Genomic DNA, 72,089 nt, shown 5'->3' with positions numbered 1-72,089 from the left:
GAACCGCTACAATGATGCCCATGTAGCGACAAGGGGAGTGATCGAGAGGTGCATTGGCGTGCTGAAGATGCGTTTCAGGTGCCTGGACCTCTCTGGGGGCGCCCTCCAGTATCGGTCAGATAGGGTCGGCCGCATCATTGTGGTGTGCTGCGTCCTGCACAACATAGCCCAGCAGAGGGGCGATGTGCCACAGGCAGAGGAGGGTGGAGTGGAGGAGCAGCAGGAAGAGGCCCAGTCCTCCCCAGATGAGGGGGATGGGGGCAATGGTCAGGGAAGACGGGGTAGAAGGCTGTCCACCGTTACCGGCTGGCCCAGCGGGCACGGGACAGACTGATAGACGCCCGCTTCACTGACTAGATGGGCGTGGGAATCGGGTAGTATGGCCACAGACCGCACACCATGACAACAGCCGACCACCCACATCCCCCACCCATCCACCCACCCAGCACCCTCACCCCCCTCCCCAACCCCACACACCCCACCCGCATGCACACCACCCCCCCACCCCCAATTGCCGATGCACCGGCGGCACAACGGGCCGGGCTCACCCAGTTGCGGGTGGACGCGTGTCTATCGCAGGCCATGGAGGATGATGCCAACCCGCCTCCGATGAGCTCCTGGCTCTACATCGTTGGACTATGTCTGACCCATGGCCACAGTACCACCATCCACCCGGACCATCCCTGCATGCGGCTGTGACACTGCAGCGCACGGTCCCGTCCTCTGCCCGGGGGATGTTGATGGCGGCCCAGGGGGAAGGGGGCAGACTCACCTGGGGCTGAGGTAAGACCACCCGTCACACACACACTTGCGCTCAACGTACATGACACGCCCGCACACTTTGGACAGAGCACAAAGGCAGCTTCGGTAGGTGTAACATTGACTTTAATAACCAAAGGAGTTCATGCACGTGCCCTAGCCCCTAAAACTCATCTGTGCCCTGCACCCGTGCCAACTTACTCAGTGTCTAATTGTTTGGCCTTACGGGCCCTTTGACTACGTCTACGTGGTTCCCCAGACGGTACAGCAGAACTGGAGGTGGACTCCTGTGATTCCTGCCCTCTGACACCGGATCCCTTTGGCGGCCGTTTCCTGAGGCGTCCTGGCCTAGATGGGCCAGGCTGCGGCCCGGGCGACTGGGATGGCGAGCTGCCAGCCTGTCCTGCCCGTTGCCCACCCGATGCACCTGGGACGGAAGGGGGGGAGTCCGAGGTGTCGCGGTGTACCGGGACCTCCCCTACAGAGGGAGCCGGGACGGACCACACCACCTCCTCCTCCCTCGGGGTGCCCGATGGCCCCCAGGCCTCTACATGGGTGGGGGATGCGAACGGACTGGCCATCCGACGCGGCCCCGACATCTGGCGCTGCCAGTCCTGGAGGCCCGTGCTGGTATCGACAGGGGTCTGCAGGTTTGCAGCCATGGAGCCCAGGGGGTTGTCGAACCCTGTCTGCGACAGTGCGACGCCAGCTCGCACATGGCCACTGGCGCCGATGCCCTCAGCGATGGCCTGCTGAGACTGGGCCATGGCCTGCTGAGACTGGGCTATGGCGTTGAGCGCCTCTGCCATCTGGCGCTGGCACTGGCTCATGGCCTCCTGTGAGAGGGCAGCCATTTCCTGGGCCACAGACGCCGCCTGCACGGAAGGTCCCAGGCCTCGCAAACCGTTCCCCATGTCTGACACCGTCGCACCCATTGCCTCCACCGCGGACGCCACCCGTGCGGTGTCAGCCTGGGTGGCACGCATGACCGGGACCACTCCCAGCTCCTGGACGCGGGTGGACTCCTCCACCTGCGACCGCAGCCGCCGCAAGCCACCCGTCACCCTATTCGCTCGTCTCCGTGTCGGTGGTTGCATCGGATCTATGTGTGGGTGTGGTAACTGCAGGAACCCGGGATCCATCTGGGCGGCAGATGTTCGCTTGGCCTGGGCTGCCCTCCGACCGCCCGGTCCCTCTGCTGCTCCTACCTCCACCTGCTGTACTGGGACGGCTGTGTTGTGCGCACCAGTGAGTGTACCAGACGCCTCATCACTAAAGTGCCCAACCGTGGTGAGTGTTTCTGCGATGGTGGAGGGTGTTGGTGACAGCAGTGGCGTTGTGTCGTGCTCTTCGTCCCACTCTGAGTCCATGGCACTTTGGGGTGGGGGTTCGTCTCCACCCATCCACTCTGAGTCACTGTCCGGTATTTCGTCTTCCCGGGTAGGGGTGTCCTGGGTAGTGCTGTCCCGGGTAGTGCTGTCCCGGGTAGTGCTGTCCCGGGTAGGGGTGTCCTGGGTAGTGGTGTCCCGGGTAGGGGTGTCCTGGATAGTGGTGTCCTGGGTAGTGGTGTCCTGGCTCGGATGTGACGGGGGCCTGTGGCTGCCCCCCTCATCGCTGGGTGGTCGCTCCCGCACGTGACGGGGGTGTCGTCTCCCTGTTGCTCCAGGTCTCTCCGTCTCCCGTGGTGTGCGAGGGGCATCCTGCGGGCGTCGCATGCTGGAGGGTGCGGGTCTCTCCGTCTCCCGTGGTCTCCGAGGGGCATCCTGCGGGCGTCACATGCTGGAGGGTGCGGGTCTCTCCGTCTCCTGTGGTCTCCGAGGGGCATCCTGCGGGCGTCGCATGCTGGAGGGTGCGGGTCTCTCCGTCTCCCGTTGTCTCCGAGGGGCATCCTGCGGGCGTCGCATGCTGGAGGGTGCGGGTCTCTCCGTCTCCCGTGGTCTCCAAGGGGCATCCTGCGGGCGTCGCATGCTGGAGGGTGTGGGTCTCTCCGTCTCCTGTGGTCTCCGAGGGGCATCCTGCGGGCGGTGTGCATCTGCGGGGATGGGTGCCTGGACGTTTGGTCCTGCGATACACAATGAAGCATGCATGGTTAGACATCAGGCAGTGATCAGGTGATACGGGGGAGGGGTATATAGGGGAGGGGGGATATGGGGACGGGCTGTTGGTGGCTCACTTGCTTGTGGGGCCCCGACCTCTGCATCAGCAACCTCCCGGTCCTCAGGTCCGCCAGCCAGTTCCAGGGCCCTTTCCTCGTGTACGGTCAGTGGCCTCTCATCAGCGGGCCCTCCTCCAGTCCTCACATGCTCCCTATTGTTGTGTGCGCGCTTCTCCTGTGGGGGGGGGGGTGGCAGGGGCAAAAGGCAACAGTGTTAGGCAGGTATATGAATGCACGCCATCGGTTGTGCGTGCATTGCAGAGGTTAAGGTTAGGGCTGGATTCACTTGGGGATATGGGGGATATGGGGGAGGGGGGGATATGGGGGAGGGGGGGATATGGGGGAGGGGGGATATGGGGCGGGGGGATATGGGGGAGGGGGGATATGGGGGATATGGGGGAGGGGGGATATGGGGGAGGGGGGAATATGGGGAATATGGGGGAGGGGGGATATGGGGGAGGGGGATATGGGGGAGGGGGGATATGGGGGAGGGGGATATGGGGGATATGGGGAGGGGGGATATGGGGAGGGGGAATATGGGGGATATGGGGGAGGGGGGATATGGGGGAGGGGGGATATGGGGGATATGGGGGAGGGGGGATATGGGGGAGGGGGGAATATGGGGATATGGGGGAGGGGGATATGGGGGAGGGGGGATATGGGGGATATGGGGGAGGGGGGATATGGGGGATATGGGGGAGGGGGGATATGGGGGATATGGGGGAGGGGGGATATGGGGGATATGGGGGAGGGGGGATATGGGCGATATGGGGGAGGGGGGATATGGGTGAGGGGGGATATGGGGGATATGGGGGAGGGGGATATGGGGGATATGGGGGAGGGGGGATATGGGGGAGGGGGATATGGGGGATATGGGGAGGGGGGATATGGGGGGGATATGGGGGATATGGGGGAGGGGGATATGGGGGAGGGGGGATATGGGGGAGGGGGGATATGGGGGAGGGGGGATATGGGGGAGGGGGATATGGGGGATATGGGGAGGGGGGATATGGGGAGGGGGGATATGGGGGAGTGGGAATATGGGGGATATGGGGGAGGGGGATATGGGGGAGTGGGGATATGGGGAGGGGGGATATGGGGGAGGGGGGATATGGGGGATATGGGGAGGGGGGATATGAGGGATATGGGGTAGGGGGAATATGGGGGAGGGGGATATGGGGGATATGGGGGAGGGGGGATATGGGGAGGGGGATATGGGGGATATGGGGAGGGGGGATATGGGGGAGGGGGGATATGGGGGATATGGGGAGGGGGATATGGGGGATATGGGGGAGGGGGGATATGGGGGAGGGGGGATATGGGGGATATGGGGGAGGGGGGATATGGGGGAGGGGGGATATGGGGGAGGGGGGATATGGGGGATATGGGGGAGGGGGGATATGGGGAGGGGGGATATGGGGGAGGGGGGATATGGGGGAGGGGGGATATGGGGGATATGGGGAGGGGGGGATATGGGGGATATGGGGGAGGCTCACCCTGCCTGCTCTGACGAGGTCGTTCACCTTCTTGTGGCACTGGGTGCCTGTCCGTGGTGTTAGGGCCACAGCGGTGACGGCCTCTGCCACCTCCCTCCACAGACGCCGGCTGTGGCATGGGGCAACTCTGCGGCCGTGCCCGGGATACAGGGCGTCCCTCCTCTGCTCCACCGCGTCCAGGAGCGCCTCCACATCGCGTGACTCGAACCTCGGGGCTGAGCGACGGCCAGCCATCAAGTCGGGTGTTCCGGTCGGGTGTTCCGGTCGGGTGGGGGGGAGCTGCGTGGCCTTATGAGCCGTCACGCCGTGCAGTGCGTATGACGCTGCACGGCGTGAACCACTGCGCAAGCGCGGATCCCGTTACGTCGCTGCTAGCCCATTTCGGGCCGCAGACTATCGGCCCATTTTTATGACGTGACGCAAGTGGGATTTGCGCCGTTTTTTGCGCCGATCGGCAGAGTTTCCGCCGATAACGGAGAATTTCGCCCCAGATTTGCAATAGCTACGCGTTTCTTTGTACTGGTATAGATCAGTTGGGCCAAATGGCCTGATTCGGCACTTTAAATTCTGTGTAATCTATTTAAACTTGAACTTCAGTGAGCTTAAAATTGGCATTTTTCTTTCTTTATAAGTATGGTGACAATTTGAGCTCGGCAAAGATGGTGATTCTCCCAGCCCCCTGCCCCCCAAATCCCCGCAACCCCCATTATCAGCTGGAAAATGTTGCAATCTCACTTTTGAATTCTTTCTGTAAGAACATATATCAGGAACGTTTTTAAGAATTTATCCAAGCAGAATCAAACAATCCGGACCGCATGAATTTTGACTTGCGTTCAAGGCTTTGTTTTATATTCTAATGTGCGCTTGGGTTTCCTTCTGGCAATGTAAAGTTGATTTAGTTGCGATTCCTTTCTGTATACTATTGATGAGTGATCTCCGTTGATGAGGCAAAGAGCATTTATGCTCCATGGTGGAAAATATCAGTCTCAATCATTTTAAATAAAGTTCCTCCTCTAAATTATTGTAGCATTGCCTGAACCCTCTATTACAAGAATTGTTGAAGCTTTGTGTTGAACAGTATGGTCCAGCCGAATATGGACATGTTTGCGGTTCATCACATGCCTTGAACTGGGCCTCCAAAATGATACTTCACATGATTGTCAAAAAGGTTGATGGAGAAGGCCCCTGGCCCAATTCACATCACTTTTCCAGAGCAAAAACCGTGTCACCATTACATTACAGCACCTGACTGTTACTTAAACTACTTTAATGTTCTGATCCAACTATCTTTAGCAACACATTTCAGTCTTCGATGATGCTATGTAAAAAAATATTTGAAACTATCTTAAAACAGAAAATGCTGGACAAACTGCTGGTCTGTGGAGAGAGGTGGGATTTTCCTGTCCTGCCGGTGTTGAACCTTGCCTTCCCCGCCACGGGTTCACCGGCGGCAGAGAGTGGTGGCAGTGGGACTGGATGATCCCGCCACTGGACAATGGCAGGCTGTCTCCACTGCCACAGCCGGGGGAATGGGGGGCAGGCGGAGTGGATAATCATGCCCAATGTTTTGAGTCAACATGATACTTTTTCAGAGATTTAGGGCAGATATTGCCTAAACTTTTGCTTTGCAACAACGAACATGTACTTTTGTGCACGTCTTGCTCAGGTAGATCAAAAAATATTGCTTTGGATCTGTTCCTTTTCAATTATTAAAGATCTTAAATAGTTTTATACCCTTTTACTGGTCTAATAATGCAGAATTGGAATCAGAGTTGATGCAGGTACATTAATGTTTTACATTGTTAAGAACTTCCTGGTTCTCAGGAGCAAGTTATTTTCCAGCAAATAGATAGTAAGCAGCTTTTTATTCAAGGTCCCATTAATGTCTAAATGTGTAATGGGTAATGTATGGAGAGCATTGAAAGGCAATATGCACACTAATGGTTCCTTCTTACATCAAAATCTAAGAATCAAATCAGTCGTAAAAGTATTTATGCATTACAAATAAAGCTGTGTAAATCATATAACACACATCCACATTAAAAGAATGACCGGGAGTGATTTCAAAATTCATTATGCAGTAGGCATTTAAGTTGTTTTTGGTTAATATCACATTAAAAAATGTTGAGGCAGGATTGTCCATCTATCGACGCAGGAATCGGGAAACGCGATTGGGTGGAGAATCACGCGAGCAGAAAATCATGGCTGCCACTGGACGCCGACAGAATGCCGTACTCCGATGCCTCGACAGCAGCGTCAATGCTCCGCATGTACAGTAACCACTATTGGCATATCATTAACGGGCCCGACTCGGTATTCTCCACGGCTTCTGTGATGCTCCACTCGTGCCTGAGGAAGCACTGATGGTGAGTTTCACTTGTGGTTTCAAAAATCGGGAAACAAGGGCTGAAGGAGAGAGGAGGTAGGACTTGTTCACAGAGGCGCGACCGTGGGCTGCCAGTCCTGCCGCTGGCAGAAGGGGGCATCTACCAAGGCCGGGGGAAGTGGAATGGCAGTCCAAATGTGGACCACCATTGTCACAGCCTGCAAGGCAGCCATATTGCTGCCCATCCCACTGACTGCCCACAGTGGCCCATGGTTGGACAGAGTGACACCAGATGTAAGAATGCACCAACCCCTCCACCCCAAATCCCTTCCTCCATCCCACCACTGCCCCCCGCCACCTTCCATTGGGCCATCACAGGCGGCCGGGGGCCGTACAGCGTACCTTTGGCATGGGTGGCTGTGGTAAACCACTGTTAGTCTATTATATGTATTGTGGTAACCTGCTACTGTATTACATGTACTGCAGTAAACCACTGCCTGATGGCTCCGCCTCCCCTCGGGTTCGGTATAAAGGTGGCCGACCTCCAACCCTGCCCCAGTTGGGATTAGAGTCCAGGAGGCTTTCTGTTTAGCTTATTAAAGCCTCAGTTTCATTCACTACTCGTCTTGTGTTGATTGATGGCACATCAGTGGCACCAGCCACCAGTGCCCTTGCTGGCAGAGATGGGACCTGGGGCCAGAGCCCCTCATGGTGCTGGGCACCGTCGGGAGAGGGCTGCTCTGCAGAGGACAGGGGCAACGGCCAGGGGTGGATGTGGGGATGGGAGACGAGAATGAGGGGTTGGGGGTGGGGGTGGGGGGGCGGGGGGGGGGGGGGGGGGGGGGGGCGGGGGAGAAGGACATGCGGGATCAGGTGCTGCAGTGCAGGCTGGGGCCACCGTATAGCCCGTTGGACCTGGTTGGGCACGGGGATGCAAACCATTTTAATATGCCTGCCTTTCACCCCCTGCAGACAATGGATTTTGGAATAAAACCAGGAATGGTTGCTATCATCCTAACCACCGCAACCCTGAGGAATGCACTGAGGCTGTATGGGCCGGAGGCTGTATGCTCGTGGAGGACCCTGCAGCAGCAGAGACTGCCCCAGAGGAACAGGAGGAAGGCAGTGAGAATGGAGAGCCGGCCGCCCAGTGAACCGAGGAGGAGGTGGGATGGAGGCACCGCATCAGGCCCCATGTGTGCCGGCAGCGCCTGTCCTTTGAGGACCTGCCGGACCGAGCATACATTTTTGCCACGGAGTCCTTCCAGGCGCTGAGTGAAACATGTCTGGGATTTCCACGATCTCGGTGCACAGGGGCACCCACGCTTGTACCAGAGGCCCTGTATGCCCGCTTGGCACAATATATCAGGTTCGATGTGGACCATGCCCACCAGGATGCTTGGGTAGTGTGGTTCGCTGCCATCGCCGGGATGCCCCAGGTCCCAAGTGATAGTGGGACGCATGTCCCCATACAGGCACCGGGGCATTAAGGGCCGTTCTTCACAAACTGAAAGGGGTTTCAATCGATGAACATACAACTGGTGTGTGACCATCAGTGCACATCATGCACGCCTGATAACCTGGCATACATATCATGCATGACGCCTTCATCCTGGCATACTCGACAGTTTCTGACACCTTTGATGTGCACCCCCGGGTGAGGGGTTGGCTCCTAGGAGGCAGTAGCTATCCTCTGAGGTCATGGCTGACAACGCCTATCTGGAAGCCACAGACCAATGCAGAGACCTGCTTCAAAGACACCCATGCAGCAATCAGGAGCTCGATCGAGCGGTGCATTGGCATCCTGAAGATGCGGTTCTGGAGCCTGGACTGCTTTACAATTAATAGTTAAACAGTTCTCAAATAATAGGAAAAAAAGTTAACCCACTAGCTACACCTGCCACTATATATATTCCAATAGAGCAACCCAATATAGTTCAAAATCTACTCATGAATAAAGTAGCGATGCAGACTGTCAGAGGATACAGCAGGATTTAGATCGTTTGGAGACTTGGGCGGAGAGATGGCAGATGGAGTTTAATCCGGACAAATGTGAGGTAATGCATTTTGGAAGGTCTAATGCAGGTCGGGAATATACAGTGAATGGTAGAACCCTCAAGACTATTGACAGACAGAGAGATCGAGGTGTACAGGTCCACAGGTCACTGAAAGGGGCAACACAGGTGGAGAAGATAGTCAAGAAGGCATACGGCATGCTCGCCTTCATTGGCCAGGGCATTGAGCATAAGAATTGGCAAGTCATGTTGCAGCTGTATAGAACCTTAGTTAGGCCACACTTGGAGTATAGTGTTCAATTCTGGTCGCCACACAACCAGAAGGATGTGGGGGCTTTAGAGAGGGTGCAGAAGAGATTTACCAGAATGTTGCCTGGTATGGAGGGCATTAGCTATGAGGAGCGATTGAATAAACTCGGTTTATTCTCACTGGAACGACGGAGGTTGAGGGGCGACCTGATAGAGGTCTACAAAATTATGAGGGGCATAGAGAGAGTGGATAGTCAGAGGCTTTTTCCCAGGGTAGAGAGGTCAATTACTAGGGGACATAGGTTTAAGGTGCGAGGGGCAAGGTTTAGAGGAGATGTACAAGGCAAGTTTTTTACACAGAGGGTAGTGGGTGCCTGGAACTCGCTGCCGGAGGAGGTGGTGGAAGCAGAGGCGATAGTGCCATTTAAGGGGCATCTTGACAAATACATGAATAGGATGGGAATAGAGGGATACGGATCCATGACGTGTAGAAGATTTTAGTTTAAATGGGCAGCATAGTCGGCACAGGCTTGGAAGGCTGAAGGGCCTGTTCCTGCGCTGAACTTTTCTTTGTTCTTTAGAGTATATTGCTGGAGGAGATGGGCCGGTTTGTGTTCAGCAGGGGTTTGTGGATTGGGTCCGGCTTCAATATAAGGGGCCGGTTGCGAGAGTGCAGACGAACCAAGTGAGTTCAGAAACTTTGGATTGCATTGTGGGATGAGGTAGGGATGTTTGCTCTCCCCGTTGCTATTCACCTTGGCGATAGAGCCGCTGGCAATAGTGCTTAGGGCATCGAGGGATTGGAGAGGGATTGAGCTGGGAAGGGGGTTGCTGTTGAGCACAGGGTCTCATTGTATGCGAACGGCCTGATCTGGTGAGCAGCATTGGAGGCACCATGGTGATCTTGAGGAAGTTCGTCCGGTTTTCGACATACAAATTTATTATGGGAAAGAGCGAGGTGTTCCCAGTAGAGGCCAGAGGGCAGGAAAGGAGGTTAGGAGAGTCGCCGTTTCGGGTATTGTGGGCGAGTTTTAGGTATTTGGTATCGAGGTGGCGCGTAGTTGGGCGTAGTTGCATAAACTGAACCTGGCTCGGTTGGTGGATCAGATGAAGAGGGACTTTAAGAGGTTGGATGTGCTGCCGCTGTTACTGGCAGGGATAGTGCTGCCAAGGTTTCTGTTTGCATTGCAGAACCTCCCAATCTTTGTTCCCAAGTCGTTTTTTAGGAAGGTCAATGGGCTGACCTCTGTGCTTGTGTGGGTGGAGAAGACCTTGCAGGTCAGGCGGACTTTCTTGGAATGCGGGTGAGGGGTGGGGGAGCTGGCATTGCCAAATATGATGAACTATTACAGGGTGGCGAATATTGCTATGGTTAGGAAATGAGCTGTGGGGAGGGGTCAGGGCAGCTGGAGTTGGCATTGTATCGGGGTATGTGTTTGAGGGCTTTGATGTTGGTGCCTTTACCATTCTCGTTAGCCACACACTCCGCGAGCCCAGTGGTGGTGTCCATCCTAAGGGTGTGGGGGCAGTGGGGGCAGCACCTGGGGCTGGAGAATGCCTCGGTGTGGGCGCCGATCGATAATAACCATAGGTTTGCACCGTCGGGGCTGGATGCAAAGTTTAGGGGGTGGTGGCAGGCAGGGATTGAGTGCTTTGATGACTTGTTTATAGCAGGCAAATTTGCGGGGTTGGAGTTCCTGGAGGAAGTGTATAAGTTATCCAGGGGGAATGGCTTTAGGTACCTGCAGGTTTTGGATTTCGTAAGGAGAGAGGTGCCATCGTTTCCTGGGCTGCCGCCCTTGGGGTTGCAGGACCAGGTGCATTCAAAGGACAAAATAGGGAAAGGGAAGGTGTCAGATGTCTATAAGGAGTTGATTCAGTGGGAGGGAGCCCTGGTGGGAAATATTAAGCAAAAATGGAATGAGGAGCTGGGATGAGGAGGTGGGGGATGAGATGTGGGTGGAGACCTTGTGGATGGTAAATGCGTCCTCATCATGTGCGAGGTTAAACCTCATCTAGTTTAAAGTGGTGCGCAGGGCTCATATGACAAGGGTGAGTCGGTTCTTTGCGGGGGTAGAGGATAGATGTGGGCAGTGTGTAGGGGGTCTTGTGCATCATGTCCACAACTTTTGGGCGCGTCCAAAATTGTGGAGATTCTGGGAGGGGTTCTCAGACGTGATGTCCGAGGTGATGCGTTATCTTAGTTGGTTTAACATTGACTGCAACTGGGTACAGTGCGACTAGAAACAGGCTTCCAACACAAGAGATGGTCCAACACTGTTTTATTGAATCCGCTGATTGCTGTACATAATCTGCTGTGGGTTGACACTCTATTCATCTAACTGATAACCTCCTACTGGCTTGACCAGACTAGCTCTCTGTCACATGGAGACGGTGCTCACGGCCTTGTGCACGCTAACTATCTCTGTAGCTGTATCCTGTGAGAAGAGGGAGAGTCTTAATGCCTTGTGTGTTTTATAGTGGTAGTGTCCTGCCTGGTGATTGGTTGTTCTGTGTTGTGTGTGTTCATTGGTTATCCTGTATGTCAATCACTGCCTGTCTGCATCAAATTATATACATGAGTGGATATTATGACATGAGGTGCTGGGTGTGGAGATGGTTCTGAGTTCAGAGGTGCTGACATTCAGGGTATCATAAGACCCAGAAGTCCAGGGGTGAGAGAGGCCGATGTTTTGGCCTTTGCCTCCGTGATAGCCCAGAGACAGATTTTGCTAGGGTGGCATGACTCGGAGCCGCCAAAAGCGGGAGTGTGGGTGAGCAACCTGGCAGAATTCCTGAGGCTGGAGAAGGTCAAATTCGCTTTGAGAGGGGTCAGCAGATGTGTTCACCTGGAGGTGGAAGCCATTTATTAATTTCTTTAAGGAGGTTTGAGGGGTTAAGATGGAGAAGGCATGACGTGAGGTGGAGTCGCCGTTAGGGGAGCAGGTTGTTTGCAGTTGTTTATTGTTTATTGATTTGTTCTGTTGTTCTTCTGATTCTTTTTGTATATGTGAAAATGCCTTGAATGAAAATATTTTAAAAAAAAAGATGTTTGCCTTACACCTGGCACTCATGCTTGAGTTGCACCCTCTGCCAAGCATTCTGATCACCAGACTAGATTAAGGAACAGTCTGGCTTCATGTTCTTCCTCTTCTTACTATGTGAACAGTGACTTCAACGCTTACTTGCTGCAGGGGCATTACGACAGCCAGCAAGGCAGAAGGTTGGTCTCCACATCTGGAAATCGTCTACCAAAACATGAATGTCCCGGTCAGAAAAACGTGGGGAAACATGATGCACCCTTTCCCCCGCATCTCCTATGTGTGAAGTGCTATGAATAAAAATGTAGGGTGAAAAGGGTTGTGAGCTATTCAGAAGACAATGCTCTCATTCTCTTCGTGTGCCTCAATGATTACCGGTGAGGTATGTTGGAGAAACTATTGCCATGCAAATGCGCTTGGGGCCGTGCACCTTTTGGCTGTGACTCCTGAGTATCATGGGGGGCTCCATTCTCATTGATGAACCTATTTTCTTTTAGTTTCCTCAAGAACTCTTCCATCTCTGCACAGCCAATCTGGGAGCAGAAATCTGGGCTCTGGTGCTTGTGTCATATTAGTTATACATGCTTTTGATTCAAAGTCACGGTGGATGTGTTGGAAAGAAATATACAACAAGGAATTTCATGTTCTCTCAGGTCCCGTGGTATGAGTAAGCTTCTGCCATTCAATGCACTGACCACAATGATCAAATTGATTTATTTCAGGCTCCACAAAGCTGTTTCCAACCAGGCAGACTTAAAAATAAGCTTTTCCCAACACAATCAATCTGCTGTCTAATCGAATCACTACAATCAACTGGTGATCATACAGCGGTTTAGAGCTGAGGACAATAGTTTGACTGTGGGGGACAGCATCTGCTGAATTCAAGACACCTGCCCTCAGTGCATCTTTCTGCATTGCTGCCTAATTTATTTGGTGCAGCACACTGTATACAAAGCACAGGGATGGTTTATTCTTAAAAGTTGTCGCAATTCAATGGAATCTTTTTGCGCAATGTTAAATCGCCATACCAAGATGACACTCAACCTCTCACCAATTTGTTACAATTAATTCAGGTACTAGGCCATTCAATTTTGCTGTGGCTTTTTGTATCTTAGTTGGTGGCCTTCAGCATTGAAACAGAAAGATTCACAAAGGCCATTTAGTTGGTCATGCCTGTGTGGCTCTCTGTGAGGGCCATCAAAATGGCCACATTAGCTAACTGCAATTTAAATTGGACACCTGCTAGAATGGGCATGACGATCGTGATTAAACTTTCTCCATTCATCGTGATGCTGCAAATGATTACTATATATAGCTAGGCTTACCCACAATGTCCATTGGCTGCACACATCAGCATGGAGCTTGATGTCATGAGTGTTTGGTGCTACTTAAAGGAGTGTATTGTGACTGCAAGAACATAGAACATATAACATAGTACTTACAGTGCAGAAGGAGGCCATTCGGCCCATCGAGTCTGCACCGAACCAGTTAAGCCCTCACTTCCACCCTATTCCCGTAACCCAATAACCCCACCTAACCTTTTATGGTCACGAAGGGCAATTTATCATGGCCAATCCACCTAACCTGCACGTCTCTGGGCTGTGGGAGGAAACCGGAGCACCCGGAGGAAACCCACGCAGACACGGGGAGAACGTGCAGACGTTCAACAAAGAAGTGTTGAAAGCTCTTTGAATATCAACGGTGGCTCAGCTGATCGTACTCTTGATTTTGAATCACGAGCTTCCAGGTTCAAGTTGCTCTTGCATGCAAAAATTAATGCTTGGTGCATCCGTGCAGTAATGAGGGACTACTACATAGCTGAAGGTGCCATCTTGTGGAGGTGGGTATAAAAGATCCTGTGGCACGAATTCAAAGAAGCGCAATATTCTGCCCAATATTTATCCCTTAATCAACATCATAAAACATTGTCTGCTACAACATGTTAACACTCAAAACTACTTCAGTGGCTATAAAATGTTTTGAGATGCCTGGTGGTTGTGATATGTGCTACATAAATGCAAGTCTTCCTTTCTTTTTCTGAATCTGGGCTGTGATACTTTGAAGAATGTCAGGACTGCTGTACATATGAGAGAGTAAGCACTCAGGGTTTCTGACAATGTACAGGATGCCTTAATACATGACGTGGAGAGAAGAATATATGTACTCTTTATTTGAGGGTAGGGGTATGAGGTCAGGAACCCTTCCAGATATTGTAATGGCCTTTGGCTGAGAAGTAGGAGCATTTACAATTACTTTAAAATTATTGGAGAATCTGTAATTGTTTTAAAAAGTAGACCAGACCAGGTAAGCATGGCCGATTTGCTTCCCTCAAGGACAATAGTGAACAAGATAGGTTTTTACAACAACTGACAATGGTTTCATGGTCATCATTAAATTTTCAATTCCAGATGTTTGATTGAATTTAAATTTCACCATTGACCATGGTGTGATTTGAACCTGAGTACCCAGAGCATTACCCTGGGTCTCTGTATTACTAGTCCAGTGACGATACCACTCTTCCATAATCATCCCATCTTTCTTGATTGTAAAGGGATCAATTGTAATTTTATTTTTAAAAACTAAATTTAGAGTACCCAATTATTTATTTTCCAATTAAGGGGCAATTTAGCATGGCCAATCCACCTAACCTGCACATCTTTTGGATTGTGGGGGTGAAATCCACACAGACACGGGGAGAATGTGCAAACTCCACATGGACAGTGACCCAGGGCCAGCATTCGAACCCGAGAACTCAGCGCCGCAGTGCTAGTGCTAACCACTGCGCCACCGTGCTGCCCCTTAATTTTCTTTGACAATAAGAAATACTGACCCATGTGATTTGGTAACCCTTTGACCTGGAAGCAGTACCAACAGGGAGGAAGATTAAAAAAAAGGAAACCTTGTGGCCAGACACAAAGAGGATGCCGACTGAAGGAGAAGCAGAATGATTGACCTGGAGCTGAGATGGTCCCAGAAGGAACTGAGCCATTTAAGGAAGATTGAACGGGCAGAACTCAGTTCCACAGAAGCTACTGCCTGTGGAGAATCAGCTAAGTCCTTGAAGGAGAGGGATTAAATTTTGGCTTGGAAGAACTGTGCCTGACACTGTGCCTGATGCTGTGCCTAGACTGTGAAGTGTCTAGAAAATCGGTGAGATAGTTTCTGTTATCATAGAATCATAGAATTTACAGTGCAGAAGGAGGCCATTCGGCCCAATCGAGTTATGTCACATATTACATGTGGAATTCATAATTCATATTGACTGTAATTTGCCTGTTAATTTAAATTGATTCTTATTTGTGTTGAAGTAAAAGTTAGAAAATGTGAAAGCTTGTTGCTAATTTCTTTATTTGTGGGGTCATGCGGTAAATTTAGATTATGTTGTTTTATGCATCCTCACCCAGGATCGCATTGATGTATGCTTAGGAAGAAATGGGAAGATACAGCAGTGGAGACCAGTGCCAGGATTGTTGCTTTAAGAATATAGATGCTGTGGAGATGGTTAACAACCTCATATGAGATGTCAAGGTGAATGAGTTCATCCTCAAATGAAGCTTCAGTTTAATTATAAATACTGTACCTAATAAGAGGTTACTTATGTTTTAAAGTTACAAACTGGGTGATTATAGTTTAATGGACTCAGCCAAGGACCTCGGGCATTTTAAATAGAATCTAATTTTGCCTCTGTTGCGACTACGGATCAAGTGGTGCTGGAATTGACCGAGCAGTAGCGCAGGGTGCCGTGACAGAGTACTGCAGTGGTAGCTCGATCAGATTGATGTCATTACAGCTCTGGACACCACTGTGCAAAGGAGCCTCCAAGGTGTCACAGTGTATCAATCTCTTCTCCAGCAGTTCAATAGGATTGCTAAGATGCTGTGCAAGGAGGATGCCAATGGCTCCATGGAGCTCAGATCTGTGGTATTGGCATCATGTAGGCTCCTCCCTGCTAAAATGCCAGTGTGCCCTTACTGTTGACTGTCAGCTAGCCAGGGCAGTCTGCTGCAGCCCAGGTCAAGAAGTTACTGTTTGAACCTAGGCCCTCTAGGACCAGGATTCCTCGAGGTCACTCTCCAAAGCTATCTGTAGTCTCCTTGACTGAAAGTCATCAGCATTCCATGACCCATAGAATCCCTGCAGTGCAGAAGGAGGCCGTTCAGCCCATTGGATTCTGCACCAACCCTCCGAAAGAGCACCCCACCCAGGCTCAATCCCCCGCCCTATATCCGTAATCCCAACCAATCTTTGGACATGTAGGGACAATCCAGCATGGCCAATCCACCTAACTTGTACATCTTTGGACTGTGGGAGGAAACTGGAGCACCCGGGGGAAACCCATGCAGACGCAGGGAGAATGTTAAAACTCCACACAGACAGTCATTCGAGGTCGGAATCAAATCCTGGTCCCTGATGCTGTGGTGCTATGCTATGCTGGAGTTATTGGAGAAATATCTCGTATGAGCACGAGGAGAGACAAAGGCACAGGGAAGATGGACACTAAGGGAATATACAACGATGATTAGTTATTTTTTGTAAGAAGTACGTATTGGGTGAATTAATTAAATTGGATCATAATTAACAAAGGGTATCCTTGTACACAGACGGCTTGTGACCATATGTGTCAGAACCGAGTGCGGCGATGGGTGATATAGTAGAGCTGTTTGGGTCTTTTTCGAGGTAGAAGCTAAATTTGGATAAAAGTGAATATTTTGTGATGTACTTGCAAAGGGTGAGAGCAGGGGTGAGGGGCTGCCACTCCGTAGGGCAGAGCCCTTTTTAGATACCTGGGGGTGGAGGTGGCACGAGATTGGGGTGGGGCTCCGTAAATACAACATCACTAGTTTGGTGAGGAGGGTGAAAGCGGATTTGGTACAATGGGATTGTCTTCCTCTGCCGCTGGCAGGTCGGGTGCGGGCAATTAAGATGAATATATTGCCGTGGAATTTGTTCATTTTTCAATGCCTGCCGATCTTTTTATCAAACGCATTTTTAAGGAAGTAGAAAAGGTGATTCCCTCGTTCATTTGTGGGGAGGGGTGGGAGGTGGCTACGATTAAGAAGGTGCTGTTGCAGAGAGGACGACAGTCAGGGGGTTGGGTCTCCCAAATCTATTGTGTTATTACTGGGCGGCGAATGCTGAGAAGGTGAGGGACTGGGTTAGAGAGAGGGACTCCCAGTGGGTTAGAATGAAGGAGAGTCTTTGCAGGGGGTCGGGGTTGAGGACGTTGGCAACAGCACCACTCCCTATGACCCCGGGAAAATATTCAGGGAGTTCGGGTGTAATGGCAACGCTGAAGATCTGGAGGCAGTTGCGGAGCGCTTTAAGTTATGGGCAGGGTCAAGGGAAATGCCGATTCCAGGGAATCATGGGCTGGATTCTCCAAAAATGGGGCTATGTCCCAGGCCGGCCAACAAAGGCTGGCGTTTCACTCTTGACTTCTCTTAAGAAAGTCCTGAGTGATTTTTCTACCCGCAGGGGGCTGGCAGGGCCCCGGAGTACTTCTCGCAGCTTGGACTGCGGATACGGGCCCCGCACTTCCTGTCAGGAGTCCGCGCATGCGTACGGTGGTGGCCTGCAGCAGGTGCGCCGTGTGCCATAGCAGTCTCGGACCGTCATCGACAATGTAGGCCCCCCCGAGATGGCGCAAGCCCGCAGATCCCAGCCACCAGATCGCTGCCCCGGCCGCCCATGAGGCCCCCGGTGCTCGATCCCCCCCGCCCCCCACCAGGGCGGCTGTGAACTGAGTCCGCAGCCGCCACCCGAGGTTCCCGACTGGCGATACGTGGATAGAAGCACGCCGTCGGGAATTCGGCCAGTTTTGCCTGGAGAATCGCTGGGGGGGGCCTCTGTCAATGATTCCCCAGCCGCGCCATGTAATCCGGGAGCGGCGCCGGGCACAATTCCCAATTAAACATCGATTCTCTGTCCTTGTGCCAAACGCAATTTCAGAGCGGGGCTGCGGAGAATCCGGCCCCCTAGATTCGAGCCAGGAAGGTGGTATGGGGATTTTCGGAGAGGGGAGTTAGGATTTGTTTCTGGGAGGATAGTTTGCGAAGTTGGAGGAGCTGGGGGAGAAATATGAGTTGGGACAGGGGGAGATGTTTGGGTGTATGCAGGTCCAAACTTTGCCAGAAAGGAGGTACAGAGCTTCCCAGTGGCGCCAGCTCCCACACTGTTGGAAGAGATATTGACGACGGGGGATTGGAGAAGGGTGGGTGGCGGTGATGTATGGGGTGATTCTGCGGAAAATATGGGGCGAGATTCTCCCCTACCCGGCGGGGCGGGGTGTTCCGGCGCCGAGGAGTGGCGTGAACCACTCTGGCGTCGGGCCGCCCCAAAGGTGCGGAATCCTCCACACCTTCAGGGGCTAGGCCTGCCCCGGAGTGGTTTGCGCCCCGCCCACCGGCGGGGAAGGGGCTTGGCGCCACGCCAACCGGCGCCGAAGGGCCTCCGCCGGCCGGCGCGGGTTGCGCATGCGCAGGAGCGCCAGCATGTGCTGGCGTCATCCCCGTGCATGCGCAGAGGGCTTTCTTTCCGCACCGGCAATGGCGGACTGCTGCAGCCTCTGGTGCGGAAGAATACAGTTGGCTGCTGTTGTAAATGGGAGACATCGGATCAGCCATTATAATACATCTTCCCCCTATTTTCAGTTCGGCTGCAGACAATGAAAATTGAATGAAGAGATATACAATGGGCAGCTGATCTGAAGTCACCCATTTATACTGTTGCCCAAAATCAAAACTCCCTCCAGTGTATCTCACAACTGTTGCTTTTTAATTCTTGAAAAATAAAATAAAATTGGGAGTGCAAAAATAAATGCTCTTGAGCTCTATTATATCCTGGCTCCAAGATAATTTCTGATTTTTGTTACCGGTAAACCTAATGTATTTCACCCCAATTTGCCTGCAAGTTGTAGGCGACTTAATAAATCTTCTTTTGTTTGTATAAGGCTTAACCACGTAAGGCAAAAACAGGATAGGAAATTTTACAATGTTATTTTATTTTTTTAAATAAATGTTGTTATTAAGGATTTTTCATATTCTACAGAACCAAGGTTAGGGTGAACATACATTGAAAACAAAAATATATACACATTGGTCGTCTTCCATTATTTACATTGGTTGTCTTTCGATATTTGCGACGGTTAGAGCTTCTTGTTTTATGTTCTCCAGTACGCGCTTAGTTCTAGCTGGTTCCCCGCTTCACTCTTCACCTTTTCTTCCTGACCCCTGACCCCCTCTCCCCTTCTAGTCGTCTGGCTCTTGTGCAGCCTTCGCTCTGTTGAATTCTGCCCACCGCTTGGCCAGTTCAGCCCCAATGTCCTGGTAGATCCGGTGACCTTCCCAGTGCAGTTCTTGGACTGCCTGGCCCAGTGTAGGATTCTCGCCTAGTCTTGGTACCGGTGCATTTTAGCGCTTATCGCCTTTGGCTGTTCCCTGGCTCTGGGCATTGGGCGAAGTGACCGGTGGGCTCTGTCTATTTCTGATGGATTGGGGAAGCTATCCCTTCCCACCAGATTGCCCAGAATCTGGGCCACACAGTCTGTGGCCCACAATCCACAGGTTTTGGCACCTCGATCGGTTTTCCTGGTCATCGCTTTTCCCCTTGAGCTTCCTGTGTCGTGACCAACCTTGTTACATCTTTTTCCAGGATGATTATCCGGTTACCCTGGCCCATTGCAGCGTTCTCCAACTTTTTTATGGTGCTCTCCTGAGCTTCCAATCACCTCTTTGCCTTGTCTAGGGCCACCTGCATGATCGCCAGAGCTTCCATGACCACCCCCTTAACCACAGCTTGAATGTTGTTTTTTGTCTCTTCTCTGTGTTCTCTCAGTTCCCTTGAGAGAAACATCTTCCACCTGTCCTTTGCTGTAGAGGGGTGGGGGTGGGGGAATGGGGACCTTGTGCGGCGGGTCGGTTCTTCTCGTTCAGGCGGGGCCCGGGTTTTGCTGTCTTGTGCGCGTACCGGATTGGACATTTGTTCCTCCAGGCTTTTTCCACTTCTAGTTTTCAGGCGGCGTCTGGAGTGGCTGTTGCTTGCCTTTTGCCTTCGGTTTGCTGATGGTTGAGATGTGTGGATGTATTTTTCCTTCATGTTAGTGGGCTATTTAGGTTAAAAGAGCCTATTTTTGTGTTTGTGGGAGGAGAGCCACGTGATGAGTGACTTCTCAACACATCCCCCTCACCGGACATCTTTCAGAACATTTACTAAAGGAAAATGGACACTTCACAAACTGGGAACTTTGACGGCTTTATTCGGTTGTGCGGTCCATTGTACTGTATTTTAGCTTTCAGCTTCTCAAGGCTCATCTTGGACACATTCCCACTTTCGGAGATTGATACATGGTTCTTGCCTTAAGAGTCCTCAGTATTTGACTGGCAACAACACATTGCGGAGCCCTGGCTTGTTACCCCGAGTAACCAACACCTTACATCAGAATCAGGCTTTGCTAATTTAATAATTGGCTCTAACTGTTGCTCAGGTAGTCACAGTTGTCATGATATTCAGGTGAACATTATAGCTCATACATACATACATAATGATGGACAGATCAACGGACCAATCAACACACACAACACAACAGCCAATCACAGACAAGAGCATACACAGTAGAAAACAGGGAACACAACACTTCCTGGGCACTCGAGCAGGAGACAGCTCAGGGCACCTACCTCATTGCCAGCCACTCAGACATTCACCATGTGCTGAGTACCAGAGTTTACTATGTTAATAGTTGATTGAAATAAAACTGCGTTGTACCATTCGCAACCGTGTTGGTTCGTCTGTGTATCAGAGTACCCAACACTTCAACAGTGGCCACTTAGCATCAGTGGCTCAGATGAGAATATAATAGTCACTTCACATGACCTCTTCATCTGATTTTGAATAACTACTATATCCACTGAGCCAGCCTATGCAAGGTTATGATGCGCCTATCACTCAGGTCTTTATTAGGAATCCCAAATATCCCATTGTTAGATGGCTCATTTACACTTGCTAGAAGTGACGTACATTTGTACACAGGAATCAGTTCCCTGCAAACAAAAGGAATGTGGTCAAACGTTGCATCTTTTTTGAATTATCCAGGAGCATGATGACCATATAGTTTCCCCATTGCTTTCTTCATGGCAATGTCTTCCCGCCAATTAGAGTTGACTTGACAACCAATCAGCACCCTATTCATATGATATAAATTCTTGAAATAGTTTGAAATTTGGCATTCTTGCTTTTGTCCAGATGAGTGCAAGACAAAAAGCTTCAGCAGCATGTCCCTCTTTTCAGCAAGAATCAAGTTCTGTGCTACCAAATGACTGTTCATATAAAAGTGGTCAAGTCAAACAAAAATCTAACCACCCAGGACTACCTATCGAAATAACTTCATTACAGTCAGCAGAGGATTTCAGAGCTGATGAAGACAACCTATTCTGTTCCTTCTGTTAATTAGAATCTAGATCGAAGCTTGCACCACCATGCTCTGTAACAATGAAAATGCTCAGAAAGAGATGTTTTAATGTAAAAATGCAACATTTCTGATAAAAGATTTGGTGATCAGGCCTGAAAACAAACCTGGTAAAATGATATTTCTCTACTTCCAACAGTCTGAATCTCAGACTTTGACAGCTGCATCAACCAAGGAATACAATGCTGCCTTCAGACGTTGAGAGTTAAGAAATTCAATTATTTTTCTCTTGAAAACACTGCATCCTGTAATTTATTCTTTTTATATGTGTTATCGAATATATTTTTACATGTGCTCTTTTATACATGTTTTGAAATTATTCTTCCCAACATAGCTGATACAGAATGTTGATAAATATAGGTGAGGAAATTAAGCTGAAAGTGTGCAGCCTGCAGGCAAGAGGATTGTGTGTGAGAAAGCAGGCTATCCCTGCCCTAGTGATGTCAAGGTGGAGATTATGGGAGCATTATTCAAATCAGAGTTAACACAAACTCAAGCCAGCAATACCTCGGATGACAGGCTTACGCATGCCCATGTTGATATTTGCACGTGCTGTATGAAGAGGGAGATAACAGTGTAGTGTGAGTAATTCAAAGAAGAGATTTATAAATTAGGGTGAGGTAATTTTGACAAAAATAAATATCTATGCTTCAGTGAATTTTGTTTAGAATGACATGACACACACATTTAGATTTTATTTCCTTGGTTTTACTATTCAAAGAGATAATGTGATGTTTGAGGCATTTCTTATTCAGCTTCAATAAACAAAATGGTTAGTTATCAATATATTACCTCAACAGTTCAAAAAGAAAATGCAACCCTGCCTCATCACCAGCCGAAGAATGGAAATCTCAACGTGACAGGGAAAAAGGGCAGGGAAGTGCGAACTAGCGGATTTGTTCTTGTAGTAAGCTGACACAGACATGATGGGCTGATTGGCCTCCTTCTGTTATGTAACCATCCACAGATTCTATCTTTCTCTGACAGCTCCATCAGAACAGCTTCCATTGTAAATGAAGCCTATTCTGCGTGAGGCAGGCAATCTGAAAATTAACTGTCCCATTCATTTTCCATTAGATTTAATTGGATCTCACTGATGACTACTGTTCAAAAAACTCATTGAAGTTCCTGCAGAGAAGAAAAGGGTTCAATTTGAAAAGAGTTTTAAGTACGTTAATTTGTATTCTGCTGGGGATGGAGACAATTGCCAAAAAAATATCAGATTGGAATTGTAAAATTAGTTGCGACGACAGGAGCTGAATGAAGAGTTGTCACTTAATCAGAATGATGTTTGTAAGAAGAAAAATATATTGAAATTTCAGCCTTTTGCCATAATTCTGCTGGCTCTGGGGGCATCAGAAAGTCTTAGTAATCACTGTGACAATGTAGTACTGGTAAATGATCAGATGACTAATCTTTTATAAAGAGGCAACACCACATGCAGCCCAGTAGGATACCACATTTAAATAATGAGTGGATGTCAGCACATAAAACACAAGAAACAAAGTTATTCATGTATCAATGGCTGATGTTTCTGTAAATTACTGCATTCCCTCATGAGTATTCACATTATTATCATGGCCATATTACAGAACGGCAGCCATCTCAGAATTTGAAGAATTGCATAAAACTCTCCTTATTGGACAAGCAAGACTCTATTTATACCAGCTTAGGGTTAAGTTTGCCACCTTTCTGGACATCCCATGGAACTTCATTGGCAACAAACCTGGGAAAACAGGCTACTGACCGATCAGCCCACACTTGATTTTCTTAATTCAAAGGTTATCAGGGTGGGTGGGAATGTGGAGTTGAGGCCACAATCAGATCAACCATGATCTTATGGAATGGTGCAACAGGCTAGGAGGGGTCGAATGGCCTAATTCAAATGTTTGTATTACATTCGTAAAATTTGACACCAAGCCTCGTGGGAGATATTAGCACAGGTGTTCGCAATCTAGTTCAAAGAGTTGGTTTGATGGTGTAGTTTAAATTAGGAGATAAAACTGGAGAAACAGAGGGAAAAGGATGGTACATCTATGATCTTGCAGCCTAGGAATCTGAATACACAGCCACCAATGTCAGAGCAAAGAATTTCAGGGATTCGCAAGTGGTCAGAATGAGCTGAGTGTGGAGATCTCAGAGGGTTGGAGGCAGGTGAAGGGTACAAAGATACAGAAGGGTGAGATCTTCATGGAATTTGGAAATGAGAATGAGCATTTGCCATTAACATTAGGAACCAATCTGATAATGTTAATGGTTATTTTTTGTTGGGATTTGAACTCAATAGTACATCTGTACTATATCCACTTTGAAATAACCTGGCCTTCTTTGGAGCTTTATAACACTTGATTCCAGCTGTTTTCACTGCAGTAATTTCGGAGGGTTTTTGTAGGCAAGTATTTTATATACAGCTACAGCGAGGGTTCTATATAATGCATAGAAACGATTTATTGGGAAGCTTTCCTCAATGAGGGTGTAAACTAGCTCTCTAACAAGGAGTATTTTTAAAAATCCATTCATGGTATGTGGGCATCGCTGTCTGGGCCAGCATTTATTGCCCTTCCCTAATTAGCCTTGAACTGTGTGGCTTGCCAAACCATTTCAGAGGGCATTTAAGAGTCAGACCAGGTAAGGATGGCAGATCTTATTCCAATGGATTTCTGCAACAATCAACAATGGTTTCATGGTCATCATAAGACTTTTGATTCCAGACTTTTTTTAATTGAATTCAAATTTTACCATTTCCTGTGGTGAGATTCGAACCTGGAGCATTCCCCTGGGTCTTTGGACTACTAATCCTGTGACAATGCCACCATGCCACTGCCTTCTCTTCTTTGGTCCATCTCACTCCTCAAGACCTCCAGACATTTGGACTGAATGATAGTGACTTCCTTGAAACTATCGTCCTGTAACCCTAACTCCAGCCAAGAATAACCTATGACCTGCCATTGCGGATGTCTGGTTAGCCCAACTTTCCTATTAATAACCACCCCTGCCCTCCGCCCAGTGCTGAGCTATCATTATTTGTGTACATTTTTCAGATGCAAAAGGGGGAACTTAAGCTGGAAAAATCCAAACAGACTCATCCTGTCTGCAGTAAGCATGGGTGCATTCACCCCATAGGAATGCATAATCCCAAGTTTAATGGACTTGGGAAACTGGATTTTAGATTCCGTACAGAGCTGTAGAAGGATATGGAACATCCTACATCTGTAAGTTAATCATTGCCAGGACTGGTGCAGGGGCCATTGCTCTCTTTTCCATACTATTGGCACCTTTCAGGCCACAGCTGGAGCATCAACAGGCAGCAGTCTGTCGGCAATATCCAGAGTCGTTTCTCAAGTCACAGTTGATTTGCTCAGGAGAACACATTACTTAATCAGGTTTTCAAACAACCCAGCAGCAGTGGCAGAGCACCAGGCAGGGCTTCTTTATCATTGTTGATTCCCTCAATGTCCTGGGTGCTACTGACTACACACAGACCGATCACTATGGCTCCCGGGAACGGGAGCCATTTGCTTCAGCAGGAAGAGATTCCACTCTGATAATGTACAGATGGTGTGTGACTCCGGGAATGTCATTGTAAACATGCGTGACAATTACCACAGCTGCACCCGTGACTCCTTTACCCTTGTACATTTCTGAGAGAACCTAATAATGTCTGGCTGCCAAGTGAGGAATGTAAATGTCCATAGCTGTGTTTTATTCAATTTATGGCATCCTCTCCCTTTTGGGTGATAATTGGGGTGTGAGAGAAGTGATGGTAGCTGCAGTAGCAGTAACAAAGTGGAAATCTATCTTTAAAGGCATGATCTGGATGAATAGATAACAAATTACAGTGTTAGTTTAAGGATCCTCGGTTCCCAGTTGTTCTTTTACAACATGGCAACACAATGTGAGCAGCAATGATGGATGCTGAAGAGAGCTCAAAGTGGTGCGTTGGAAGACATTAGAGGAGCTACCTGGGGTGCATATAATTCTGTAATCAATTTTCATAGATATGTCTAAGAATAACTACCACACACTTCATTCTAACAGAGAATGGTGATGACAGTACACGTACAATCTTCTTCTGAAGAGACAGGCAATGTCCTTGGCCACAAATCACCATGAAAATTTAACAGGTCAAGCAAGTATCATTTTCTTGGGCATTAATTAATTTGTTGGGGGGCACAAAGGGAAAATCCTGAACTAGTTTCCAAACTCATTTCAATAAAGATGCGTTGCAGCAACTGGAAAATAGACAAAGGGCTGGATTCTCCGCTGTCGGGATTCTTCGTTGCACCGGCAGCCTGGGGATTTGCCAACGGCGTGGGGCTGCCCACAATAGGAAACCCCATTGGCCAGCTGGTGAGACAGAGAATCTCGGGGAGCGCTGCACTAGAAATCTGGTGTGGCAGGACGGTGACTCCCACCCAAAAGGTTTCATCTGTAAGCCAGGGTTGCACCTGAAGCTCACGATCACAGGAATTAAAGGTCAGTTTCCTTGCCCAAGTGCCATGCATATCGTTCAGTACTTTTTTAACAAAGGGTAACATTCACTGTCATGATTTTAGGTTGCAGATTCCCTCCATTGTGTTGTGTGGCACTACCATCGTGCTAAATGGGATAAACTTTGAACAGATCTAGCAACTCAAGACAGGGCATCCATGAGGCGCTGTGGATCATCAGCAGCAGAATTGTATTCAACCACAATCTGCAACCTCATGGCCTGGCATATCCCGCACTCTACCATTACCACCAAGCCAGGGGATCAACCCTGGTTCAATGAAGAGTGCAGCGGAGCATGACAGGAGCAACGTCAGGCATACTGGAAAATGAGGTGTCGATCTGGTGAAGCTACAATACAGGACTACTTGTGTGCCAAACAGCATAAGCAGCAAGGAATAGACAGAGCTAAGTGATTCCACAATGAACGCATCAGATCAACGCTATGTAGTCCTGCCACTTCCAGCCGTGAATGGTGGTGGACAATTCGACAACTCACTGGAGGAGGAGGAGGTTCCATATATATTCCCATCCTCAATGATGGAGGAGCTCATCACATATGTGCAAAAGACAAGGCTGAGGCATTTGCAGCAATTTTCAGCCAGAAGTGCCAATTGAGTGGTCTATCTCGGTTTCCTACGGAGGTTCCCTGCATCACAGATGTTAGTCTTCAGGCAATACGATTCACTCCACGTGATATCAAGAAACGTCTGAATGCATTGGATACTGGAAAAGGCTATGGGCCCTGATGGGAGTGACCGCCCTTGACATCAGGGCAGCATTTGACCGAGTATGCATCAAGGAGCATGAGCTAATCTGGAGTCAATAGGAATCAGGGGGAAACTCTCCGCTGGTTGGAGCCATACCTGACACAAAGGCTGTGGTGTTTGGAGGTCAATCATCTCAGCTCCAGGACATTGCTGCAGGAGTTTCTCAGGGTAGTGTCCTAGGCCCGACCATCTTCAGCTGCTCCATCAATGACCTCCCTTCCATCATAAGGTCAGAAGTGGGGATGTTTGCGCATGACTGCACAATGTTCAGCATCATTCGTGACTCATCAGATAATGAAGCAGTCCATGTCCAAATGCAGCATGACCTGGACAATATCCAGGCTTGGGCTGACAAGTGGCAAGTTACATTTATGCCACACAAGTGCCAGGCAATGACCATCTCCTACAAGAGAGGGTCTAACTATCGCCCCTTGACATTCAATGGCGTTATCATCGCTGAATGCCCCAGAATCAACATCTTGGAGGTTTCCATTGATCAGAAACTGAATGGGACTAGCCATATTAATACTGTGGCTATCAGCGCAGGTCAAAGGCTAGGAATCCTAAGGTGAGCAATTCACATCCTGGCCCCCAAAAGTCTGTCCACCATCTACAAAGCACAAGTCAGGCGTGAAATGGAATACTCTCCATTTGCCTGGATCAGTGCAGCTCCAACAACACTCAAGAGGGTGCCAGGCTAAAGCAGCCCGCTTGATTGCTCCCCATCCACAAACATTCAAAAAACACTCCACCACTGATGAACAGTGGCAGCCGTGTGTACCATCTACAAGATGCACTGCAATAACTCATCAAGGTTCCTCAGACAGCACTTTCCAAACCTCCGGCCACTACCGTCTAGAAGGACAAGAGCCGCAGATACCTGGGAACCCCACCACCTGGAGGTTCCCCTCCAAGTCACTCACCACCCCGACTTGGAAATATATTGCTGTTCCTTCACTGTCGCTGGGTAAACATCCTGGAACTCCCTCCCTAAAGTACAGTGGGTGTACCTGCACCTCAAGGACTGCAGTGGTGCAAGAAGGCAACTCACCACCACCTTCTGAATGGCAACTACAGATGGGCAATAAATGCTGGTGTCCGTAAATGAATTTAAAAAAACATTTCGGTTCAGAGGTTTACTTTAAACAACTGACAGAAATTTGAAATGATTTTGGTGCAAAAAAAATGGAAACTCTTGGAATTCAAATTACAAGCTGAAATGGGAATGTGTTCACAGAATCATAGAATCCCTACATTGCAGAATGAGGCCATTTGGCCCATTGAGTCTGCACCAACCCTCCGAAAGAGCACCCTACCTAGGTCCAATTCCCTGCTCTATTACCCTGGAACGCTAACTAACCTTTGAACACTTAACGGCAATTTAGCATGGCCATTACACCTGACCTGCACATCTTTGGACTGTGGGAGGAACATGCAAACTCCACACAGACAGCCACCCAAGGTCGGAATCCAACCGGATCTGAGCCAGTAGTGTTAAACACAGTGATATCATGCTGCCCACAAGCAAGAAAATGGATGTTTAATTAATTTTTGTTATTTTTACTTATCTGCCTTAAAAATGACGGCAGACCGAGTGGTGATGTGATGATATGGCTACAAAAAAGGTTACGTGCCAGGAGTCAGGGGTTCTCCCCAGAATATGGGCAGAGTACAAGCATCGACTGGCTGCTCACTCGTAAATAAAGTGTTATTTGTTACAAGCCATTCTTGTTGGGAACCCAGCACTTCCACAACGACAGGCAGCGATAGATGAAAATAAAATAAAAACAACAAATGGTGGAAATTAGAAATATAAACAGAAAATGCAATGACACCATTTGATCGTGCATAGGATCTGAAGTAGAGACTTTACTTGAAACACTGTCTTATGCTGGGGGAAGATGGTGGCAAAGTAGTCTTGTCACTGGAGTAGTAATCCAGAGACCCAGGGTAATTCTCCACCATGGCAGATGGTGAAACTTGAATTAAATAAAAATCAGGAATTAAAAGACTAACGATGGCTATGATTGTTGTGAACACCCATCTGGTTCACTAATGTCCTTTAGGAAAGGAATCCACCTGGCCTGGCCCATATGTGACTCCAGATCCAGTGCAATGCGGTTGGCTATTAAGTGCCCTTGAAACGGCCACTCCATACAGGGGCAATTAGGGATTGGTGACACTCACATCCCATGAATGAACAAAATAGAACTGTTCCTTGTTTGTATTCAGTGCCCAATTCCAATTCTCTTCTCGCACCGAGTGATGCACTAAGGCAGACTTTGATCTGTTTCAATCGGTCGCTCATCTGTCACCAGTTTATAGCTTGAGGGGTGTCACTCAATATTAAATGTGTCTGACCAGGAGTCTCTCCTGCTTTTACCGCCAGCCATTGGCACGGTGCAAGGATTTGTAAGTTGATCTTCAACCTGTTTGGCCACATTATAAACACACCTTCCTTGGCCATTAAGTCCTGGGGTGGGATTCAAACCTAAAGCTTATGGCTCAGAGGCAGGGATGCTACCCACTGCACCAGAAGACCACCTAGTATTTACTGTCATGTAGTTGCAATGATATATAAGCATCAATCGCTCATGTGCTGAACACATGGTGGTGTGACTTCTTTGAACTCGGCATATAAAAACATACGTACATGGATAAAAAGCTTGAAGACGTCAGCGGCAGGGCTGTGTGTCCTGTGTTCTGTTCACAGGCCAAAGTGAAACGGAGACCAAGACACACTTCTCATCTCATGTTGTCATACTGTCCTTCCTTAAAGGCAAAATTCACAATATGGTAAATTTTTCCAGCATTTTCTAACTTTGAAAGGATGAAGATCAACCATGTAGAAGATTGACTTATTAATAAAATAAAGCTTAAAGTGGGGATTAACAAACTTCGAACATTCCTGCTGGTACTGTAAATATATACCGTTCATCGAGAGTTCAAGTATCTCGCATTTAATACCTTATACAAAGTAACCTGAGGATTCTGACTGTTGCTGAGGATGATACCAACTGCCTTGAAATATCTTGTCCAAAGAGTATTTTCTTTTCTCTCTGTGTAAGCTTGAAATGGGAAAACCGTTTAACAATGGGGCGAATGAGCCCTAACCTGTCTTCAGTCAATGTCAGAACTTTTCTGAAGAAGACAGAAGGTCACAATATCAGTGAGAACCCTGGTTGATTTGTTTCATCTGTAGCTGAGGAGCACAGCGACCAATTCACTGTCTGTCGGCCCTGCATAGACTTAAAAGAGCAAATTTAGTCACTGTCCTGTTCTGTGGGGCCCCATTTCACGTGGAATTGCAGCAGCTTAGAGTTTTCTTTGCAAAAAAAAATCCTTTTTAAACAACAATATTTTATACCTTTGCCAAGCTCAATTGACAAAACACACAACTAATTTGATCTTTTGCCCAAAGTATGAAAATAGTATTTGGCAATCGACATGAAAAAGAGATAAATGTGACATGTTGAGATAACTTCAGATATCACGGACTGAAAGCTTGGGCATCACTGTAACAGATGTTAATATTTATAAAGGTTAAAACTAATTTCTATGTGTTTGTTTCATTCCAAGATGTGAGTAGATATATGGTTCAGTGTCACCACTGTTTGTTCTGACACTTGGTTCTGTTTTTTTCTGCTGTCTAGCTGTGATGACAAATGGCAATTCTGTTTGTTGTGAAAGGACAAAATTAACAGATGGGCATTGTGAGGCAGGTAATATTTTTCACTGTTTGTTTGTCTTAGACGTCACTGCCAAAACCTACAACATTGCAATATTGTGTTTATAACACTGGCTTCCCCGGATGGCATTCACTGCCCATGTTCAGTCACCGTGGCTTTTCTTCCCTGCTTGATCATCTGGGACTGTTTCACACGTCTCCAGTTATCAGTTACAGATCCTGTCTTGGGTGTTGGAGGTTGTATGTGTCGAGAAAGATTACTTCAACATTGCAGTCATTTAATTAAAATGTGTCCCAGGGACCAATCCTTCGACAGCATGAGTAATGCAGGGGTCACAACTAGCAGATGCCCTTGGACGTAAGGGGTATGCATTTTTACACAGGTTGCCAATATGTGAGAAGACTGTGGGCCAATCAATCCACTGTATTTGTCACTTGAAGCTTTCAGGATTTGCTCAATATATGAAAACCTGAAAATATAATTTTTCTGAAAATTATCAGACTGCCTGAACATTAAGGAGCTTGCATCCACAATTAAAACATGAACAAATCAATTCTTATGATGACTTAGATAGAGGGTTGATGCTTCCAAGGCTATGCATGAAGTGCAGATTATTGCCAGCTACTTGCATGGGTCATAAACTCAACCCCCCCTCGCTATCTTGAGTACCACTTTTTCCCACAACTGATAGTCTTTTTGTTTCGGCAAATAGCCGAATAGTGACATCGGAGCCTGGAAGCCATCTTTATATGTTGTAAACATGGTAAATCATGCCACATTTTTCAACGTTGGAAGAGCCTGTGCTCACAAGGAACTCAACTCCAATATAAAGTGGACACATCCAATGGAAAATCATCTTGCCTACCTTAGAGCCTCTGTTAAAACTGACCACATTATTTTAGTAATTTCAGAGGTATTTGTTCAGTTAAGCATGGCTTTTGCAGCTGCTTTGGATCATCTTTCACATTAAAACTCCACTTCATTTTCTAGCTAATGTGGGTATTTACACAGGCCACCCAACCGAGCTGAGGGTACGAACACCAAACCAACTGAGAGGGCGCTATTGTGCAGGCAGCCAGAGAAAACAAAACTCCTGGGCTGGATTTCTCCCACCGTTGGGATTCTCTTTTCCCGCTGGCTTCCCTTGAGGCCCACATTAAGATGCTCAGCATATACATTGATAGCAGACTGTGACACAGAAGAATGTGGCACACATTCTATACATTGATTCACGTGAGGACCCTTTCAACCATCTGTCATAATACACACCAGTATATTATGGTGCAGACACACACACACTGATGGACATGCAGTGGGACCAATCAGCATACACAACACTGCAGCCAATCACCAGTGAGAGCACACGCACTATAAAGACAGGGGACAGGAGAGTTCCCGCTCATTCTAGTAGCAGCCAGCTGGGAGCACAGAGATCACAGCCTGCAACACAGACATTCACCATGTGCTGAGTGCATCACCTGTTTAGGACTAGGCAAGGGTCAACAGTTAAAGCTGGTATTGCATTTACCCACAGTTCAAGTATGTTAATATAGTTAACCTTATAATAAAATAGAGTTGTACCACTTCCAGTCTTGGTGACCTGTTTGTGATCCAGAACACCCAACACATCATGGTACAAGGAGTGGTAGCATACTAGCACTTCTGAGACCCACTTGCAACTAATCAGCATTCCGGCATCCTGAAGTATGGAGAACATCAACCCGGCGCCGCCGCTCCGCATTGCCGGCAATCTCGGGTCAATTGGAAGATTTTTAAACAGCGCTTCCAGCTCTTCCTCGAAGCCACGGACAGGGAGAACGCCTTGGACACCAGGAAGATTGCTCTGCTCCTCTCCACGGCTGGGCAACATGCCATCCACATCTTCAACTCCCTCACATTCGCAGACGACAAGGACAAGACAAAGTACAAGACGGTTCTCCTCAAATTCGATACTCACTTCAGCATAGAGGTCAATGAAAGCTTCGAAAGATATCTGTTCCAGCAGCGCTTGCAGGGTAAGGACGAGCCTTTGCAATCCTTTTTAACACACCTCCGCATCCTTGCGCAGTCCTGCGGCTACGGGCCCACCTTCGACTCCATGATACGCGACCAGATCGTATTTGGTGTTCTGTCGGACCCCCTGCGTCAGCAATTCCTTAGAATTAAGCAACTCACCCTAGCGACCGCCATCGAGACCTGTGTCCTGCATGAAAATGCCACCAGCCGGTACTCCCACATACAGGCGGCTGAAACGGCACGGCAAGGTCCCCACGAGGCGGAACGGGTCCAAACAATTGAACACCTCCAAGGCTGCAGCCTGAATGAGGGCGGCCATTTTGCACGCTTTTCGCGGCCTCCCGCGCTTGTACGCACCAAACGAGGGGACGGTGATGTGGAGGAACGTGATGCGCAGGCGCGCACCACGCGGGACCGCACCGCGCATGCGCGGTGGTGCAACGAGCGTACTGACGTCACGACGTGCGGCAACTGTGGCTCCACCCATTTAAAGCGGCAATGTCCTGCAAAATCGCGACAATGCCTACGATGTGGCAGACTTGGCCACTATGCTGCCTGCTGTCGAGCAGCTCAGCCTGCCAATTCGCATCGCTTCAGCCAGCCTCGCAGGAACGTTCGGGCAATTCAACCCATGTTCACTGAGTCTGATTCTGACTTCTCGCAGATCAGTGACACCGAGGACCCGAGGGAGCCGTTTCGAGTCACTGTTATAATAAAGAACAGGCTGTCCCCGAATCAAAACCACCAGCCGCTGTTGGTGCACAGCATTGATCCAGACGACGAGTGGTGTGCCACCCTGACGGTCAACCGATCCCAGATACGATTCCGCCTGGACACTGGTGCTTCCGATAATTTCCTAGCGTGGTCAGACTTTCAGACCCTTGGGGTTAAACCAACCATTCTTCCGTCGACCTGCCAACTCGTGGACTACAATGGCAACGTCATTCCTGCCACCGGTTCATGCCAACTCGAAGTGATGCACAACACGCGAAAAGCCATCCTTCCCTTCGAGATTGTGGGCTCCTCGAAGGACTCTCTGCCAGGCGCACAGGCGTGCAAACTCCTAAACCTCATTCAACGAGTACACTCTCTCTCTCCAGAGGACACGTCTGCCTTCCAGGATGCGGACTTCAGGGTGCAACTCAATGCCATCATCAACCAGCACCGCGACGTTTTTGAAGGCATAGGCACGCTTCCATACACTTACAAAATTCTGCTCAAACAAGACGCCACGCCTGTGGTTCACGCACCTCACAGAGTCCCAGCACCCCTCAAGGACCGCCTCAAGCAGCAGCTGCAGGAGCTCCAGTACCAAGGAGTGCTCTCCAGAGTGATGGAACCAACCGACTGGGTCAGTTCCATGGTGTGCGTAAAGAAGCCTTCCGGCAAGCTCCGGATCTGCATTGACCCAAAGGATCTGAATCGCAACATAATGAGGGAGCATTACCCTATCCCCAAGCGCGAGGAGATCATGTGCGAGATGCGTCGGGCCAACACCTTCACCAAACGTGACTCCTCGAAAGGATTCTGACAAATTCAACTCGACAGGTCCAGCAGAAAGCTGTGTACCTTTAATATCCCGTTTGGCAGATACTGCCACAACTGGATGCCGTTTGGGATTATATCGGCATCAGAAGTATTCCACCGGATCATGGAGCAAATGATGGAGGGCATTGAAGGTGCCCATGTCTATGTTGACGACATCATCATTTGGTCCAGCACCCCGCAGGAGCATATCAGTCGCCTCCAGCGGGTTTTCAAACAAATACGGGACCAAGGCCTTCGCCTCAACAGAGCCAAATGTTCCTTCGGCCAGACAGAACTCAAGTTCCTAGGGGACCACATCTCCCGGTTTGGTGTGCGGCCGGATGCGGACAAGGTGGCAGCCATCACGGCCATGCAGAAACCAGCGGATAAGAAGGCGGTCCTCCAATTTTTGGCATGGTCAACTTCCTGGGGAAGTTAAACCCCAACCTCGCCTCCCATACCACAGCTCTCCGAAACCTGGTCAGGAAGACGATAAGCTTCCAATGGCATCCCACCCACGAGCGCGAATGGGAGGAGCTTAAGACCAAGTTTACCACGGCCCAGGTATTGGCATTTTTTGATCCCACGAAGGAAACAAAAATTTCAACGGATGCCAGCCAATCCGGCATTGGGGCGGTGCGCCTGCAACGCGATGAGGCCTCATCATGGGCCCCCGATGCATATGCGTCACATGCCATGACCCCCACGGAACAGCGCTACGCGCAGATCGAAAAGGAATGCCTGGGCCTGTTAACTGGGGTCGACAAATTTCATGATTACATGTACGGCCTCCCCCAATTCACTGTCGAGACCGACCATCACCCGCTAGTGAACATTATACAAAAAGACCTGAATGATATGACCCCTCGCCTCCAGCGCATTCTGCTTAAACTCCGGCGGTACGATTTCCAGCTCTTATACACCCCGGGCAAGGACCTGATCATAGCCGATGCTCTGTCCAGGGCAGTCAACGCCCCTGTGACCCAGAGGGGTTCGTCTGCCAGGTTGACGCCCATGTGGCCTTCACGGCCTCCAATCTGCCGGCCACGGATCAACGCCTTATCCACATTCGCCGCGAGACTGCGGCTGACCCCCCTACTCCAGCGTGTCATGCGCCACATGACGGACGGGTGGCTCAAGGGCCAATGCCCGCAGTTCTACAATATCAGAGACGATCTGGCAGTAGTCGATGGTATCCTCCTGAAGCTGGACCGCATCGTGATTCCGCACAGCATGCGCCAGCTCGTTTTGGAACAGCTACACGAAGGCTATCTTGGCATAGAGAAGTGCCGACGGAGGCTGTGTACTGGTCCGGCATCAATGAGGACATCGCCAACACAGTGCTCAACTGCCCCACCTGTCAGCGGTTCGAGCCGGCCCAACCACGTGAGACCCTACAGCCCCATGAGTTGGTTGCGTCCCCTTGGTCTAAGGTAGGCGTTGACCTGTTCCATGCGCTCAGCAGGGACTATGTTTTGATTGTTGACTATTTATCGAACTACCCGGAGGTCGTTTGCCTGCACGACATCACATCATCAGCGGTCATCCGTGCCTGCAAGGAGACCTTTGCTCATCACGGCATCCCACTCACTGTGATGTCGGACAATGGCCCCTGCTTCGCGAGCCAGGAGTGGTCCAACTTTGCCAGCAGGTACAACTTTGTGCATGTGACATCCAGTCCCCTGCATCCCCAATCCAATGGCAAAGCGGAAAAGGGCGTCCACATCGTCAAACGGCTTCTCTGCAAATCTGCCGTGCAGGATCCGACTTCTACCTTGCCTTGCTGGCCTATCGTTCGGCCCCACTCTCCACGGGCCTGTCGCCAGCCCAGCTGCTCATGGGTCGCATCCTCAGGACCACGGTGCCGTCCATTCACGTCCCAGACCTCAACCACGTTCCGATCCTTCAGCGGATGCAACAGTCTCGTGCACAACACAAGGCGGCGCATGACACTCGGGCGACTGATCTCCCTGCTCTGGCGCCGGATGTCAACGTCCGCATCCATCTTCCAGAGGGTGGCTGGTCTGCAACTGCTGTGGTTCTTCGGCAGGTGTCTCCCCGCTCGTTCGTGGTTCGTCTGCCAGATGGTTCCATTCGCCGCCGCAATCGGTGTGCCCTTCCTTTCGTTCCACGCTTGTTACGTGATCCTCCACCGGTGCCACGCCCTCTTGTTGTCCCCAACCTGGACTATGTGGAGATTCCGAATACTCTGCATCCTCCTCACTCTGCCGTGGCCCAGCCCGTTCCTCAACCGATGGCTCCTGACCCACCCTTGAGGTGGGTCTAAAACTATCTCGTGAGACATTGCCATATAAATCCCGCCCATTGTAGGTGGGATCGCGTTTTGGAGCAAGGCAGCTAGTCTCATTTTAATGTGTAGATTCATGAGGCATCTGAGGTGTGGGATCAATCTCCCTCGCCTCCGAAATTTCAGGCACGTGCTGTTCACCATTGGTCTCCACAAACGGGGGACCAGAATGAACAGTATTTGTGGGATCTGCCAGAGGCTAGGATGCTCCCAGGTGCATGCCCTTTGGACAGGATGGTACCCTGGCACTGCTGGTGCCACCTGGGCACCTTGGCAATGCCAGGCTGATAGCCAGGTGGCAATGCTAGCTGGCCGGGGCACTGCCAGGGTGTCAGATTGGTACTGTCAAGCTAGCATCTTGTGTGCTGACAATTGGGCTGGGGGTATCCTTTGTGGGTGTTGGGCGGGGTGCGGGTGGAGTGGCTGGCAAACCTTGCACATTGTGTTGGTGCTTGGGGGTGATCGGGGGCGCCGTTGGGGGCCTCGGAGATCAGGACACATTTAAATATGGTGCCCCGATCTCTCGGTGTACTGAGGAGTTCTGGCAAGCGGAGCTCCTCGGTGTAGAAAACGGAGCTATGTGTGGCCTTGGCCACGCTTTCCCCACAGAGGCCCCTTATTTAGCGCGAGTGGTGTTTTATAGCCATGTGTTTCTCGGCACTGCGAACACCGGGAAACGTGGCTAAAAGCACTTGCCACAGGGCTTTGTTCTCATTTAGTAGAATTGTGCCCAATGGTTTCCCAGAGCAGGAAGACGACATTGATATGACATGCAGGCAGATCCCCTGCTGTAAGGAGTTGGCATTGCAGTCACAGTTTTTAAAATCTTAATGATTACAATGAAAACACAAATTGGGAGGGGAATTTAATGGATGGGCAAGTCAATGCTGTACGCTTTATGGCATCGGCCAAAACAAAAACAATTCCCCCCTTATGCAATTTACCACTGGCAGCGCGCCATTGATAAAAGTGTAAATACCGAAGTCAGCAAAGCAGGCTAGCTCCAGCCTTTTCCATTGTGCACGGGTACATGCCGTGTACATTGGCACCTCTGATTTGACATGGACTCAGGTCCAGATTCCCGTCTTCACGCAGTTCCTTATTATGTCTGATTGTTTTGAGAGTTTATTGGTGATAATGTGTTGCAATGTGAAATTGCTTGGATGTCAAAGAATTCTGATCATTTTGATTTTCCAATTTCGTCCAGCACAGCCTATGATTGCTAACAGCCTCTTAAAGCACATTACCAGACATCAAAACCAATTTATTGCTTTAAGTAAATTACTGTACACCTTGCTTGATTTGAGGTTTATAGTCTACCCATGTATTTCAGCTCACTGAAGCATTTTGGAAAATCATTTTCAGAGACAAAGCATGTTGACTATTTCTCCCAAGTTGCTCTCTTTAAATGGAAAGTATTTACCCTGCAGCCTGCCTTTGCTGTACAGAATTAATGACAATATGATGAGCTGCTGGAAAACACTTATGACAGGAATAGTCAATGCATTAACCCTTTATTTGCTATGGGCGAATGACCCCATTCAGATGCAGTTAAACTCCTGGAATATCCAATGGCCCTGCTCCTCAATTTCAAACTGCAAAATCAAGTGCACGAACCGTGAAGGGATACTGGCCTCTGCCGATTGAGAGAATGGGCTGGATTCTCCAAAAATGGCACTATGTCCCCACCACTGGCGTAAAAACGCTGGCATTTCACCCCCGGGTTTCCAATAAAAAAGATTAGTCAATTCACTCACCTTCGGGGGGCTAGCAGGGACCCAGAGTGATTCACGCAGCTTTGGCTGCGAATAAGGGTCCCCGCACTTTTGGTTTCGAGTCCGTGCACATGCACAGCAGTGGCCTCCAGCTGCTGCGCCGATCGCCATGGCGGACTCGGACTGCGGAGGCAGCTGGAAAATGTAGGCGCCCCGACCTTATGCGTGCCGGAAGATCCGACCGGCCCGATCTGCTCACCGGCCGCCCATAAGGCCCCCCATGGTGCCCGATCCCTCCGCCCCCCACCAGGGCGGCAATAGGTGGTTAGAACCACGCCGCTGGGAACTCAGCCAGTTGGGGGCGGAGGATCGCTGGGCAGGCCTCCGGCAATGGCCCCCCAGCTGCGCGGAATACTCCGCGAACACGCCGATTCTCAGGCACCAGAGAATCGCCGGACTGGCGCCGGGCCCGATTTTGGCATGAAAGTTGATTCTCCGTCCCCGCGCCAAATGCAATTTTGGTGCAGGGCTGCGGGGAATCCGGCCCAATGTCTCCAAAGCTGGAAGGCAGGGGGGACTGACGAATGATCATAAAACACCAAACTGCTCCACTCATTGCTCACTTGGCCCTTTGGTTTTGGTCCTCAGCAAGGAAACCTGGCTTGGTGGCAAATTACAGGGAGACAATTCATCAAATGGAGGAAGAGAATTTCAAAAAGGCAACAATTCCTGGGAACTTCACAGTTCACATTCATGGAGAGCCCCATTTAGGGTGTCAAAGCAGATTCTCAGGCGGGATTTAATGGGAAAAGTTCTAAGTACGGTATAGGGTGAGACTTCCCAAAGGCCAAGCCGATGAGACATGTATTTAAAGGCACTTAGGGCCGGAAATGATCCCCAACGAGCTTCACGGTGGAAATGGCTGTCCCACCGGCTGATTCGCCTGGACCGCGTCCGGCAGCTCCCTGCTAACAAGGGAGAGTTACTCATAAACTGCTCCCTCTGAACACACTCCAGTAAGCACATAGTCATGTTCCCACGTAGTCCTGCTCCATGCTTCAGGGATGCCGACCTGGCCAGGCTGCTAGATGCTGTGGAGGCCTGGCTGGCCACCTGTTCACCACAGGGTGTCGGAGGACCTGCCACACGTCCGCCAATGCTGCTTGGGAGGCAGTGGCAATGGCCGTTAGTTGGGCAGCATGACCAGGAGGCCCGCAGGAAGACGATCAAAGGCCTCCACCGGGCCGAAAGGGTAAATTAATACCGGCCCCCTGGCATCGATCTGACCTGCGAGTAAGAATAAAGAACAAAGAACAAAGAAAATTACAGCACAGGAACAGGCCCTTCGGCCCTCCCAGCCTGCGCCGATCCAGATCCTTTATCTAAACCTGTCGCCAATTTTCCAAGGATCTACTTCCCTCTGTTCCCCTCCCGTTCATATATCTGTCCAGATGAATCTTAAATGATGCTATCGTGCCCGCCTCTACCACCTCCGCTGGCAAAGCGTTCCAGGCACCCACCACCCTCTGCATAAAAAACTTTTCACACATATCTTCCTTAAACCTTCCCCCTCTCACTTTGAAATCGTGACCCCTTGTGTGACACCCCCACTCTTGGAAAAAGATTGTTGCTATCCACCATGTCCATACCTCTCATAATTTTGTAGACCTCAATCAGGTCCCCCCTCAACCTCCGTCTTTCCAATGAAAACAATCCTAATCTACTCAACCTTTCTTCATAGCTAACACCCTCCATACCAGGTGAACCTCCTCTGCACCCTCTCTAAAGCATCCACATCCTTCTGGTAATGTGGCGACCAGAACTGCACGCAGTACTCCAAATGTGGCCTAACCAAAGTCCTATACAACTGTAACATGACCTACCGACTCTTGTACTCAATATCCCATCGAATGAAGGCAAGCATGCTGTATGCCTTCTTGACCACTCTATCGACCTGCGTTGCCATGTTCAGGGTACAATGGACCTGAACTCCCAGATCTCTCTGTACATCAATTTTCCCCAGGACTCTTCCATTGACCGTATAGTCCGCTCTTGAATTAGATCTTCCAAAATGCATCACCTCGCATTTGCCTGGATTGAACTCCATCTGCCATTTTTCTGCCCAACTCTCCAATCTATCTATATTTTGCTGTATTCTCTGACAGTCCTCCTCACTATCTGCAACTCCACCAATCTTAGTATCATCTGCAAACTTACTAATCAGACCACCTATACCTTCGTCCAGATCATTTATGTATATCACAAACAACAGTGGTCCGAGCACGGATCCCTGTGGAACACCACTAGTCACCTTTCTCCATTTTGAGACACTTCCTTCCACCACTACTCTCTGTCTCCTGTTGCCCAATCAGTTCTTTATCCATCCAGCTAGTACACCCTGAACCCCATAAGACTTCACTTTTTCTATCAACCTGCCATGGGAAACTTTATCAAACGCCTTACTGAAGTCCATGTATATGACATCTACAGCCGTTCCCTCATCAATTAACTTTGTCACTTCCTCAAAGAATTCTATTAGGTTTGTAAGACATGACCTTCCCTGCACAAAACCATGCTGTCTATCACTGATAAGTCTATTTTCTTCCAAATGTGAATAGATCCTATCCCTCAGTATCTTCTCCAACTGTTTGCCTAGCACTGACGTCAAGCTCACAAGTCTATAATTCCCTGGATTATCCCTGCTATCCTTCTTAAACAAAGGGACAACATTAGCAATTTTCTAGTCCTCCGGCACCTCACCCATGGCTCAAGGATGCTGCAAAGATATCTGTTAAGGCCCCAGCTATTTCGTCCTTCACTTCCCTCAGTAACCTGGGATAGATCCCATCCGGACCTGGGGACTTGTCCACCTTAATGCCTTTTAGAATACCCAAAACTTCCCCCTTCTTTATGCCGACTTGACCTAGAGTATTTAAACATCCATCCCTAGCCTCAACATCCGACATGTCCCTCTCCTTGGTGAATATCGATGCAAAGTACTCATTAAGAATCTCACCCATTTCCTCTGACTCCATGCATAAATTCCCTCTTTTGCCTTTGAGTGGGCCAATCCTTTCTCGAGTTACCCTCTTGCTCCTTATATACGAATAAAAGGCTTTGGGATTTTCCTTAACCCTGTCAGCCAAAGATATTTCATGACCCCTTTTAGCCCTCTTTATTGCACGTTTGAGATTTGTCCTACTTTCCTGATATTCCTCCAAAGCTTCATCAGATTTAAGTCGCCTAGATCTTATGTATGCTTCCTTTTTCAACTTAGCTAGTCTCACAATTCCATCCGTCATCCATGGTTCCCTAATCTTGCCATTTCTATCCCTCATTTTCACAGGGACATGTCTGTCCTGCACTCTAATCAACCTTTCCTTAAAAGACTCCCACATTTCAAATATGGATTTACCCTTAAAGAGCTGCTCCCTATCCACATTCCCTAGCTCCTGCCGAATTTTGTTATTCTTGGCCTTTCCCCAGTTTAGCACTCTTCCTTTCGGACCACTCTCGTCTTTGTCCATGAGTATTCTAAAACTTACGGAATTGTGATCGCTATTCCCAAAGTAATCACCAACTGAAACTTCAACCACCTGGCTGGGACCATTCCCCAATACCAGGTCCAGTATGGCCCCTTCCCGAGTTGGACTATTTACATACTGCTCTAAAAAACTCTCCTGGATGCTCCTTACAAATTCTCCTCCATCTACGCCTCCAACACGACATGAGTCCCATTCAATGTTGGGGAAGTTAAAATCTCCCATCACGACCAGCCTATTGCTCCTACATTTTTCTATAATCTGTCTACATATTTGTACCTCTACTTCACGCTCGCTTTTGGGAGGCCTGTAGTAAAGTCCCAACAATGTTACTGCACCCTTCCTATTTCTTAGCTCTACCCACATTGCTCGAATCCTCCATCGTGAGCTCCTTAATCACAGCTGTGATATCATCTCTGACCAGTAATGCAACTCCTCCACCCCTTTTACCTCCCTCACTATCCCTCCTGAAGCATCTATACCCTGGGATATTTAGTTGCCAGTCTTGCCCTTCCCTCAACCAAATCTCCGTAATACCAATAACATCACATTCCCAGGTACTAATCCAAGCCCTAAGTTCATCGGCCTTACCTGCTACTCTTCTCACATTAAAACAAATGCACCTCAGACCACCTGTCCCTTTGCGTTCATCATCTCTGAGTACCCTGACCTCAGACCCCCCCCACCCCCCAACAGGTTGGTGGCTGGCACCCCACAACCCCCCCTGATATATTACCATGCCTGTGCCCCTGCACCTACGAGCACAACAACTCCATGCCCAGGAGTGGTGCCCACACATGCCAGAGATCCCCCTTAATGCATCAAGCGTGTGTCTCACAATGCCCTCTCTTTGTCCCTGCAGGAGAAGTTAGTCCATAAGGGGCGTGAAAGGGCCCAGATGGGTGGCCGGGCTCCGGACAACAGAGTCCTCACCCACTATGAGGATCAGACCCTGGAGATCGTGGGGTTGGTCCAGGTTAGAGCAGTCACTGACAGCGAGGTTGGCCTGCCCTTTCACCGAGATGACCTTTCTCAAATGAGTTGTTCATGCCAGATGAAATGATCCTTCCGTCTCACTGACAACACGTCCATTCTTTTGCAGGATCACAATCTGATGAGGTCGGGCCATCTGGGGTACCTCTCCCGCCAGGCAACCACCTCGGAGAGGAGAGCTCCTAGGATTGAGGTGCCACTGCTATCACCTGCATCTTCCACCAACGCAGAGGAACACACCTCGGTGGATGACACTAGTGGACAGACTGACTTCTGGAGCATAATCTGGTGAACACCATACTGTTGCTGATGTACATCAGGCAAAGGCCGAAACATCCAAGGGAGCACTTGGAGGTCTGCTGGAGGCCAGAACTCAGCTGAGTCCCAGTCAGATGCCGAGCCTCTGGACAACGTTATCCTGGAGCTGATGCAGTCGCTGGGGTACAGCCGTTAGATTCAGGAGGGGAGGTCAGTCACACACCGGTGAGTGCAGAGCTGATTTTAGGACTCCCAAAGGCTACGGGTGCAGGAGATGATGCCAACAGTGCGTGGCACCGAAGCCAACACTGCAAAGGTGGCAACCGCAGTGGAAATTCTGCAGCACGGCATCAGCATCTTGATTGTTGGTGTCCAAGGCATGGCTCAGTCAGTGATGACAATGGCTGAGGACCTCGACAGTCCCAGTCTCTGGGGGACATGTCCCAGATGCAGGTGGACAGTGCCGAGACACTCCAGAGCATTTCCCAGGGGCAGGTGAACATTCCATGGGGCACTCCAGAATGTGGCCAGTTACGGAGGGTCATCTCAGAGGACGTCAACACCATAGTGCAGGCAATGGGGAGGCTTCAGGATCGGCAATGCCAGATGCAGCTGCCTCTCCATCCCATGGAGGCCCCCAGGGCCCTACGGGCACCATCCAGGAGAAGAGAGCACTGGAGCCCAACCTACTGCCTTCCACCAGGGGTGAGACACTCACTCCTGGTCATATTAGGTGCCATTAGACCCCAGACCCCTACGTGGAGAACCCGGGGGACAGAGCTCAGGTACCACGCCCCTGCCCCCCCATCCCCTGCAGATCCACCCTCTGGTTGCGGAGATGTCTGCAGTGCTGAAGCCCAACTCCAGGGTGTTTGATTATTGGCTCCTCTTCCGTAGTGTTGATGCCTCCAGGGTCCATGCAAAGTGTCCAGACCACACAGTTTGATTGGAATGTCAGGCAATAAAACTCTGAGGCATGGCACGTGTACACATGAGAACGCACTTGAGAATATTTTGTTTACTTAATGGTCAACAACACCTTCATTCAAAAGGTAAAGACAAACTACCCAACAGTCCATACATCACAGTAAATATTAACCAAGGAAAAGGCACCGTGCCATTCACATGCAAGTACCTTTTCATGTGGAATATCAGTACAAACTCAAAGCTACAACAATGCATTGATACACAGAAAACCAAATACACGTTAAACATTAAACAGTCAACATTACAATGAAATTGTCAGCATTCAAATCCATCCGCTACTCTCTCCCCCTCTCACAGCCCCCAGCAGTAGACCCACATCAGTGGAAAGTCGCTCGGGGGTAGTGCAACAATACACCGGAAAGTCACACCGACGCATGGTACAATGGAAGAGCAAGAGAGCAACCCTTCCTCCTCTCCAGCACTGGCAGCAGGTTCCTTGCTCAAGGAAGCATAAACGGGCAGCAGCAGACAAACACACAGCCTCCAAACATTAGTCAACAGTACAACAATTGCCTCTCCCTCCAGTAGCTCCAGCAGTAGAGTTGCATCAGTGGAAAGTCGCTTGAAGGTAGCGTAACAAAACACCAGAAAGTCACACTGGCTCAAAGGACGGCAAAGAGAAAAAGAGCATCCCTTCCCCTTCACTAGCACTGGTAATGAGTCATCTTACTCCCTCGGATTCCCTTGCCCCAATCCACAGAACCAAGAGGGGTGGCATCAGACTAGCACATGACCTCTGGTCATTAAACATTGAACGGTCAACACGACAATATTGTCACCAGCAAACTGCAAGGCAGTTCTGCAATAGCTTCGGCAATTTGCTCAGTCGAATTGGTCCGCCACCCCTCCCACTTCATCAGCACTGGCAGTAGGTTATCCACTTTCCTTGCTCTGCCACAAAAGCAAAAGAGGCAGCAGCAAATAGATACACAGCCTCCAGGCAGCTGTAGCAGGATTCGGATCACTCCACTCTCTCTCACCCTCCTGCAGCTCCAAGCAGCAGATTCTCAAAGGCAGGAATATTCATGCCAGAAAATCACACTGACACAAAGCACGGGAGAAGAGTGAAAGAGCACCACTCCTTCCTCTCCAGCACTGGTAATAGGCCAACGTACCTTCTCCCATTGCATAATTCCAGGCCAAATAAGCAGAAGAGGCAGCAGCAAACACTAGGCTTTCAGGCATTGCAGCCACAAGCAGGAGCAAACAGCAAACACACCCTGCAGCTACTTGAGAATATTTTGTTTACTTAACGGACACAGTTGATGTGTTGGGTACCAACACGGTTGCGAATGGTACAACTCAGTTTTATTACTAACATTTATTTACAGTGGTAAACTGGTTACTGAGGTTCGATCATAACCCAAGAATCTGTGGACCTATTCCTAATACTATATTGGAGTGGCACTCAGCACATGGTGGATGTCTGAGTGGCTTGCTGTGAGCTCTGTGCCCTGAGGTGTCTTCTGCTGGAATGTCCGGGAAGTGCCGTGATCCCTGTTTTGTAGTGTGTATGCTCTTGCCTGTGATTGGCTGTGGTGTTGTGTGTGTGTTGATTGGTCCGTTGATCTGTCCATCAGTATGTATGTATGTTTGTACCATGATGTTTACCTGAATATCATGACATCCCCCCTTTTTTACAAGAACATGTGCCTATGTGGTTATAAATAGAGATGTGTACTGAGTGCAGCTGGATGTGTGTGTGTGAAATATCTACAGCATGTACATGGGGCTAAACTATATACAAGGGGCGATGTCGGGTGCAACACAGCAACGAGGTTGTACCATAAACAAAGAACGGGGAAATGTTGAACGACAAAATGAACTCCTGTAACAACAAGGAAGAACAGAAACATATTAACACAGTGGTATTATGAGTTCAATGTACAAACAGGCTCATAAGTCCAGTCTAGTAGGTGGGCGATGAATTTGGGTTGACCGCCTCAAGGGTTGGTCTGGATCCACCGGCTGAGGAATGGGCCTGGCCATGGGCGACGACGGAAGGGGCATGGTGGCAGGAAGCTCCACAAAGTCGATATCAGGAACAACAGGAGGGAGTGGTGTCGGTGTAACTTTCCATAGCAAGCGTGGAAGTAGGCGAAGAGCCCGGCGATTGCGCCTACGAATGGATCCATCAGGCATGCGAACCAGGAAAGTGTGGGGAGCCACGCGTCGGAGAACTTCAGCAGGTGCTGACCAGCCACCTTCTGGTAGGTGGATGCGGACGTCGTCTCCAGGCGCCAGGGTGGGAAGATCAGTTGCCCGTGTGTCATATGCCATCTTCTGGCGAACGCGCTGCTGTTGCATTCTGTGTAGTACCGGAGCATGGTTGGTTGTGGGTACCAGAATGGATGACACAGTGGTCCTGAGGGCGCGACCCAGCAACAGCTGGGCTGGTGAGAGGCCAGTGGCTAGTGGGGCCGAGCGATCGGCCAGCAGGGCTAGGCAGAAATCCGATCAGGCAGCAGCAGCCTTGCAGAGGAGCCGCTTGACGATGTGAATGCCCTTCTCCGCCTTTCCATTGGACTTGGGATGCAGAGGGCTGGACGTCACGTGTGTGAAGCCATACGAAGCAGCAAAGGATGGACCATTCCTGGCTGGCAAAACAGGGCCCATTGTCCGACATGACAGTAATCGGAATGCCGTGGCGAGCGAAGGTGTCTTTGCAGGCCCTGGTGACAGCAGACGACGTCAAATCGTGCAGGCATATGACCTCTGGATAGTTTGAAAAGTAATCAATGACGATTACATAGTCCCTGCCGAGCGCGTGAAAGAGGTAAACACCCACCTTCGCCCAGGGGGGCGTCACCAGCTCATGGGGCTGAAGCGTCTCAGGAGGTTGAGCCGGTTGAAACCCTTGGCAGGTGGGGCAGTTGAGCACCATATTGGCAATGTCATCACTGATGCCCGGCCAGTATACCGCCTCTCGGACCCTCCATCTGCACTTCCCGACCCCCAGATGGCCTTTGTGTAGTTGGTCGAGGACCAGCTTGTGCATGCTGTGTGGAATCACAATCCGGTCCAGCTTTAGGAGGACACCATCAATGACAGTCAAGTCGTCTCGGACATTGTAGAACTGCGGGCACTGCCCTTTGAGCCATCCTCCATTCATGTGGCGCATCACTCGCTGTAAAAGGGGGTCAGCCGCAGTCTCCCGGCGAATACGGGCCAGACTGGAGTCGTCAGCTGGCAGATTTGCCAATGTGAAGGCCACCTGCGCTTCGACCTGACAGACGAACCCCTCCGAATCGGGCGGTGTGCTCACTGCTCTAGATAGGGCATCCGCAATGATAAGGTCCTTCCCTGGGGTGTAGACCAGTTGGAAGTCATACCTCCTGAGTTTAAGTAGGATGCGCTGGAGGCGAGGGGTCATCTCGTTTAGATCCTTATTAATGATGCTGACCAGGGGGCGGTGGTCAGTCTCAACGGTAAACCGGGGGAGACCATAAACATCGTCATGGAACTTGTCTAACCCGGTTAGCAAGCCCAGGCACTCCTTTTCGATCTGCGCGTAGCGTTGTTCTGTGGGGGTCATGGCCCGCGAGGCATAGGCGACCGGGGCAAATGACGCAGTGTCATCCTGCTGTAGGAGTACCGCCCCAATGCCGGACTGGCTGGCATCAGTCAAGATTTTAGTGGCACGAGACGTGTGGCAAAACGCCAATACCGGTTCTGTGGTGAGCTTAAGTTTGAGCTTCTCCCATTCCTGCTGGTGTGTTTGTAGCCATTGGAACTCCGTGGACTTCTTGACGTGGTGGCGCAGAGCTGTCATGTGGGAGGCAAGATTGGGAATGAACTTCCCCAGGAAGTTGACCATGCTTAGAAACCGTAGCACTGTTTTCTTGTCTGCCGGCTGCGGCATGGCTGTAATGAAACTCACCTTGTCTGCATCCGGACGGACCCCTGACCGGAAAATGTGGTCCCCCAGGAACTTCAGCTCGGTTTGGCCGAAAGAACACTTGGCTCGGTTGAGGCGCAGGCCGTTTTCGCGTATGCGCGCGAAGACGCGCTGGAGACGATAGATGTGCTCCTGTGGTGTGGTGGACCAGATGATGACGTCGTCCACGTAGATGCGCACCCCTTCAATGCCCTCCATCACCTGCTCCATGATCCTATGAAAGACCTCGGATGCCGAGATGATGCCAAATGGCATTCGGTTGTAGCAGAACCTGCCGAAAGGGGTGTTGAAGGTGCACAGCTTTCGGCTGGACTGATCCAGTTGGACCTGCCAAAAACCCTTCGAGGCATCCAGTTTTGTGAAGATTTTAGCCCGAGCCATTTCGCTCATGATCTCTTCCCGTTTGGATATGGGGTAGTGTTCCCTCATTATGTTGTTGTTGAGGTCTTTTGGATCAATGCAGATCCGGAGCTCGCCGGAGGGCTTCTTAACACACACCATGGAGCTGACCCATGGCATGGGCTCTGTGACCTGGGACAGCACCCCTTGGCCCTGGAGATCCTGCAGCTGCTGCTTGAGGCGGTCTTTGAGTGGCGCTAGGACCCTGCGAGGTGCGTGAATGACCGGGGTGGCATCTGGTTTGAGCCATATTCTGCAGGTGTAGGGCAGTGTTCCCATGCCCTCGAATGCCTCCTGGTTGTGGGCGAGGAGCGATTGGAGCTGTACCCTGAATTCTGCATCCGGGAAGTCAGATGTGCCTTCTGGAGACAGAGCGTGGACCCGTTGCACGAGGTGGAGAACCTTGCATGCCTGTGCGCCTAGCAAGGAGTCCTTTGATGATCTGACTATTTCGAATAAGAGTGTGGCCATGTGTGTGTTGTGTGTCACCTGGAGCTGGCAGGATCCCATAGCCGGGATAACGTTCCCATTGTAGTCGACCATCTTGCAACGGGATGGCCGAATTGGTGGTCTGACCTTCATGGCGTAGAAGGATGACCATGCTATGAGGTTTGTCATGATATTCAGGTAAACATCATAGCACATACATACATACATACTGATGGACAGATCAACGGACCAATCAACACACACAACACAACAGCCAATCACAGACAAGAGCATACACAGTACAAAACAGGGAACACGACACTTCCTGGGCACTCGAGCAGGAGACGGCTCAGGGCACAGAGCTCATTGCAGGCCATTCAGACATCCACCATGTGTGCCTGCATCACCACCGAAGCTATGACGATCGCAGAAGATGGCCAGGCCCCCCGATCGACTAATTGCTTCATTTTGAACTGTAAATAAATTTTGTAAATAGTTGCGACGTAACGAGGCAAAACCACTGTACTGATGTATACCAGGTACCTCCATAACCTTAACCTCTACCAGTGTGTAATGCGAGGCCACCACCCTCGCTGGACTCTTTCTTTAACTCTTTCTTTAACAGGGGGTGAATGTGGTAGTCGGTATTAGAGGTATTACGGTACCCTGTAATGCTGGAAGACCATTGGTGAAGGCGGTACTGTTTTCATTGGTTAAGCCTGCCTGCTGGTTCCGCCCAGTAAGGCGGAGTATAAAAGCCCGTGTCGCCCCGGCAGCTGCCTTCTGTACCTGCGCTGCTGGGGGAAACATCTAGTGTAATAAAGCCTTCAATTGTCTCCAATTTCGCTTCTGGAGTTATTGATCGAGCATCAGTGGCTACGTGCCAGCTGGCAGCAGTGATGACCATGTAGCCCTTGGCACCTGGTTGCGGAGGGGGGTATGTGCAATGATGAAATGTTATCAGCCCCCACCCATACAGACTGTTATGTTTGGCCATCACCCAGCGATGTTGGCCGCCGTGGCGGGGGCCACTGCCCTGCATGAAGCCCTATGGGAGCAAGAGCAGGGGCGTGCCAGGAAGGCAGCGGAGGCTGCCACAGAGGAGCATGCCACCTGTGTACTGACGCCGCATGTCCTTCCAGGACCTCCCTTACAGGGCATGCAGGAGATTCCGGATGAGCGGGAAACCGTCGCCCATATCTGCAACCTGGTGGCACACCTGGCACTGCGTGGGACTGGGGGTGGACATCCTCTTCCGGTGGCCATCAAGGTGACAGTTGCCCTTATGCCACGGGGTTGTTCCAGTCGCCGAGTGGGTACCTGTCCTGCATTTCCCAGGCGTCAGCGCAGAGGTGCATTCGTGCAGTGACCGACGCCCTGTACGACACCCCCCGGCTGAGGGGCTGGTTGCTGGGTGACAGGGGTTACCCATTGAGGTCGTGGCTGATGACGCCTATACGGAGGCCATAGACCGACTCAGAAACCCACTACAACGATGCCCATGCAGCGACCAGGGGTGTGGTCGAGAGGTGCTTTGGGCTGCTGAAGATGCGCTTCAGGTGCCTGGACCGCTTTGGAGGGGCCCACCACTACCAGTCTGAACTGGTCGGTCACATTGTTGTGTGAGCCCTGAGTTCTGCACAATATAGCCCAGCAGAGGGGCGATGTGCTGGAGGCAGAGGAGGAGGAGGAGGAGGGGAAGGATCACGACGATGGACACGCCTCCATAGATGAGGAGGATGTGGAGGGGGGGAAAATGTACAGGACATACGAGCTGGACAGGGATGGGAGGCTGCCAAACGATATCGCCTGGGCCAGTGGCACGGGAGGAGTTGATAGTCGCACGGTTCACAGACCCGGGGGGGGGGGGGGTGATTCGCTGAGCATGGGCATGGATGACACAGTATGGCACCACCCCATCACCTTCACCCCGCCCACCACCGACCACCCTCACCATGCACACCACCCACCATTACACATCCACCTGCGGCACACTGAGCAGGGCTCACACGGTCGCCAGTGGAAGCGGGTCTATTGCATGGCACGGAGGATGATGACAACCAGTCCTGCGATGAGTTCTGGGCTGTACATCGTTAGACAATATCTGACTCATGGCCACAGCAACACCCTTCATCTGGGTGGTCCCTGCATGCGGCCTGGACACTGCATCGCATGGCCCTGTCGTCTGGCTGGGGGCGGGTTGTCGCCAGTGACACGGGGTGCGGAGGGGGGGTTGCACGCCACTCTCACTGAGCTCGACGTCTTATCACCCCTCACACACACTGGCGTCCACTTCCCACCCCACCCCCGCACGCATCGGACAGAGCACAGAGGCACCTTCCATAGGTGTTAAAGTGAGTTTAATGACAAAAGGTTCACACACGTGCCGGAGCCCCAAGAACTAGTCTGTGCCTGCACACGTGCCAACTTACTAAGTGTCTAATTTTCTGGCCTTACGGGCCCTATGACTACATCGAGGTGGTTCCCCAGATGGTACACCAGAACTGGAGGCGGACTGCTGTGACTCCTGCCCTGTGACTAGGGTCCCCTTTGGCAGCCGTTTCATGTGGTGGGCCTGCCTGGATGGGACAGGCTGCGCATCGGGCGACCCGGATTCCGGATTGCATGCTGCCATCCTGTTTCCCGTTGCCCACCAGTTGCACCTGGGACGGAAGCGGGGGGGGGGGGGGTGGTGTCCGAGGTGTCGCGATGTTCCGGGACCTTCCCTGCAGGGGTCGATCCCTGCCTTGAGGCCGCCCTGGCACCAGCTGGGGGTGGGTTTCTTCAACTGGGGCGTGTCGATCGCCGTGTGGTCCTGCAAGACACAATACAGCATGCATGGTTAGACACGCAGGCGGGGCTGAGGAGGTGGTGGGAGGAGGGGGGAAGGGGGGAGGAAGGGGGGATGGGGGGGGGGAAGGGAGGGGGGGATGGAAGGGGGGGTAAGGGGGGATGGGAGGGGGAATGGAAGGGGAGGAAGGGGGATGGGGAAGGGAGGATGAGAGGGGGGGAATGGAAGTTGGGAAGTGTGGATGGGAGGGGGGAAGGAGGGGGATTGGGAGGGGGGAAGGAAAGGGGGGAAGAGGGGATGGGGAAGGGGGGATAGAAGGGGGGGAAGAGGGGTTGGAAGGGGGGAAGGGGGGATGGAAAGGGGGGAAGGGGGATTGGAGGGGGTAATGTAAGGGAGGGGAAGAGGGGAGGGGATGGGAGGGGGGATGGAAGTGGGGAAGGGGAGATGGAGGTGGGGGAAGGGGGGATTGGAGGGGAGATGGGAGGGGGATGGAAGGGGGGATGGGAGGGGGATGGAAGGGGGGATACAAGGGGGTTGGGGGGCTGGAGATGGGGGAAGGGGGGATGGAAGGGGGGATAAGGGAGGATGGGAGGCAGGTGATGGAAGGGGGGCAAGGGGGTTGGAGGGGGATGGGGTCAGGCAGGGGGGCTCTCAGTTGGTGGTGCCCCCCGATCTTGGCATTGGCAACCTCCTGGTCCTCGGGTCCACCTTCGAGGGCCAGTGTCCCCTGTTCATGCACGGTGAGGGGGCACAATTCAGGTGGACCCCCTCCGGTCCTGGCACGCTCTTGGTTGTTATGTCCGCACTTGGCCTGGGGGGGGGGGGTGGCACAAAATGATCAGCAGTGTTAGGCGGACATATACTTGCAGCCCAGCGGTTGGATGTATGTTGGCATAGGTTTGTTGTGTTATGCTTCTTCAGGTAGCATAAGCTGCTTCCTTGATGTATACTCTGACAAAGGAAGGTTCAGACTTCGAGATAGGTTTAACACATTTATTGAACAGTTAACAATTCTCCTACTTGAGTTCGACTCTCCTGCTAATCTTGCTATAGCAACTCAGTCTAATTGACCAGTCTGCTCTAAGCCATGCGGTGGGTGTGATGCTTCCGATCTGCCCCTGTGTCTCTCACTGCGTGTCGCCTGTGGAAAAGAGAAAGAGCATGTGTGCCCTGTCCTTTTATATGGGTTGCCCCCTTGTGATCGTGTCACCTCTGGGTGTCTTGACTGTTCATTGGTCGTGTCCTATTCTATGTGTTCATTAGCTGTATGTCTGCATGTCATGATGTCTCTGGTGCTCCCTCTAGTGTTTACCTAGTTGCAGTGTATCTACACTAACCTCTTGTGTATTTACAGTGATGCATATCACCACATCCCCCCTTTTTTCATGTTACATATTTTCTGTACAGTGTTAAAGAAAATTGAACAAAATAGGTAGATAAGTGATGGCATGTACAAATTATGATCACAGTGATGATTATACAATGCCAAATAATATGTACAAATCCAAAGTTCATGAATTAATATGGTCGAGTGGCTTTCTAGTTTTGTGATGGAAGTGTCGATGTTGATGCTGGCATTTCCTTGTGAACGCCGTCAGTGTCCCTGTGCTTTAGGAACCAAGAAGTGATCAGGAGGGTAGCAAATGGGCAAATCACTTTGTTGTCTGATTTGGACTCTTTTTTTCTATGCTTGTGGTAGCGATGCAGTATGTCATCTGTGTTGTCTGACCTGGACTGTTTCTTGTGATTGTAATATTGAGCCACAATCAATGACCACTAAAACGAGGTTGTAGTACAACTGAAAGCTTTAAACTAGATCTTTCCCCCAGCAGCTCAGGTACAGAATGAGGGCTGCTGGGACGGCACGGGTTCTTATACCCCACATATCAGGGCGGAGCTATTATACACTCTAGCCAATGGCAAGCATGTAGGTTCTACCAATGGTACTTCAGCCTCTCAGATACCATAATACTTATAATACCACATTCACGCCCTTTTAAAAAAACGTCCGGTGGGGGTGGTGGCCAGCAACTACAAAACATAACAACATGGTATAATTAGTTATGGAGGTACCGTAATACCTCCGTACAGTGTTTAGTAACTATTTACAAGTCTGGTAGCTATGTACATTCGGTGTTTTATATTTACAGATTACAGTTAAAATGAAGCAATCAGTTGATCGGGGGTCCTGGTCATCCTCTGTGATCGTCGGAGCTTCGGTGGTGACTCCGGTGGAGGCTCGGGCGTCTGTGACTCCGGGAGTGTGGCTTCGATCTCCGTGGCAGCTTTGTCACCCCTAGACGGTGCTGGTGGGGAAAACGGCTGACCTGGGAAGGGAGCGCCTGCGGGGAGCGACGATGGGTGGGGGGGGGCCAAGGCAGGGGCGGCGGAAGGACCGATCCTCCTGTAAGGTGCTGCGGTGGAGGGGAGGGTGAGACTGGTGGCTGGAATGTACGTGGAGGTCCGGCGGGCGCCAGGTCCCGTAGGGAGGCCGTATCTTGTCGGCCGTCGGGGTACGCCCCCTGGGAGTTAGCATGGAGCAGATGGACCCTCTTGACTAATGGGTCCGACTTGTGCGCCCGCACGTGTTTTCGGAGCAGGATGGGTCCGGTTGCTGCCAGCCAGGTCGGGAGCGAGGTCCTGGAGGAGGACTTCCTGGGGAAGACAAGGAGACGTTCATGAGGTGTCTGATTGGTGGTTGTATAAAGTAGTGACCGGATGGAGTGGAGGGCATCCGGGAGGACTTCTTGCCAGCGGGAAACTGGGAGGTTCCTGGACCGTAGGGCCAGTAGGACGGTCTTCCAGACCGTTCCGTTCTCCCTCTCTACCTGTCCGTTACCCCGGGGGTTGTAACTGGTCGTCCTGCTCGAGGCAATGCCCTTGCTGAGCAGGAATTGACGCAGTTCGTTGCTCATAAAGGAGGACCCCCTATCGCTGTGCATGTAAGCGGGGAACCCGAACAGTGCAAAGATGCTGTGGAGGGCCTTGATGACTTTGGAGGCGGTCATGTCGGGGCAAGGGATGGCGAATCGGAACCGGGAGTACTCATCAATCACGTTAAGAATGTACGCGTTGCAGTCGGTGGAGGGGAGGGGGCCTTTGAAGTCCATGCTGAGGCGTTCAAAGGGCCAGGAAGCCTTTATCAGGTGCGCTCTCTCTGGCCAGTAGAAGTGCGGTTTGCACTCCGCGCAGATTTGGCAGTCCCTGGTGGCTGTCCTGACCTCCTCGATGGAGTAGGGCAGGTTGCGGGTCTTGACGAAATGGAAAAAGCGCATGACCCCCGGGTGGCAGAGGTCCTCGTGAAGGGCTCAGAGGCGGTCCACTTGTGCGGTGGCACATGTGCCGCGGGACAAGGCATCAGGAGGCTCATTTAGCTTCCCGGGACGATACAAGATCTCGTAGTTACTGGGCCTCCTTTTCGACTGAGGTGTGGCGGATTTCGGAAGCATGGAGGGTATGGGAGAAGAAGGCCACGGGTCTGCCCGCTTGGTTGAGGGTTGCCGCCAGAGCTACGTCAGACGCGTCTCTCTCGACCTGGAAGGGAAGGGACTCGTCGATGGCGTGCATCGTGGCCTTTGCAATGTCTGCTTTGATGCGGCTGAAGACCTGGCGGGCCTCTATCGACAGGGGAAGAACTGTGGTTTGGATCAGGGGACGGGCCTTGTCTGCGTAGTTGGGGACCCACTGGGCGTAGTAGCTAAAAAACCCGAGGCAGCGCTTCAGGGCCTTAGAGCAGTGAGGGAGGGGGGACTCCATAAGGGGGCGCATGCATTCAGGGTCGGGGCCTATACCTCCATTTTGCACTACGTAGCCGAGAATGGCTAGACGGTCGGTGCTAAACACGCATTTATCCGTATTGTATGTTAGGTTAAGGATTTTAGCGGTCTGGAGGAATTTTCTGAGGTTGGTGTCGTGGTCCTGCTGGTCGTGGCCGCAGATGGTGACATTATCGAGATACGGGAATGTTGCCCGTAAACCGTACCGGTCAACCATTCGGTCCATCCCGCGTTGGAAGACCGAGACCCGGTTAGTGACACCAAAGGGAGCCCTTAAGAAGTGATAGAGCCGCCCGTCTGCCTCGAAGGCAGTGTACTTGCGGCCACTAGTACGCATGGGGAGCAGTGGTAGGCGGACTTGAGATCCACCGTGGAGAAGACCTTATAATGCGCAACCTTGTTTACCAGGTTGGATATGCGGGGCGGAAGTCCGCGTCCAGCTGTGTAAACCTGTTGATGGTCTGACTGTAGTCGATGACCATCCTATGCTTCTCCCCGGTCTTTACCACCACTACTTGGGCTGTTACTGGCTTCAATGACCCCTTCCCTCAGTAGCCTTTGGACCTCTGAGCTAATAAAGATCCCGTCCTGGGCACTGTAATGTCTTCTCCTGGTGGCGATGGGTTTGCAATCCGGGGTGAGGTCCGCAAACAGGGAAAGCGGGTCGACGTTAAGGGTCGCGAGGGCGCAGACAGTAAGGGGGGGGTATAGGGCCGCCGAATTGTAAGGTCAGACTTTGAAGGTTACATTGGAAATCTAAACCCAGGAGTGTAGCCGCGCAGAGGTGGGGAAGGATGTAGAGACGGAAATTTTTGAACTCCCTTCTCTGGACTGTGAGGTTTCCTAAACAAAACCCCTTTATCTCCACTGAGTGGGAACCGGAGGCCAGTGAGATTTTTTCATTAACAGGCTGGATGAGGAGGGAACAGCGTCTTACCGTGTCGGCGTGTATGAGCTCTCCGTGCTCCCAGAGTGAATTAAGCAGGACGTCTCGTGTCCGTTGATGAAAACGGTCGTCGTAGCAGTTGAGAGTGTTCGAGGTCGAGATTGATCCAGAGTCAACGAGGCCAATCACAGGAGTTGAGAATTCTGTTCAGGCAGTGTGTGGTCAGCCGAGCTGGGGTCCTGGTGGCTCATCCAAGATGGCGTCTTCCATAGGTCGCACATGGCCGGGGGTATACAAAATGACGGCGCCCATCCCTCAAGCGTGGCGTCCGTGGAACAAGATGGCGGCGCCCGGGGTCCGCACGTGGCCCTGGGATATGGGGGTGGCGGCAACCGCTGGCCACACGGGGCCCGTGGAGACGTTTGTGGTGGCGGTCCGGAGTCGCCGCTGGAGACCGCGGTCACCGCTCGGGCCTGACATACCCCCACGAAATGGCCCTTTTTGCCGCATCCCCTGCAGGTGGATGCGCGGGCCGGACAGCGCTGGTGGGGGTGCTTGGCCTGTCCGCAAAAGTAGCAGCGGGGCACCTCGGGGTTGGCAGGCCGCCTTGCAGCGCAGGCCTGCAGGGGAACGGGGGAAGTCTCTGGGTCGGCCGCTGCGGGGTTCCACGCTGCCCAGGGAGCTGCCGCGCGGTCGGGAACGTAGGCGCGGGTGTTCCTGGAGGCCACGTCCAGGGAGCCTGCAAGGGCCCGTGCCTCCCTAAGACCCAGGGTGCCTTTCTCTAACAGGCGCTGGCGGATTTGTGACGAAAGCATACCTGCCACGAAAGTGTCCCGGACTAAGAGTTCCGTGTGCTCGCTCGCCGAAACCTGCGTCCAGCCGCAGTTTCTGCCCAGCACCAGGAGTGCGCGGTAGAATTCCTCCAACGATTCCCCAGGGGTTTGCCGTCTTGTTGCAAGCAGGTGCCGGGCGTAGACCTGGTTTACCGGGCGAATATAGTGTCCTTTTAGCAGCTCGATTGCTGCATCCAAGTCTTCCGCTTCCTCGATAAGGGTGTAGATATCCGGGCTCACCTTTGAATGCAGGACGTGCAGTTTCTGCTCTCCCGTGGGTGTGTTTTCTGCCGTCTCGCGGTACCCTTTAAAACACGCCAGCCAGTGCTTAAAGATCGCCGCTGAGTTTGCCACGTGGGGGCTAAGTTGCAAACACTCCGGCTTGATTCGGAGCTCCATCCTTTCTTCTTAAAAAAACTAGCTTATTAAATTGATGCACGATCTATGACCACTAAAACGAGGTTGTAGTACAACTGAAGGCCTTAATAAGCTCGATGTTTCCCCCAGCAGCTAAGGTACAGAATGAGGGCTGCTGGGATGGCACGGGTTCTTATACCCCGCCTATCAGGGTGGAGCTATTATACACTCTAGCCAATGGCAAGCATTTGGGTTCTACCAATGGTACTTCAGCCTCTCAGGTACCGGAATACCTATAATACCACAGATATTGATGCAGTATGTCAGCTGCCTTGAAAGCTGGTTTGCTTGTTTGTAGTGGAGCAAACTCGAATCGGTGAGATTTTCTGTCATGCTATGGTATGGCCGTACTCTTTCCAGTGTTAGGAGCTGGACTGTTACATTGTCCTGCATTTGCAGAGTTGTACCATGTTGTACCAGTTGTTGTTCCAGTGTTGTTGTTTTTGTCATGCTTGTTGTTGACGTTGGTGCCTTTCGTATCTTTCTTGTTGTTGTCTTTGTTGTTGTTTTCATAGGTTTTGTTGCTGTGGTTTGTTGCGCTCAATGACCACACGGAGTGGAGAAGTCGAGTCCTTCACAAAGTTACTTGTGTCAGTGTCCTTTGTGGCATCTGCTGTCTCACTGAGCGTGCCGTCTCTGATTCCTCGGCGCTCCCCTTCTGGAGATATGTCCGGTTCACTGGAATCTTCTTTGGCTTGTCGATGCTCCCCGTCTGGAGTCCTTTCTGGTTCACCTGAATCAGCTTTGGTTTCTTGACACTCCCCGTCCAGAGTCATTTCAGGTTCACTTGAAACATCTGAGGTATCTTGATGCTCCCCGTCCGGAGTCAAAACGTTTAGGAATGCATTTTCTTGTGGAGAGGCTCGAGTGGATGAGGTTTGAATTAACGTGGTGTCATTGGAGTCACTAGTAACCTCACTTTGATTGGCGAATGCCTCTGTACGTACTAGCAGAGAACAGTCAGTCTCGCTGTCATGTTGCACATCTTGTATGGGAATTGTGAAGCCTTTGTCACTTGTCGCACATACAGTGGGTGGACCTTCAGTGTCTTCTTGTCGGTTAGATGAGCTGGGTAGACTGTCAGAGTCTTCTGGTGGCTCAAATAATCTCGGTAGACTGTCATAGTCTTTTTGTTGTTCACGTGAGCGTGGTAGACTGTCATAGTCGTCTTGCTGTGCACTTGAGCGTGTCAGACTTGCATCGTCTGCCGCTGGTTGCTCAGATAAGGTGCTAGACATTCATGGTCTTGTCCATGCAAGGACTGCGCTCTGGAGTCTTGCATTGCTTCCATCGTGGAGTCTGTCAACGAGCTCGCTGTGGAGGCTTGTGTCACTCTCTCTGTGGAGTCTGGCATTGTTCCCTGTATGGAGTCATGCAGGGGCCTCGCTGTGGAATCGATCTGTGCGCTCTCAACAGGGTCGTGCAGTGGTCTCGCTGTGGAGTCTTCCTGTGTGGAGATGTGCAGTGGTCTCGCTATGGATTCTGTCATCGCTTTCTGTGCGGAGTAGGGGACTCTTCGTGGTGCGTGGACCACTCTCTGTGTGAAGTCGGGGACTCTTTGTGGTGCGTGGACCACTCTCTGTGCGGAGTCGGAGACTCTTCGTGGTGCGTGGAGCACTATTCGTGGTGCGTGGACCACTGATGAGGCATCAAGCCGCTCTCTGTGGGCTTGTACCGCTCGCTGACTCTTGGCGTCAGGCCGCTCTCTGTGGACTTGTACCGCTCTCTGTCTCTTGGTGTCAGGCCGCAGCAGAATCCTGTACTTCTGGGTTAGGATGTCGTCTGTGCTGGGCTGAGGATCCTCAAATCCGAAGAATTCGTCCACGTCTGTGTCGGATTTTTCACTGTACAACACATCTCGTTGCGGTTTGGATTTGGTACAGAGGTCGCCACGTCCAATGATTAAATCATCTTCCGAGTCGTAGTCTTCAAGGACCATATCATCACTTTTTGTGTCGGAGCTGTCATTGTGCTCGCGATGTCCAAAGAAGAAATCAACATCTGAAATTTAGTCTTCAAGGATCAAATCTTTCTTTGGGTGGTATAACTGCTTGTTGCAGGGTTCTGCAGAGGTTACTTTCAGCTACTGGTCGAAGTTCAGGCATTGTGCTGTCGTTCCAGGTGAAAGAATTGTGTTCTACGGCTTAAGTTTTTTCTTTTCTTATTTTTGGGCATTTCCCCTTTAAGTGGGAGTGGTCCGGGGCCTCTAACATCATGACGCTTGTGACGTAGAGCGTAGGAATGGATTGCACATGCGCAGATCACTGTTCCTTTACTTTGCGCTCTTTGCGCAACTGCGCAGGCGCGGCTTCTCGCGCAAGTGTAAAACACTGTTTTTCCGGTTCTCGTCTTCTGGGGAACTGCGAATGTGCGGCTCCTTTCTCAAGATGGCTGCCAATCAAAACTGCCATTTTCTGCATTTGCAGGCCTACCTTCGCCTCATGGTGAGTATTGGCCCCTCTTTTACCGTTCTGTCCTGTGTTTTCCTCGCAGTATGTTTCGCATTTGTCCAGAACTGTCTGGAAGTCTCTCTTGTCTTGCCCTTTGGAGTACTTGAAGGTCTTGAAGATTTCTGCTGCACTTGCACCCGCAATGGTGAGCAGAAGCTTTATTTTCTCTGCAGCCGTCACGCCATCTAGGTCAGACGCTACCAGGTAGATCTCAATCTCTGCCTGAATGCACGCCAGTTTACACTGAGATTGCCATGGTAACTGAGCTGCTGTGGAACCGGAATCTTGAACATCTTGCCTGGGTGCTGTTGCTGGCAGTCACGGATCTGTTGAGTTGAACTATATGGATTCAACAGGGGACTACTGGTACCATGTTGTGTTTTGCTTCTTCATGTAGCATAAGCTGCTTCCTTGATGTATGCTCTGACAAAGGAAGGTTCAGACTTGAAGATAGGTTTAACACATTATTGAACAGTGAACAATTCTCCTGCTTGAGTTCGACTCTCCTGCTAATCTTGCTATAGTAACTCAGTCTAACTAACCAGTCTGCTCTAATCCATGCAGTGGGTGTGATGCTTCCGATCTGCCCCTGAGTCTCTCACTAGGTGTCGCCTGTGGAAAAGAGAAAGAGCATGTGTGCCCTGTCCTTTTATATGGGTTGCCCCCTTGTGGTAGTGTCACCTCTGGGTGTCTTGACTGCCCATTGGTTGTGTCTTATTCTATGTGTTCATTAGCTGTATGTCTGCATGTCATGATGTCTCTGGTGCTCCCTCTCGTGTTTACCTAGTTACAGTGTATCTACACTAATCCCTTGTGTATTTACCATGATGCATATCACCACAAGGTTCACAGGCCATTCTGCCAATGACGAATGTGATATAAAATAGTTACTTTAGAGTTACTAGTTAATGTAATGTAGAAATAAGCCACTTTGATTCTTGCAGTTAGGGACAAAGGAATTTGAGACCGCATGGAAAAAGCAGGAAGAGGTGTGTCTATGAGAGTGATGCTGCATTGATAGGGGCCAGAGAAAGGGATTGGAAGTGAGCCAATCAGAATAGATCGAACAGGTCAGGAGGGACATAGGCTGACCTATGTCCGTCGAGTATGTGAAACTTGATACCATTTGAATTGATTTTGCAGAGATCCCTTTGTCTTTTAGTTCAGTCGTTTTTTGGGATGTAAGAGGCTGGATGTCTCTTACATTTCTGTAAGATGATTCAAGCTTGCAAGCTAAATAAATAACTTCTGTTTACGTGCGAATCCGTCTCAACTTTTATTGAGGCCAGACTGACAGAGAAAGAAATTTGGAGATCTACATTTGGTGCCGAAACCCGGGATTTCTCTGGGCGATCCTGATCCAACTGCGAAATCAGAATTAGACTGATTATGAACAGGAAGATGGGGAACAAAGGGCCCTCAATGTAGAACTGGAAAACGACCGCGCATTGATTGTTCCCCTCTTCTTATCGTCTGATTAGTCTGGTCACTCGCGGTTGGCACAGAAAGACTGCCTCGACGAAATCACAGGTCAGTCTGGGGATTAGCACTTTAATTGATGGGATTTCATATTGTTGTTTCGGCTTGGGTTAGGGTTTTGGGCTGATGGGACTTTAATAATGAAGGTTCAGTCTATTATCAGGGTTCAGAGGCTGATGTGACTTCATTAATGAAGGTTCAGTCTATTATAAGGGTTCAGGGGCTGATGGGACTTAATTAATGAAGGTTCAGTCTATTATATGGGTTCAGAGGCTGATGTGACTTCATTAATGAAGGTTCAGTCCAGTATAACTGTTTTTAAATCTGAAGATGGTTCAACTCTATGTGTGAGTGTTTTAAATATATAGTTGATTAAGCTAAAATTGTCTCCTTGGACTGTAAAGTTCCGAGGTCTAGTTGAGATTGTGAGGAATGCTGCATATTGGTTGAAGCAGAAGTCTCTCAAAGGGTTAACAGCAGCAGGCGGAGTTGAAAACAGACAGTGCTTCTCACTCAGGCTTTGAGATAACAGCAGCAGCCGTAGTGTAATCGGATACCTTTCCTTTGAGTCAGTGAACACCAGCAAAGTTACGTTTTGAATTAATTAAAGGAAACCAGTGGGTTTCTCCACCTCTTTGATAAAAGTTATTATTTTCGAAAGCAATTGATTGAAATTGCCAGAATCTTAAATTTTACTTACTTGAAATAAGGTTTATCTCATTTTATCTGGAGATTAATAGAAACTTAAAGAAGATCATGGACACCATTTTAAAAAGTGTCAATCTGGAGATGATAGTTGATTTTGCTAATACTTATGATAGTTGATTTTGCTAATACTTATGTGTATGTAACAGAAAAAAACTTGTTAAAAGAAAAATTGTTAAGATAAAGAAATAATTAAGTTGTAAATGTTATACAAGTTTGTGTTAAGCAAATTGTAAATTTAGTTCTGAGTTGAGATCAGAGCTAAGCTTGCAAGTTGCAGTAATTCAATTTGAATTTTCAAACATTTTTAAGTTTTAAAAAAAAAGAGAGCAAATAGAGAAAAGAAGGACACAGATCTTGAATGCGTTGAATAGCACATTTCAAAGGCCCATGGATCTTTCTGTTATCTTAGACCTAAAACCTAGGAAGATTGACGAGCCATAGGAATTTCTGGGGCGTTTTAATGAAATCTACCGGGGGCAGTCAGGCGATTTGCTGTATCAAAATGGTCAGAATTCCCCTCAATACTGTGCTATGTTAATGCATTGCCTACCACCTTCTGTGGTTACTGCTGTGAAATGTAATAACATGAATTGGACAGAGAACGACCCTTCCCAGATGGCAAGGGCAGTCAGATTTTACTGGAAGGAGGGTGTAGGCCAAGAAGGAGGCTCAGTTACAAAGGTTAAGACTGAGTATGTAATGAAAAAGGATGATCTGCGATCCCAACAAGCGGCAGAAATGGTAGTTTACCAGCAGGAGCTCCAATATAGTGACTTTGGGTGGGTGGATCAGCGAAGAGGAGGATGAGACAACAGTGCTATATTTCTATCACCCCCCAGTGGTGGACGTTAGACAGTGAACAGTCACTGCATCGCGTTGCCCTGGCCTATGACAGAACTGGACGAAACAGGGAGTTGGAGGACAAATACCGGCCATTACTTGAGACCGAATGGCCAGTCAAGGTTACAGCCACGGTCACGGGAAAAGAAGGTACGGCCGATTTTGTTACAGTATCACCACATTTATGGCCACAGTCAGCTTCGGTAAGCCCTCATATTACACGTCAGGTCCATGACCAGTACCATGCCAGGGATATGGGGCGAATGGTCAGCATCTTACCGCAGCTCGTCAGAGAAGGTATGAGATATACCTTTTGAACAATCCACGTCTGACATTTAAATACTGTACCACTATCAATCCAGCCTGTTTTCTTAGTGGTCCCCCTGTCCATGAAGACGCACCTGGCCACGACTGTTTAGCCTTGATTCGGGAAACTACCACAATAAGGGGCGATTTGAGTAACATTTCGTCAGAACAACCTGACATGATTATGTGTGGTCAAATATCCCACCGGGGTTTAGTTAATGACCTACTGCAGGCCCTCCTTCTGCCAGCGCAGATTTCCGTTATTAAATGCGCTGCCCACACGAATGGTACAACCCCAGTTGACGTTGGTAATGAACGAGCAGATTGTGCAGCGCGCACAGCCGCACAAATTCAGCAAGTGATGGTGCCTAAAATGTTAAGTCAGACTAAACGATCTACTATGAATGTGTCTGCTTCTGACAAGCCAATGCCAGACGTCATAAGGTTACAGGAGGACGCTCCTGAGAGTGATAAACAAATGTGGAAACGGTTAGGTTGTACATATGATTCTGTTTCCTCTTTATGGACCACGCCTGCACATCAGACTTGTATGTCTGATGTACTGGCTTTATGGGTCATCGAATGTGTACACTTTGCAACTCATTGTGGGGCTCGAGGGACTAGTGATTTGTTGCTGGACACTTGGTGGCACCCTAAAATGCAGGGGTTGGCCCAAAGTATCAGTAATCGGTGTTTGATTTGTCAGCAATATAACACCGGAAAAGGTATCCCTTGTGGGAAGGGGCAAACCCCGTTGCCCAGTGGTCCCTTTGAGACGCTCCAAATGGATTACATTGAGTTGGAAAGGTGTCAATGTTACAAATATGTTTTGGTCATTGTGGATGTGTTCAGCAGATGGGCCGAGGCGTATCCGACTATCTATAGTAAAGCTGCTACTGTGGTTAAAGTCTTGATGAGGGAAATCATTCCCCGGTACGGTATACCAGCTCAGTTAAGTTCTGATAATGGGCCTCATTTTATTGGACAAATTAACAAGGAGTTTTGCTCCCAGTTGGGCATACGCCAGCAGTTACACTGTGCTTACAGACCGCAGGCAGCCGGGGTGGTTGAGAGACACAATCAGACCCTCAAAACTAAATTGGCTAAATTAAGAGCAGACACGGGACTGACATGGCTTAAGTTGCTCCCCGTTGCCCTCTTCCAGCTGCGGGTTACACCTGCGGGACCAGCCCGGCTCTCTCCCGCCGAGATTCTTTATGGCAGGCCTCTTAGAACTCCTTGGAGCCTGCAGGTTCCCAGACGGGTTCAGTTTCATCAGATGACTGAAGAAATGACCACCTATGTTCTAGCCCTTACGCAAGTGCTCAAGGAACTCCATGGCCCAGTCCGTGCGGCTCACCAGCCATTGCCCCAGTACCTAGCTCACTTTCAGTCCAGCCCGGTAGTTATGTCATGGTCAAAAATTGGACTAGGAAGGGGTCGGAGCCGCGATGGGACGGGCCCTTCCAAGTTCTCCTTACCACCCCCACAGCAGTTAAAGTGGAGGGGCGAAGTGCTTGGGTCCACCTACATCACTGTAAATTGAGTCCATCTCCACTACTGTAAAAGGTCGGATACTAACCTGCCTCCCTTCTCCAGTGCTATTTTACAGGTGTGGAGCATGATGGAGTGGCTACGCATCGTCTGTCTCATATTTGGCCTCACTTCGCTTGGCGTGTTATTGGCGATGGACATGGAAAAGGGGAATATTATGTATCTGTGTAGCCCCAACCAATCTACAAGGATACATCACCTATGCAAAGGTGATGTTCTTCACTGCCCCCATATACGAGGACATGGTATCGACTCATGGAAGGTCATCAAAGTTAAGGAGAATGCGGGAGTCATGAAGCAGCTGCACCGGTCCCGGCGATGGGAAGGGAACATTATATGGACATTGCCTTGTTTTTGGAATACATGTAAATTTGATTTTGGATGTGTTAAAAGTGGTACAATAAAGGTAACATCAGGCTGTCAGAAGAGTGTAGGAAGAGACCATGAGAAAGAGAAAGGGACTAGAGAGAGGACGGGGCGTGTGAGAAGGGAAGTACAGCTAGAACGTAGGTTACCGGGAGATGCACTTAAGTTAATTAAAGGCCAAACTGAGGAAAACTCGGGTAGTATGAATCTCTTCTACCAGATTTACCACCGTCTGTATGGCCAGGGACGGGTTGTCTGCTACCCAAACCCCGCAGCGGTGTCTAGGTTATTTTCTGTTTCACCGCTTTGGGGCACTCCCCAAACGGTGGTTCATTGTCAGCGTTCCGAGCCATTGCCCGAGCACGTCACTCTTCCTTACGATCCGGATTCAGCACCACCGGCTATTTGCCTTCCCCTCCCTCGGGATAATTCCCATTCACAGTACGATCGGCTGCGACGGTGGAGGGCGTACATACCTAGCCACTTCACTCCCAATAGGGATTCCCGGTCGTACGAGAATTGCTTCAGCAGTGAAGGATATGGCTGTTTGCTGGTAGAGGTGGACACAAATATAACATGTCTGTTTCCCACCTGTACGGACAGGAGGTGCCATATCACCCAGGCGTCTGGCCAATGCGTTTGTTATAACACCACTTGCGTTCCATTGAACACTGGCCTCCAGCTCCTCTGTGGCTGGGCGAATGTCTCTCATATCACTGTTGGGAATAGGGCTTTCTGCATTGCTGGGCGGCCCGAATGGGCATTTCAAAATTGGATAAACTGGGCTACTGGGAGGTCCTTACGCAACCGATATGCTGATTGTGATGCTAGTCTCCACACGGAACAAGGATACTACTTTTTATTTAATGGTACGGCGACCAACGTTTTGTCACCCCATTTCCCCGCCGAATTGCTATAGGGACTCTAGTCCCTACCACAGTCCCCTGCCCTTCGGCGTGGAACCTGCATAATCAGTTAGCACGCCGGGCAGTCTCTGCTGAATTTTGCGAGAACTGGAAAAAACCTCAGGTTCTTGCACCCAACCGGGGCCACTCAGCCGGGTGGGGCATTCTGAGCGTATTGACACTGGGAGGTGTGGGGGGTTCCTTGGCTGTTAGTGATCGGAATTATTTTATTTGCGGCCTTACCATCTTGGGAAATGAAACCTTGGGAGCCCTCGGGGCAATAACTAAGGAGTTGTCTCAGCTACGGTTGTTTGCAATGCAGAACCGGTATGCTCTTGACTATCTTCTGGCCCGTGAGGGTGGGGTATGCGCCATAGTACAGGGCAAGTGTATCATGGGTGTTCAGGACTTGACCGCTAACATTACTACATTTATGGATCGCATACGGGATCACTTGGACGGGATACAGGATCCTGACTCTTGGGGTAACTGGGGATCTGGAGGATGGAAGGACTGGTTGATAAATATGGCCATGTATCTAGTGGTAGCTATCGGCTGCATCTTTGTGGGCCTGGCCATCCTTAAATGTGTGATGGGTAGAATGCGGGGTGCACTAGATCAGATCACCGCCCCAATCACCGAGAAAAAAATTTTAACTGTTAAAATCCATGAGGGTGAGGCAGATGAAGGGGGGCTAAGACAGGAATTGGAAATGCAGCGACGGATCTTTTTAGATGAGGGACCGTAGCTATAGATTGGATAGTTCGGTTATCATGGAATGATAAAAGGAGGGAATGACGAATGTGATATAAAATAGTTACTTTAGAGTTACTAGTTAATGTAATGTAGAAATAAGCCACTTTGATTCTTGCAGTTAGGGACAAAGGAATTTGAGACCGCATGGAAAAAGCAGGAAGAGGTGTGTCTATGAGAGTGATGCTGCATTGATAGGGGCCAAAGAAAGGGATTGGAAGTGAGCCAATCAGAATAGATCAAACAGGTCAGGAGGGACATAGGCTGACCTATGTCCGTCGAGTATGTGAAACTTGATACCATTTGAATTGATTTTGCAGAGATCCCTTTGTCTTTTAGTTCAGTCGTTTTTTGGGATGTAAGAGGCTGGATGTCTCTTACATTTCTGTAAGATGATTCAAGCTTGCAAGCTAAATAAATAACTTCTGTTTACGTGCGAATCCGTCTCAACTTTTATTGAGGCCAGACTGACAGAGAAAGAAATTTGGAGATCTACACCAATGCAGCTGGCATGGGTGGGTGCAGCCATGTCGGTCTTTGCTAGGGTTGTACCGCCCCCCATGTGGAGGGGGGGGGCGGTGTGTGGGGTGTTGGGGAGTTGGTGCCATGGGCACAGTGGGGAGGAGGGGGGTACTCACCCTGGCTGCCCTGACTAGGTCAATGAGCTTCTTGTGGCACTGGCTGCCTGTCCTGGGTGTTATGCCTGGGCGCTGACTGCTTCGCCCACCTCCTTCCGCAGTCGCCTTGTGGTGTTAGCTGTGACCCTGCAGCCGTGTGCGAGGTATAGGGCCTCCCTCCTTTGCTCCACGGCGTCCAGAAGCATCTCCATGTCACGTTCTGGAACCTCGGCGCTGCGTGGCGGGCGGCCATCTTCCTGCGTTTGCCTGTGTGTGTGCGGGTGCCGTCTATTTCAGAACGACGCGGCATGGCGTCAATTACACCACGTGCGTCTGTGACGCCGTTCCAGGCTGTGCCGACGTGCTTATCGTGATGCCTGTGCTGGCCCCTTCCGTGGTGCAGGATATGCGCACTTTTGATTGGGTCGACGCCGGCGTCGCTCGCGTCGGTTTTGACGCTGCCGTCAACACTTGGCCGTGATATCGGGCAATCCTGGCCATGATATCAGCCTTAACAGAAAAGGAGGATAAGCCTGAAAGTATGCTTTCATGTCCAGAACTTTGTCGCAGAAATAATCTGTCCATCAATGTGTGCCCACATGACCTCGCACTGGGGAGTGGGTTATTTCCTGGAAGGCCATTAGATTGGTCTAATTGGTGTCAATTGGTGTCTCGCCATGTCAGACAGGATCCAAAATCCGCCAATGAGAGTGGGTCGGTTAGATCATGAACCAATTCTCACCCGGCGGGAATTCTGATTTTGGCCTCTCCCATGATTTAAGGAGCACGGATCCGCGCCGTGTGCAATGCTTTTGATTTGATTGATTTGATTTATTGTCACATGTACCGAAGTACAGTGAAAAGTATTTTGCTGCGGTCGAGGGAACGTACACAGTATGTACATAGCAGACAAAAAGAATAATCAACAGAGAACATTGACAAATGGTACATCGACAAACAGTGATTGGTTACAGTGCGGAACAAGGGGCCAAACAAAGCAAATACATGAGCAAGAGCAGCATAGGGCGTTGTGAATAGTGTTCTTACAGGGTACAGATCAGTCCAAGGGAGAGTCGTTGAGGAGTCTTGTAGCTGTGGGGAAGAAGCTGTTCCTATGTCTGGATGTGCAGGTCTTCAGACTTCTGTACCTTCTGCCTAATGGAAGGGTCAGGAAGAAGGCAATGCCTGGGTGGGAGGGGTCTCTGATAATCCGGTCTGCCTTCCTGAGGCAGCGGAAGGTCTGTACAGAATCAATGTGGGGATGGCAAGCTTATGTGATGCGTTGGGCTGCAGCCGGATAGAATGCAGTTGCGGTTGTTAAATCGTGGCCTCCATTTTTTCTTTCTGATGGGCAACAGGGGAAAATAAAATGTGAACAGAGCATTGCGAAAGGTGAATGGATGAAAATGAATGTGTGATATGTTGGTACACAACTTCAGAACTGAGACTTTGGGAGCGATCCAACGGCCACGCTGCACCAGGAAAGCAGTTCACCGCGCACACCATGGCCGTTAAAAGCCGGGAGACCCTGCTCCTGGGATCTACGCAGTTCACAAAGCCTTGCGAGATTCAACGCAATCTCCGAGACGTTGCGATGTGAACCCCATCCACAATGGGAGGGCTCACTTTGAAGCAAATATACATATTATAGCGAGGCAGTAAGCCTTACTCTAATGTGCAGATTCCCAAGCTAGCTGAGGCTTTGAGCTTCAACCCCTTCGCCTCAGAGACCTTGGGTAAGTGCTGTTCAACACTGGTCTCCACAAATGGGGACCAGGTGCAACATCACTCGTAGGGGTGTCCCAGGTGATCGGAAACCCCAGCTGCATGCTCTTTGGATAAGGCGGTGCCACCTGGGTACCTGCCTGGCACTGCCAAGATGCCTAGGTGGCACTGCCAACTGGAATGGGCTCTTCCAGTTTGGCACTACCAAGTTGGCATTTTCTGCACGTATGAGATCAGGCCAGGGTTGCCTGGCGTGGGTGTTGAGGGGGTTGGCCATGGACCCACCCATATTCCATTTGGGCTGGGGTGGAGGTCGGGGATTGTTTCAGGGCCCTCAGAGATTTAAAAATGCTGTCCCTATCTCGCACTACAATGGCGAATTCCCCCACTGCACAAAACAGGGCTATGTGCAGTCTTGGTCTCACGTTCCCCGTTCAGGACCCTTATTCAATGTGAATCGCATTGAATAGCCATGTGTTTCTCGGCACTGTAAGTGCCAGGAAGCACATGGCTAAATGCATTCGCTAGGGGACTTTGTTCCCTTTTGGGAGAATCACACTCCTTGTATCAACTTTCCCTCTCCATCTTAAAAGCTGAACTGTGATAGTATGTCAAACATTTTTTGTTAAAATTATATTTTATGGGTGTTTTACTTTGTAGCCTCCCTAACTGAATCCAAGTCATTGTTGATGCAAACTTTTTGCCATTCTGTTTATATCACCTATCTGGGTGAACCTGTTTGATCTTATGGCTGACTGTTTTAATAGTACCTCATTCCCATTGGTTAACTGGACACTTCAACTTAATGGAAAGCTAATTGGTTTGTCGCCGTTGTGGCCTGTGAATTGGATCATAAATCTCTCTAAGTGCATCATCAATTAGATGAGCTTCTGAAATGCACCATTAAATCAGTTAAGTTCCAAAGTAAATTTGTGATATTTATAACACCAATCTCTATAAAAGCCTGAAAGGTAAGTTGGTACAATATCTTCATTGGGGAATGTCAATAAGTAAAAGAAACAACATATCATGATTTATGGGAAGGCTGGTCTTTATGGATTTCAGCACATAATCTAGACGCCAGTGCAGTCCTGAAGGAGTGCTCCATTATTAGAGACGCCATTTTGTAGATAAGACATAAACTAAAGGTGCCAACTTTGTGTTCACCTGGGCATAAAGTGTCCCTTCCAAGTCTGAAGAAAGGCCGGGTGTCCTGACCACTATTTGCTCCCTTCTGACCCAAAGCTGATAAACATCGATTATCTGGTCATCAATTGTTTGGGGGTCCATAATCTCAAGTTAGCTGTCATCTTTGCCTTCATATCAAGAGGTACAACTCTTCAAAAGTAGGTCATGGACTGAAAAATATTTGGGTATCTAGAAGATCTGAAAAATGCAAGATCTTCTTAATTGACACTTACCAAAGATTATAGACATTGAATTTCTGAGAACAATATAATTTGTGTGGTTTTGACTTCATTGGTCTGAATTTAAAATCCTGGGTTCTTGCCTTAGCCCCTGTTGAGAGAGTGTAGTTTTTCCTCAAAGGAAAGATACTGGGGTTGTGGGGGAAGGGAGTCACCCCACGCCACCGGAAAATCCCCTGGAATAGTGAATCCCAATGGCCGGACAACTACAGTCATTTTTCAGCATTTGTCCTCAAGCATTACAATGGCTCATCGCTGCTTTTCTATCATCACCAAAATATCAGCAACTTTCAATTATTTTTTTCTAATGCACCATTACCTTGTTGAAGCATTTTGCTTTACCATTATTGGCACTCGGGTGTTTGATGGGGTAAGTGTCTGCCTTGCCTGGCTGGTAGCATACCTCTTCTGAGACCTATGGCTGGGGGTTCAAGCCTTACTTCAGGAGCATAATTTTGGCTGCTACTTCAATAGATGACTGAGGCAATGCTACACTGAGCTGTGTTTAATGGCGCAACATTGACCATGCCGTTTTCGGAAGCTCCAACGGAATTCTTTGTCACTAGGTTGTTAACTTTGTGTTGCCAGGGCTTTCATGCCTTTAAATGTGAAGATCCCACATGCTGCCAGCTAATCAGAGGGCAGGCTGCTGTTCAGTCCCAGCAGGCCCCGTTTTCTACACTGAGGAGCTCCGCTCGCCGAAAGCCCTCAATGTAGCGATAGATCGAGGTGCCATTTTTAAATGGCACCCCAATCTCTAAAGCTCCTGATGCAAGCCCCAACCTCCCCAGTCCCAATGCATTATGGGAGGGCCCCCAGACCCTCCAACACGGGGCACCTCTGGCCCAATTTCACCCACATTTAAAATGCCAGTTTGGCACTCTTGCAATGCCACCTGAGCACCTTGTCAGTGCCAGGCTGGCACCCATGTGGCACTGTCAGGGTGCCCAGGTGGCACCAGCAGTGCCAGAGTACCATCTTGCCCAAAGGGCGTGCACTGGGGGGTCTCCAAACCCTTGGGAGACCCCCACAAGTGCCATTCCACCTGGTCCCCATTTGATGGACAAGTCTTTTTTCATTCAAAAAAATATACTTTATTCATAAAATCTATCATAAACATTACAGAACATTTCGAATTGTCTTGACTGTACATTTCCATCAGAGTTACACATTGCCTTGACTTTCTACCATTTAGTTTTGATAATATTACACACATATCACTCTTTACGTTACAAATCCTTCTTAAATATTTACATTGTCATGTTTCTTTTATGCATTGGAGTGTTGGTGGCCCAGACCGAGGGGGTTTTACACTGTTACCCGCCCCTCGGTGTACATTTTCTGGAAAAACCTGACACAGTGGTCTTTCCCCATTGCGCCTTGGCGGCAGCTGCCCCAAGCTTGAGTGCATCCCTCAGCAAGTAGTCCTAGACCTTGGAATGTGCCAGTTTGCAACACTCGGTCGAGGACAATTCTTTGCACTGGAAGATCAGCAAGTTTCGGGCAGACCAAAGAGCGTTCTTCACCGAGTTGATGACCTTCCAGCAGCAGTTGATGTTTGTCTCGGTGTGTGTCCCTGGAAACAGTCCGTAGAGCACAGAGTCCTGTGTCACAGAGCTGCTCGGGATGAACCTTGACAAGTACCACTGCATGTCTCTCCAGACCTTCTTTGCAAAGGCACATTCCACAAGGAGGTGGGTGACCGTCTCATTTCCCCCACAGCCACTCCGAGGGCA

At 50.0% G+C, this 72,089-nt stretch overlaps 1 protein-coding gene across 1 annotated transcript; it reads left to right on the top strand.

The window, feature by feature from the left end:
• Positions 1 to 14,975: 14,975 nt before the first annotated feature.
• Positions 14,976 to 65,851, top strand: LOC140429988 (uncharacterized). The gene is made up of 3 exons (XM_072517566.1): positions 14,976 to 15,191; positions 15,446 to 15,569; positions 64,606 to 65,851. The coding sequence occupies exons 2-3, from the start codon at positions 15,529 to 15,531 to the stop codon at positions 65,843 to 65,845; spliced, it is 1,281 nt and encodes a 426-aa protein (XP_072373667.1). The 5' UTR covers positions 14,976 to 15,191; positions 15,446 to 15,528; the 3' UTR covers positions 65,846 to 65,851.
• Positions 65,852 to 72,089: the final 6,238 nt, after the last annotated feature.

The sequence above is a fragment of the Scyliorhinus torazame genome, chromosome 1 (assembly GCF_047496885.1).
Source record: "Scyliorhinus torazame isolate Kashiwa2021f chromosome 1, sScyTor2.1, whole genome shotgun sequence".
Taxonomy (NCBI): Eukaryota; Metazoa; Chordata; class Chondrichthyes; order Carcharhiniformes; family Scyliorhinidae; genus Scyliorhinus; species Scyliorhinus torazame.
This window is presented reverse-complemented; position numbering and strand designations above follow the sequence as displayed.

Excerpts from the sequence above, each read along its gene's own strand:
- LOC140429988 (XM_072517566.1), top strand. The coding sequence starts at position 15,529 with ATGCTGTGGAGATGGTTAACAACCTCATATGAGATGTCAAG. Across the intron at positions 15,570-64,605 it reads ACCTCATATGAGATGTCAAG|TGCTATTTTACAGGTGTGGA; the intron begins GTGAATGAGTTC and ends TCCCTTCTCCAG.